Source organism: Rhamphochromis sp. 'chilingali' (assembly GCF_963969265.1).
Source record: "Rhamphochromis sp. 'chilingali' genome assembly, chromosome: 3".
In the NCBI taxonomy this organism is placed as follows: Eukaryota; Metazoa; Chordata; class Actinopteri; order Cichliformes; family Cichlidae; genus Rhamphochromis; species Rhamphochromis sp. 'chilingali'.
The window spans coordinates 18,191,212-18,262,542 of NC_137931.1; the positions used below are offsets into that span (position 1 = coordinate 18,191,212).

The following is a 71,331-nucleotide window of genomic DNA, read 5'->3' on the forward strand; positions in this document are numbered from 1 at the left end:
CTTCCTACACCTTTTTGCTAGCTAGAGGCATGCAATCATGTTGTCCTAAGGGCATTAATTAACGGACAGCAACAACAGACCGGGCTTTTCCTTAAGACAGCCTGATGATACAGCTTCATCATTTTTTTTCCCTCCAGTTCTTACAACCCTGTTCAGTTTGCCCCTGATTACCACATTGAGATATTGGATATAAGGACACTTTCAATCAAGCTAACAAACTCTTTCCAAAAACATTGTGGCTAACGCCAAAGCCTCTTAACACCCTGATCTCTGATTAGCTTTCTTGTAAATGGAATCAATATATGTTTCCAGATTTAAAGCGAATAACAACTTGCACAGACTGACCAGGAAGTGAAACACCTTTTACGGGGCCTGGGTCATTCAAGACATGCTGTTTTGACAACATTAATCAACAAATGAGCCTTACACAATTCTTCCAGCCTGTGTACCTCAGCAACCTAGCCTAGTAAAAACAATAAAACCTACAAGTGCAGACATAGGTCACATTTTTTTGGTAGGCTCTCATTTTTTCCACATTCCTTCAAAGGCATGTTTGAGTTGGTTTCGGGATTAAAGGACTCATTTTGGGTAAGTTCAGTACCTGTCGGTGATGGTTAAACGTAGAGGTGAGGTATACTCTCCACACAGAGTGGAGCAGAGCACAGTCACCACATGGGAAACATTCAAAAACTCAAATGCTATATGTATGACAAATATGACAAATGCTCATCTAAACAAGTCATCTCATCCACTTCAAACCTGCCAAATTTGAAGTGGATCAGATCAAGTGTAGTCGAAGCAGGCAAAGAACCAACAAAAAGGCAGATTTTTAAAAATATGTATTAAAAAGCTGAGCAGAAATTTGTAGTAAAAATCTGTCTGTCTGTTCTTTGTTTCAGAATAAGGACGTCCTTCTGCCATCCCATTCTGCCTTATCACGCATTTCATAACGCCCACGCAGGATCTGTTTTTTTAAATTCTAGCACAACCTGTCTCCCTCTCCCAGAGGGGAAATCCCAACAAACGATGGCTGTTACAGGGGAGTGGTTTGCTCCAACAACAAATTAAAGTCATCCAGAGCTTGAGCTTTCAGTTATATGCAGGTGTTCAGTAACAAAACACAGGTCTTCATCCTGCAGATGCGCAGAACTTGACAGGTAAGCCTCTGGAACCTAAGAGGAAGTTTTCTGTTTAATGTAGTAACAGGACATATTTAATAATAATCTGCTTTAATTGAAGAGTACTTAGTTTAAATTTGCACTGCGTTTGGGACTGAGTGGTGTTAAAAGGCAGCATTGTTCATAAGTTTGCTTATGTATTCAAACTGTAAAGTTCATTTGCATATAAACTGATCGCCGCTAATCTTTTATGTTTCTAAATAGGCTTAAATCCAACTGCTTTTAGAGCCTTTTTTCTTACTTTAATACTTTAATGTACTTTATTTGCATATAAATTTGTTTTCAGTGTTTTAATTTCGACTTTCACCTTGAGCTGCAAACATAAACTAGTAGAATTTAGGTGGCTTTAGTTGGAATAAATGTTTTGCAGTTATGCATAAAGTAAAACCTTTATTTTGAAATGCTTAACAGACACACCTCAGTAACCCTGTGTAGGAGGAAACCAGTTGCGGGGCATTTTGTGCTGCAGTTGTTCCTTGTTTCTGATCCTGCGTTAACAAGCAGAAAGGTGAGCCACCTGTACATGTTTCACTATCACACACCTGCTGTTTGTTTTTCATAAAATTTATAGTAATAGGCAGTTTACCCTCCAGGTTGTGTGTGTGGAGGGAGCAGCAGAGAAAACTGACAGAGAACGCTAGCTGAGAATCAGTGAATGACTCCGTAAACATGCTGGATTCTAGAGGGATTGAAATCTCAGGAGGCCAGACTCTGCTGGCCTCTCCTTTCGGCTCGAGTTTCAGAGGTGAGTTTGTGTAATTTCAGTAAACTGATAACACATTCACTGCTCTAAAAAGTCTGAAACTCTAACCTCACACATTGTTTTGCCTCCAAACACCTTATTCCACCTGTTTTATTTTTCGAGATTCATAGAACGAGGAAGTCAGACAGACTTGGGAATGTTAAATTAGTCGCACTGTTGACTTTGTGTGCCAGGCCTAAAGCACACCACATGACTAAATGCTTACCTAATCAACCGAGAGCTTTTATTGATAAATGAACTTTACCCCCTTACTGCATGCACTGTTTCCTATTTTTCACTGAAGAATAAATACCTGATGCTTTATGCGGTGGCACATATTTACAGTGCGTGAAAGACACAGTGTGTCTTTCATGTCCAGGCTAGTAAAACTTCTAATTTCACTACAGGGTGCTCATTCATCGATGTGAAGCCGCCACCGGTGAGAACTGTGAAGCAAATGCTAATGATGAAACGTAAAAATCTACAGGTATGGCCCTGAGTGCAAGTAGACCAGTAAAGTACAGAAAATAGAACATATAGAAGGCTTCATCTGAACTCTTTATAAAGGTGCACATGAGCGTGTAGTCTTGAGTTATGGCAGTGCTTTGAGTTCCTCCAGTATGAGGAAGAATTGGCAAAATTCAGAGCCAAGTACAAGTTGTTGAGAAAAGTCTGCATGTAAAGGCAGCCCAAATGAGTGTGTTTATTATGAATAATAACAACCCATAATAAGCCAGTTATTAATATTCCTAGTAAAAGTTGACATTGATCCTCTTGTATTAACAGAACTGCTCACAGGACAACTACAATTTGGAGCATAAACGCATGTCTCCAAAATACGAAACTTCTCCCACTGGTGTGAATCATCATCAGTTAAGCCCTCCAGTGCCTGTCAGTCAAAATACCACCACCCTGTTTCCAACTGCTGCTCCTGAAAATGCTCCAATGAAACAAGAGTTTCTCGTAAATCAACAAATGCAGCACAGCTTCGAGTATCCACCCCTGCACGAACAAAGGACCCCGTCTCCTGAAGGCAGGATGACCTTGTTTCAATGGCAAATACAGCAGGAGGCACGCAAAGTTGAAGGAATTTCCCTAGAGCAGCTGTCCATGCAGGACTCAGATGGTGACACGTATGTATACATGAACGAAAGCATTACCCTGACCAGTGGTTAGTTGAATAAAGATCAGTGTCATAGAATTAGGTGAGAAGATTAAATAGTAAACTAAAAAGTAGAGATACAATTGTATGGGCAGACAGAGCTAGGTCAAAGTAAAAAGCTACATGGGTGAAACTACTAAAAGTCAAGGCTGATCAGCTGAAACAGGTTAAAGTAACAGAACAGTGGAAGGCTAAATAGCACCCCCCCAGCAAATGTATAGCTAAATGGTTAAAAGCTAAAAGGTTCCAATATCTACAGTTATCCGGTAAAGTGACATAAATATGAAAATAAGCGAATGGATCATTGATTTTTAAACAGTTAGATAAACATATTGGGTGAAGAGTTTACAAAGACAAAAGCAAACAATTGAAACGGATCAAAATATTCAAATGGTTGGGAAAAAGATGATTAAATGGTTATAATATGCAAAGGTAATGGATAACAGGTAGAGAAGTCACACGTTTTTAGGGTTAACAATTAAGCAAAAAAAAAAAAAAAACCGCAGACAAAGGTGGAAATCATTGAGGAGCAAATGGAAAATAGCTCTAACAGGCCTACTTGGCTAAAAGTGCAGAATAATTATTAGAAATCACACAAATGTACAGTAAGCCTGACCCAAACACTATGAACAGCATTTCTGTGGATTTCTGCTGCAGCTGACCTTTTTACTCCTTCCACCAGATTCCTTCACATAGCAGTAGCAAAAGGTCTGCGTGCTCTGGCTTACGTGCTCTCTGCAAAAATGGCTGGAACTTGCTTTCTGGACATTAAAGAACACAATGGGCAGGTAAAGACATTCAGTGGCTTGTGATTGATGGTGGTTTTCATACATCAAGACACATTAACCTGTAAGCTGTGTTTCCACAGAGCCCTCTCCAGATCGCGGCTACCACCAATCAGTACTTAATTCTCCAAGACCTCATGGCTCATGGAGCTCAGGTCAACACGAGAGACTGCTGGGGCCGTGCTCCTTTGCATGTGTGTGCTGAGAAAGGCCACTATCTCACTCTGGGGGTAAGAAATCACTATCAGTATTTACCTACCTACCTGCATATGTATATATAGATTAAATGCTGATTAAAAGTTAAAGCATAAACTTAAAGTTGACCTCTTTAGGCTTCAAATATTCACTAATTTAATCTAAATCATTCCATTGCTAAGCAGTGTAAGATTATACTGTCTAGCAACTTTTCAGAGCATTGCTTTGGATCAACACGAAATTTTTAAGTTAGCTTTAAAAATTCTCAAACTTTAATTGCTGCTATCAAATACAAAGTGGCTATACAGTGTAGACATTTACCTAACAAACGAAATTCCCTGCACTAATCCCTTTGGGATTGCATCAGAACGGCATCTGGTGTTCTTGTTGATGCAAAATAAGAAAAATATTTGTGGTTGTTTCTATAGCAACAACAGGCTTAAACACACAAGTTTAAGATGTAAAAAAGGGTGATTGTTCAGAGTATAGTATTCCCATGATACAACAGTAGGACAAAGTAACAGATACTGTCGTATCTCCTAGCGAGATGGGAGTGGCACACCTGTCTCACTATTGCCCCAATCCAGGGCGTGAAGCTCTGCTGGCAAATGACACCTTGTGAGTAAATGAGCCACGCCCATGGAAAACGGCATTAGGTGATACCTGGGGATTGAGAAAGGCTGGCTAAACTCCAAACGCAGGATTCATTTCTTTTGTAAAACATAATTCAGCTTTCATAATAAAGTCTGAAGATTTTCACTGAAACCACAACACCAAGTCGCATAGATGACGACAGTCTTGCCACGTTTAAGCATCACAGGGCCAGAATTGGGACAGCTTTCCTCAATGGAGTGCTTACAAGTAGGGGAAACAGAACTTTCTGATTCTGAGCAGCAAAACCAGAGGGTTTAGTGTCAAAGAACTAATCAAATGTCATAACCTAAACAGGAGACAGATATCGGTGTAGGTCAGTAATCCAGTGGTCATTGTAGGCGCTGAAACTGGCAACTAGACATACTTCAGTTTTCAAAGATGATCGGAGTCCCATATTTTTTAACCCCTAGTATGGTTACTACCGTAGAGTGTGTCCTGAGAATTGCTGACCCATCCCATTCATTGTTAAGAGTTAACAAGAGTTCTGCCATAAAGACAATATTTGACGTCCTCCCCTGTACCCCTATTGACGAGTTCTGACACTTCAGTATATATCATTAAATTCAAGGGTTACTCCTAGTAAGGTTTCTAGAGGGTAAAGAGTTAAGGCTGCATGATAACAAACCCACTAAAGGTTTAACCGAAGAAGGCTCTTGGATGACAGGTCTTCTAAAACAAGAAATTGAGTAAGTCTTTAAGTCTTGTCTTGAAGACTATAAAAAAAGAGGCCTTCATCTCAAGCCCTTAAGACAACAGAGATACACAACTCATCTTGTTAATGTATAACATGCGTATTGCTGAGAGTTAATGTGAAACACGTTGCCTGCTTCCTCAAATGTACCAGAGACCTTTGTCTTATCACATGGCGCCAAAATTAATAATAAACCCGGACTCTGATCCACTTCCCCTGCAACTGTGACAAATGTAGGCCAAATAACGTTTTGTCAGAATAGAATTTAGTGTTGCAGTCATGCTTTTTTTTTCTAGTTGTATTAAGAATATTTTCTTAATCTCACTCATATTTCCGCAGGGCATCTGGAAGGCCTTAAAAGGAAATGGGGAACTGATCGATGTAGAAATGTTCAGTTACGATGGTGAGTGTGTTTTTGTGTGACTGAAAACTTTAGGATGCTTAAATGCCTTTTTTGTGATTAAATTCTGTAATTTGTTTCTGTGTCTGGAAGGTTTGACTGCTCTTCATTTGGCCGTCTTGTCTCACAACAATGTTGTGAAGGATCTGAGGAACCTGGAAAATCCCTGCACATTCATGACCGCGGAGCTGGGGCAGCGAAAGCGCTTGTACTTTGAATGTATCAAGATTCTGCTGAACATGGGCGCCTCCTGTGGGACAAAGGTAAGTATTACCACTTCAGGGGAACATTTAGCTGGCTTGGTCCTGCTCCACACCAAACTGCTCGGGTTTTCCCGTCTCTTGTGGTTTGGTTTAAGATACAGTGATCTAAATTTCCAGTCTGGTTTTCATTTGGTTTATTTTTAATCTCTCCAGGATCTGAAAAGTGGGCGGACTTCTCTCCATATGGCTTCTGAGGAGGCAAATGTGGAGCTGCTGAAGATTTTTCTTGACCAGCCAACAATGCTGTCCATTGTAAATGTTAAGGTATGCCTACTGTTTCATGACAAAGAATATGTTTAGGGTGGATTGCTGCCTTTTACAAGAAACCAGAGAGAAAGTTTCCCAGCTGTCACAGCTCCAAACTGCGCCCATAAAAACTACACAAACAGTAACATGTGGTGTCTTTTCCACTCCTTTCAGACGTTCAGTGGAAACACGGCGCTGCACATCGTCAGCTCTCTGACCAATCACAAAACTCAAGCCGAAGCGGTGAAGCTGCTTATGAGAAAGGGAGCCGATCCTGGGATTAGGAACTTAGAAAATGAGCTGCCGTCTCAGCTGGTACCTGAAGGTCCTGCTGGGGAAAAGGTAAGGGTGTCACTTCACATACATGCTGGAGGAATTGCAGATGGCACTGTTTGCTGACTGAAATCAAAATCAAATTTTTTTCCTGCAGGTGCGGCAGATCCTGAAAGGAAAACATGTTAATGCTTAAATAAAGCTGAAGAACACTGTCAGTCAGACAGTTGAGTATGATAAATATGATTTGCCAAACAAGGCAGATGGTGGTTGTTTCAGTGAAACATGTCGAGTTGTTCATTACGGTGTAATGCTTACAAAAAAAAAAAAAAAAAAGTACTTATGTAAAATTTTTGTTACTTTTATCAAGTAGGGTCAGTGTGATTATTCTTTACAGGTTTTAAGAGTTTGGAAAGGAATCTTGGGGTTGTTTTTTTAAATTTTTGAATATTTTAGCACCAAGTGAAATCCTTTTGTTAATGCAGTGGAAAATATTTACCCATCTCATCAAGAGATAGTACTTTGAAAGGTATCAAATGATTTCTTTTTTTCCCCGGCATATTGGGCCAAAATGTAACAACTGGTGCATCCCTCATCAAATCTACACTTAATTTTCTAAGCTTAAATCTTTGTAAGAGTTCTAATCCTAAATATCTAGGTAATGTTTTGATAATGATATGCAAAATGTGGGGAAAAAAAAAAAATCACTGAACCAACTTTTTTCTAACTATGCAATTACACTGTGTTGTTTTTGTCTTCATGACTGTGTGTTATTGTAAAGGTAACTATTGTGATGTGTGAATTGTCTTGTTTTACATTTTTAGTTAAGTTTCAACTATATGGTTGTAAATAGGAGGGGTGATACAGAATTCTGGGACTCTGCCTCATATACATATTAAAAAATCAAACAGGCATGATTTAAATTTGGGCAATCACCTGTTAATGTCTTATGTGCATCTCCAACACATTGTGGAAAACCTCCAACTCCAATTTTGGAGAAATGGACGAAGTCACCTGGAGGAAAATTTGACTAATATGGTGCCGAATCCCAGAATTTTTACTACAATTTCTAATTTTCTAAACATTTTATTAATGTTACTGCATGTGATTTGCGTTTTCTCAGTACTTAAAAGTAATGAAGTACACAAAACATTTTAGGATTTGTTGCTGTTAATGATGAAATGTCAGAAATCATGTACAGAGGGGAAGGTGGTGGTTACAATCTGTCCAAGGACTGATTTTCTTCAAACAATGATGTAATCACTGTCAAATATAAATATAGAAAAAAAAAAACAAGCTGGACAACAATAAAGTCTCTTAGTCTTGGCAATTTGGCTCTAAGATCCTCTTTGTCCTTCAAACTAGTTGACCTTGGAGTTTAAGCATGCTTCGGCTGAATTTATTTCTTCTTCTTCTCCTGTGTGGTGGTGAACCACTGGTCCAGCAGCTTCTTACTATAGTAGATCTGCCAGCCGTGAACCTGCACGGCGATGACGATCACCAGGTACATGACTGACACGGCGCTGAAGCCGAAAATGAGACGGTATGCTTTGCCGTGGCGATAGAGCTGCTGAGCCACGGGGAACATCTCCATGCTGCCGTAGATCAGTGGCGCCACACAAAAGAGCCCGGCGCTGATCATGGAGATGACCAGGTAGCTGATGTTGTTACGGGGCAGTGCCAAGAAGCTGAAGACTGTGGGTATTATGCTCAGTAAGTAGGGGTACTCCCACTGGTATGGAGAGGCCACCACCTTGTGGGACACCAGGTTCAGCTGGCTTACCGTCACCTGAGAAAGAAATGAAAACACATTCAACTTTTACAGAACGTAAAACATGCTTCTGCACAAGAATGCTTACCTGAGCTGCCATCAACACCCAGATCAGCAGATGGACAATGTTGAGCTTACGGATTTCAGACTTCAAGGAAACACTGTGAACATAAAAGAAATAATAAAAGAAAGACCAATCAGATGTTAGATTTTAAACGACTCAAAATTTAGTGGATCAAAGTCTCCTAAATACAGAAACCTTTGCATAGCAACAAATCACTCACTCAGAAGAATCTCTTAGATATAAATTACTATATACTTATTTAAGCAGGCCGATGCTTCTGATGTCTCAGAAACAGTACTTCTCAAAAGGCTGTATTTGCTTTGGCTTGTCCATCCAGAAGGAGTATGAGCTTACGCAACTGCAAGAAGCCTGTGGGTCCATGATTCAAAAGAATCACGACTTCTCCTGCAGCATTACTCAGAATTTATTCAAGCTTACAATGATCACCTTGACCGACATTGTGCTCAAAGTCATATTTGTTGTTTTACAAATAATAACTTGTGAAACGAGATGAGATAATGACCACATCCCGTCCCAGGTCAGACAGGTTGTGCAGCGTAACTTTTCCTTTAAATGTTGATCACTAATACATACAACCACTGCAGAATCATCAGTATCTCTGTACGAGGCATGACCTGGACTTTTCCTGAAAGTTTGACGTGTATGAGCTGAACAGGAATGGAGGCAGCAGAGTCCCCATTGGAGCTTCTGCACATCACCAAATTAGATGAGGCACCACCCTAATTAGATATACTACCTTACAGACTGGCTGCAGTAAGTAGTCCATGAGATGCTGGACATGTTGACATGTTCCTGTAGCATCTCTCTCAGTAGCTCTTGAGAATAGTCTCTCCAGCTGATAGTTGTGACGCCAAATGAGATACTACTGACATTCTGGTTTTAGAACAGCTGTACTGCTCTTTTTAGCTTTTCAAATTAGTAGTTTAATACTTAAGAACAGTGAAGCTTGTTTTATTATTTGATTTGAATGATCAGGACTGTACACTGATGAAAGAAAGCCTTGAATGAACTGAGGTATACATTTTTATACTGTCATCTATATCAGTTTAGTTAACAGGGCCCTAGTTAACACTTAGCAGCTTTTAAACGAATTAAAACTAAAGTGATTCCAGATAAACACTACTAATGTTTAATTACTTGGGCACTTAAGTTAAAATATTAAAAAAATAAAATAAATATAATTCCTTAAGAGTTGAATTTGGGGATTATTGCTCATTTAATGACAAATAAATGAACCTCATCTGGTAGTGAGAGGCGACCCGCTCCCGGTGCTGGTAGTCACTGCCATCTGTGCCCGCTGCTCTTGGACCAGCCCGAGAAGCCATGATGGATATCTGAAGGCAAAACATGTCAGGTTTAACATCATCTAATGTCTAATTACACATCAGTAAGCCAGTCATTTCCAGCAATGAGCTGACTGCTCAGTCAGTCATGCAATACCGTTACTCTTATATTTTACACTTTAAAAGCTTCACGTTTGCGTTTGTAAAAGTGACAAAGCTCTAAAACGAGGGTGGAAGGGGACTTTGCTCTTATTAAATCACGGCATACAGGTGTTTAATTCATTAGTTATCTGCTAATGCTGCCAATGTGGCACGGGGAGCGTTTAAGAGTACGCTCCTGTTTCCCACTCTGCATGTCAGCTTAAATGTTTCAGAAGATACTTCGTTTTTACTTCAGCTGCCATGACTTATGTCGATAAGTTGAGTTACAAATTGTTTGGGAATGGCTAGGCTAGCAAGCTAATGCCTGTGAGTGATTCACTGCTACTGTAAGTCAAACAAAAGTAGTGTTAGCGAGAGATAAATACGAGTCAGACCACCGGCAATGGCATTATGTCGTCTGTTGAGACATCTGATATATACAACGGCACTTACCTTTTATTTTCTGCTACAGAATAAAAGCATTTAACCGTTAAAAACCTGGTTAACAACGGCTACAGAGCAGCTAGCTGGCCAGCTTCATACAAGGAAAGAGGGATGACAGACAGAATGTATGACGTGTCAAACCCTGATTGGTCTCTATCTTCTTGCTTTCCTGTGACTGTCATATGTTAACCATTTAATTCCTCTGATAAGCAGATTGCATTTCTCTGGATGATCTGATCACAACACACTGACACTGCTGCAGTCATAGGCTATTTTATTTTAAACATAAACTCACTGGCCACTTTATTAGGTGCTCCTGTTCTATTGCTCTTTACTGAAACATGTAATCAGACAAATAATTAATGTATTTAGGCATGTATACAGTCAAGATGACCTGTTAAAGCTCAATGCGAGTGTCAGAATAGTGAATAAAGGTGATTTCAGTGCCAGACAAGCTGAACATTTCAGAAACTGATGATTTACTGGGATTTTTCCACAAATGAAAAATTGTGGAGATCAGAGGAGAATGGTCAGACTGCACTGAGCTAATAGGAGGGCAACAGTAACTCAGACAACCACTCTGAATGCACAAGATGCCAAATGTTGGCCTACAGATAAGCTGCGGCAGCAGACGACCTCACCAGGTGCCGCTCTTCTCAGTGAAAATTAGACAATAGAAAATTGCCTGGTCTGATTTCTGCTGTGATATTTGGATTGTTTAAATGTCACAGCTTGCCTGAGTATTATTGTTGACCATGTCCAGTCCATCCCACATGACCCCTTATGACCTATCTTCTGATGGGGGCTTACAGCAGAATAATGTGCAATTTCACAAAGCTCAGATCATCTTTAAACTGGTTTCTTGAGCATGTTAATAAGTTCACAGTAGTCATCAGATCTCAATCCAGTAGAGCATCTTCGAGATGTGGCAGAACATTTTGAGATTAACATTTTGGATGTGCAGTTCACATATCTGCGGCAATTGTGTGATGCTGCCATGTCAATATGGTCCAAAATCTCTGAGGAATGTTTCCAGCACTTTGTTGAATCTATACCACAAAGAATCAAGTCCAGACATGGTCCAGTTCAATTTTGCTGTGTTGATTAAGGTCTTGGCTACATGTTTTTCATTCTTGTTGATTGTTATTGGTGTAGGAATCTATAAAGCACAATGTTTTTGCTTTGCAAAGCACAAACATCATCTTAAAAATTAGGTCAAGACGAAATTTTATTTATTTTTTAATTTTTTTTTAATTTTTTATTAAACCATCATATTGCCAAGAAAAAACAACAAAGATCAAAATTTACGTATTTACAGCACAGTTTTTGTCTGAAAATAAAGGAATATTAGGAAAAGTACTTTTAAAGAATGTCATACCAAAATGGCTTATCCTCAGTTTGGAAAAAACAAACAAACAAACAAAAAAAAAAACCACCCAAACAACCAAAGAAAAAAAGTGGCACAGTCATATGAATGGGTACTGCTATTTTATGTGTCCTGCATTTTGGAATGAATTCTCTATTTAGTGTTCAACACACAAGACAAATCCAAGTAATCAGTAGTCAGACAAATAAATTACAGAGAATACTGACAAACTCACACCTTTCAGTTTATATTTATTACAAAAAAACAACAAAAAACTAAGGACATCAAAGGGAAAATTCAAACTACTGTGGACAAAACAAACATGTATATTTTTTTGCTGTTCTGTTTTGGACTGTGTGGACTGGTGTGAAATTTAATAAAATAGCCAATGGTTATGTTATTGTTAAGTGAATAAGTGTGGTAAAATGCATATGAATATCTTTTCATATTAAAAAGCTCAACAATACAAAAAACAAAAAAAGTCTAACAATAATTTAATAATTACATGATGAACCCTAATACATAACCCAACTGTAATTTATAACTAAGAAAAATAAAGTGATAGGTTCTTACATGCCCAGTATGCGGTTTATAATTGTAGAACAGAAACTGCTGTCCTGTCAAGTGAATAAAAAGAAGATATACTGTAAATCTGCACTGTATGAGGAGTTATCAGAATCCATGATATACTCTCTGTAGATGAATATAATAATATATGTGTAATTAAGACAATGGAATGGCTAAAAGCCAAGTGATTTATCATAACATTTATATACAAATTTTGGCCATGGTTTTATAACTTCCCTTTCTGATATTTCTTTGTAAGTAAATAGAGTTGTGGTACATACAGTGTTGTTATAATAATAATAATAATAATAATAATAATAATAATAATAATAATAATAATAATAATAATAATAATAATAACTACAGTAAGAACTAAAGAAGATCTTCCCAATTCTCGATGTAACCCGTTTAACTTGACCTACATTGTACCTTGTGACTTAAGTAGTTTTATTTACATTATGGTCAGATCTGTGCTATTATTCTCACCTTTTTTTATATTTTATTACATAATGTACAGTAGGTATCCAGAAAACGTGGAGTGGACATACTGACCAGCATAAAGTCCTGCTGCCTGCTCCGATGGTAGCTGTATATGCACAGTGTCTCCTTTTCTTAATGGGAGTACAGCACTCCCTGAAGCCTGATCTAGCAATCCCTTTTTATACTCATCATAAGTGTACATAACTGGCTCATTATTCTTCATCAGTGCCACCCACACATTACTTCCTTTGCAGTGTACGTTGTAAGAAAAGTAGTAGATCCCTGGTATGCTACAGGTAAAAACACCATTCTGAGGACTGTAGTCCTGATTGCCATTGTGCAAGAGTTTGTCAAAGATGACAGGGGAACCCACAGGGGGGAATGGATTTGTGAGTTTAGCTGTGAATGCAGGCAGCTCAGGGCCATTTCCACCAATCTCACCTCCATTTGGGTTCTTGTAACCTTGTTTTTGGCCACTGTATGGGCCAGTCATAGGAAGGATCTGTCCAAGGTCAGGAAATGTAGCAGGTTGTCCAGGAGGTCCAGGGGGTCCAGGTTGTCCCGGTTGCCCTGGAAATCCAGGAGGACCACTGGGACCGGGGTTACCTTGTGGACCAACAAGACCTGTGGGTCCTGGGGCTCCCTCACCAGGATAGCCAGGTTTACCTGTTAAGCCTGCATCGCCTTTTCGTCCAGGAAGCCCAGGGGGTCCAATTGGGCCCCCTGGTCCTGCAAGCCCTGGAATACCTTGTGGTCCCTGGGGGCCTTTCTCTCCAGCCTGTCCTCCTTCTCCTCTTGTTCCTGTTAATCCTGCAGCACCAGGGGCACCAGGTAAACCCCTAACACCAGCTTCTCCTTTTGGGCCAGTGGACCCTTGTAAGCCTCTTGGTCCTGGTTGCCCACCCTCTCCTGATCTACCAGGCTGTCCGGGAATCCCTGGAGGACCTGTCTGACCCTTTATTCCTGGATTTCCTCTTGGTCCTATGACACCATCATCTCCTTTTAATCCTTGGAAGCCAAGACTACCAGGAAGGCCTATTGGACCTGGTGGGCCAGGTATTCCACTTGAACCAGTGGGACCAATGACACCTGTGAGACCTGGGTGACCTTTATCACCTTTTGGACCTGGTGCTCCAGGAAGACCAGCATGTCCCTTATGACCCTTAGGTCCTGGAAACCCTGGTTTACCATAACCTGGCAAGCCTGGGTTCCCTGGTAAACCAGGGAGACCTGGTTCCCCCTTCCCTCCAGATACCCCCGGGTGCCCACTGAAACCATCTTTTCCTGGTTTTCCAATTCCTGGTACACCTGGTACGCCTGGTTGGCCTCTTTCACCAGGTGCCCCTGCCAGTCCTGGTTCTCCAGGAGAACCAGGCTTTCCTGGTATTCCTGGATGTCCAGGAAGACCATTCATACCAGGTTTACCAATGCCAGCAATGCCCACCTGTCCAGGTGGACCTGGTGGCCCACCAGGGCCTTTCAAGCCTGGAAAACCAGGTATACCAAGTCCTTTGTCTCCTTTGGGGCCTGGAGGACCAGGAAGCCCAGGCAGACCTTTTTGGCCAGGCTCCCCTAGAGGACCTCGCTGTCCTGGAAGTCCCTGATCTCCTGCTTTTGGAATCCCAGGGAGTCCTGAGGGACCTGGAAGTCCTGGAGGCCCAGGAGGTCCAGTTATGCCTACATCACCATTAGGACCAAGATCACCTTTTGATCCTGGTAATCCAGGTCCTCCAGGTTTTCCTGGCAATCCTGGCATACCAGGTTTTCCAACTCCTGGGTAGCCAGAAGGACCAGGAGGGCCTGGCTTTCCTGGTAAACCTGGCAATCCCTGTCCTGGAAGCCCAGGAGGGCCTTGTGGTCCTGGTGGTCCTGTTGGCCCTGGGGTACCTTGAATTCCTTGCAGTCCCTTTGGGAGACCTTTTACCCCTGGAACAGGAGGGCGTGGACCTTTAGCTCCTCTGGGAAAGGTTTGTCCTGTCAAGGAAAATACTAAAAGAGGTAAGTGTTGACCCACTAAATAATGATCTGACATGATCAGTTATCAGCAGTGTTGGGAAGATTACAGAATACATGCCCCAAAATGTATTTTGTAACATATTCCGTTACGTTACTCAATGAGAGTAACGTATTCTGAATACTTTGGATTACTTAATATATTATCATGCTTTTTTACAACTACATGAATGTCCTATTGCTTTTTGCGACATTACTATTACTATTATGGTTACTCGCCATACCAATAGCAACTAGATTTTTAAATCTTAATATAAAATGAGTAACAGTAGGGTGGACATTTGGTACGGCTGCACTTTTTGCAGTCATCTCGTATAGAAAACTATTCGGTGCGTATATAAAACAGGTCCGTGGCTCTGAACCATAGTAAAGGGACCTGTGGCTAATATGTCGGGTTCCGTGTCGGGCTCGTAGCCGAAAACTAGCTTTACTTTGTTGTCTGGGTCAGCTTTGCTAGCGAGAGACAGAGAGGCGTTGAAAGGCTGCTCCAATGGAACTTATTGTTTCGGAGGAAAACACGAACACAGTGTACAGTGGAGTCTTAATAACGTACTTACAACTGAGCTCGTCAGGCACTCTTTTTGGCTGCAGTTGTTATTATTATATTTACATGCAGTTTCTGCTTTTCTGCTCTGTGACAACTCGTACTTTTCCACTCACCTTTTTCTCCCTCCCTCGCTCACAGACACATAACGGGTATGGCAGTCCATTCTCCCTGCAGCACAGACTACACTGCCCATGAGGCTACATTCTTTAGGGCTATGCCTTTAATACTCTGGCCTATTGCCTTCATATCAAATCATTTTTAAAAATATTTCTTCATGTCATTATGAGACGCGAGATTGAGACACAGGCATTTGAGCCTCTTAATGTGTGTTTTGTTTGGGTTTCCACTGGTGTGGAATTACCAAAAATAGAGAGGGGATAGCCTAACATATGAAACAGGAAAAGAACGCCGTGTAATCCCTTTATTTCAACAAAGTAACTGTATTCTGAATACCACCTTTTTAAACAGTAACTGTAACGTAATACAGTTACTCATATTTTGTATTTTAAATACGTAACGGCGATACATATTCCGTTACTCCCCAACACTGGTTATCAGTAGTTAGTGATCGATGTTAACTAAAAAGATTTTAATACAGTTACTACTCACTGCATCTGAAAATGGATGACCCCTTATTAGGTCATTTGATTATAAATAAATGAACTAATAATGAACTAAAATAATTATTTACAGTGCTGTTGAAATAATGAAAACAGACATAATGAATCTATTGTAAAGTAAGTCGCAAAAGCACAGGAGGAAAGAAAACCAAGAAAAAAAAAAGAAAGAAAGAAAATTCAAAACCAGGGAGCGCTCCATGTAAATAATTAATTTATTGTAGCAGTGCACTTAAGTTAATATCTTGTCAGTTTTACGCCATCTCCCCTGTATTTATAATGGAATTTGAAGGCAGTTTTTAGTAAAAAGGTGTTAGTTAGTCAATGCAAAAAAGCTAAGAATTTAGTTCATGTCATATGTTGGAATATACAGATAAATATGTCGATGTCGATCTTACGTGCTGCACAATAATTTTTAATATTTAGTATTTACTGTTATATTCCCATAGATCATCGTAATGATGTTGTTTATTATATTGCTCTTTTTTTCTGCTTGTTTTCTCTTTTTTCTTTCTCAACAGGTGATCCAGGTGATTGATATATGTATTTTTTGTCTGCTTATTTTGTTGGTTTTTGTTTTTTTGCCCTTTATCACCATTCCTCTTCCCCTCTGTTTTTCTTTCCCTCTTTCTTTCTCCCCTTTCTTTTCCCCAGTCAAGTCTGTCCTTTATTTAGCAGGTTAAAATAAAATAAACAATAAAAGGCGAATCAAATAGACCAATACGGCAAGGCTGGGTTGGTCGATTTGGTAAAGTAAATCCGTTGGGCATCTTTCTTTGCCTTTAGACAATAATTCTGATGGCAAAAGAGCCAAACGGGACAGGCAAAAAAACCCAAAAGAATATATAGATAAATATGTAAAAAGGACCCATTGACGTATTTGATCTGTTTTACAGCAGGTTGTTAGTTTATTAATTATGGTATTAGAAAAGATGCAGGAGCTAAAAGTAATTTTTCACAAACATATTGAACTCACCTTTGCCATCTGTCAGTGGTCTCTCTTTACCCATGTGCAATGGCGGTTGAGGAAACTCTTGTCCATACTGAGGAAGTATTGGCATCTCATTCTCCAGAAACTGTTGCTGTGGATATGCATCATATTGTGGCAATGGCTGGGGCTGTTGGGGTGGCTGTTTATGTCCATAATACACCCCACCATGAGCAAGGTATAGTAAACATAGCTGTAACACTGTGATGAGAAGATAGAAAGAATGGAGGGATACAGCCACCATTTTCTGCAATTGAGAAACAAAAAGTGGAACTATAAGACAGATATAAAGATTTCAGTGAAATTAAATGAAAGCATCTACACACATGAAAAATCTTCGTATCTATCTTCATATCATATCTATATATCTCGTTAGCGGTATCCTTGAGGGTATCTTGAAGGTATCTTGATTCTTTAGATGAATATCAATTAATTTCCAAAACCACTACACATCTTCCCATAAAATACAGAAAATGCTGTTTTGTAAAAGCAAATAAACTTCACAATTTGTATCACAAGTAAACAGCTTTATTGGTTGACATTGATACATATATTTGTATAATGAATGTATTATTTACTTCTAGGTAATTTACTTAATTAATGTGAATAGAGTTTGGTCATTTAGGGTGTCTTGTGCTACTCATCAATGGGATAAATGCTGTGCAAACAGCATTTAATTATTTAGAGAAGAAAATAATAATAATTAAGCCTATTAATGGTTTATGGCCATGCTCTTAAACCATACTGGTACATAGATGAATTCAAATGCCAGGTTTCAAGAGCTTACAAAATTCACTTGTCAAACCAAAGAAATCACCCAAACCCTCCACTGCACATATGTGACCTAGCTTAGATATCTTTTCAGAAACACTGTGTAAAAGCCTCCCACATCCTTGAAGTGATTCACACATACATATTATAATTAAGAGGCCCCACAGGGGATGTGGCCAGTTTTGAACATAATCTTTAATTCTTTAAACATGTCTGCGCTAAGGAGATCAGCTAAGCACTGCCAAAAGCACTGTGTGAAAATAAACACTGATGGGTGAATGCATGTTTTCCTCAGCTGCAGTGTTTGTGTGTCCTGAAACCGAACCAAAGAGATCAAACATTTTGGAAAGCTGCAATAACTGAAGGCTTGCTTACATTTTTTAGAGCAATTATTCTAAAAAGAAAGCTAAGTTGTGTTGGCTGGATGTTTCCAGGGGATTATTTTTAGAATGGAAATACTTATGTGTCTAGTTTCTCTGCAAAATCAGCATGTTAGAGATGTTAGGGTTGATTTGAATATGTTGCAGTAGCTATTGCACAGGTTGCCATCTACTGCATGGTTAACATTGAGATGTGGACACCCATTCAGATATGCACACTTACAGCCAGTTTGGAATCTTTGTACTGTGGGAGGGAACCCACACAGGAACAGGGGGAACAGGCAAGCTCTACACAGAGAGGCCCCAGCTGACTAGTGGACATAAACCCAGGACCCACTTACAGTGAAGTGACTGCACTTCTCATCTAACTATATACATATTTCAATATCAAATAATTAACTGCTAGAGAAAACTACCAGCAGAAGCTTTCAGAATCTTCTCTCCACCATTTTCTAAAAGCCTCATAATGTTATTGAACAATATCTACATATTTCAAGGTTATAAGTTTGATCCTGAGATAAGCCAAGAGGCAACATAATAGCTTAGCATGTAAAAAGTCTTCAGTAAAGTCTTTAGAGTTCAAGTTCGAGTCTGTGTGAGTGTCGATCTCCAGTAATTGAAAAAACTACTAAAAAGCACTCAAAGACAGAAAGAGTCTTGGATGTGCTTCAGACGATTTTGACATTGTGCATTCAACATTCAAACTACTGTGCTTACAAAATACCAACACACATAACACAGCACCTTTTGCAGTTTGGTGCCTAAAAGTCTAAAAAACCTCAAAAAACCTAATCTTGATTCCTCTGTCCTTGCAAATTTTAGACCTATTTCTAAGGTCTCGTTTCTGTCATTTCAGTGTCCCGATAAAGTCAAGACTTGAATGGCGTAAATGTTCTTAATCTTAACAAGGAAAAAAAAGTGACCAAGCTGTAATTCCAGTACCCCAGATCTTGACCTGCGCAGTTTAGTACCTTTTGCTAAACCGCATGCAAAAAATTTGGGGGTTATACTGGATAATAAGTTTACCTTTAAGAAACAAATGAACTCTGTTGTACAGCGGTCCTTTTTAAAATTGAGGCTCTTATCCAAGGTGAGATCATTCTTATCTTTTATCTTTGATGTCATTTGTTACTGTGTAATTTTTATCTTTGTACAGCACTTTGGTCAACATTTTGTTGTTATTAAATGTGCTATATAAATAAAAAAATAAAGTAAAGTAAAAGGCTAATTAAAAAACTTTAAAAGGGGGAGTTACTGTTTGAGGACTGCTTGTCAGTTTGGACAGTCAAAAGCTTAACTGTCAGTTTGGAGAAATTTGGAGGTTCTAAGTTCAGGCGTTCACTGAGTTTTTGAAGGATAACAGTGAGAGTAAACAGTGAAAAGCTCTATGAATGAACACCTCAAGTGTAGCCTGGAAGTACTAAAGCTAAAGCTTACTGAAGCTGGGTTTGATTCTTATCAGAATTTGGTAATTTATGATGTCTTGGATCTAAATGCTTCAAGAAAACCAGTTTAAATATGTGATTAAACAGCACATATAGACTAGAGATTAATTTTGAAAGGAAAGAGTGAAACTCTAGTCCGGTCAAATAGGTCAGACTGCTTGAAGCTGTGGAGTCTGTTCTTATGAGAGCTGTTATAGTTTGAAGCACAATACCAACAATGAAATGTTCAGAGAAAAACCTAAATGCCATAAAACTCACAGTTAACTGAAAGTTAATTAAAAAAACAACAACATTAAGAATAAAAAAGATCACACTTAAGCACTGCAACACTGATTCACAACCACTCCTGAAGTGAACTTTTGCTTCAGAACTGATATGATCATAACTGAATGACAAATTGTAATGAATTCTGTATCACCTTTTTGTTTTTCAAAGAAGAACATGGCCTTTAATATCACTGACTGTAACTAACTGTCAGAACTAGCAAAACATTTGGGATGAAAATGTCTGTTTAGGTTTGTTTGCCTCCCCTGTTTGTGGAGGATCAGTTCACTCATTATTTCATATATTTGTTACCCAAATGCTCTGTTGTTTGGCTAAAGCTAACTTGGGCAAAGATATACGTAAATACATGGAAATCTATGGGTAAGGTTTATGACAAGTTACAGAGATATCACCCCAATTAGAGAAACCACAAAACATGGGGAAGCACCCGTTACATTTGTGCAGCTGGTTCATGGAGGAAAGAGACGTAGGTCATAATGTGGAACAAAGTGTTAAATACAGTGAAAGTGGGACCACTGCAGCCATTATGCATGCCTTTTTATATTTGTTCATGCATCTTCCTTGTCGTGAGCAAATGTTTCTACCAGTGCACTACTGGGCTGTTTTTGGAGGACTGCACACAAACAGTTCTGTGTTGGTTGCATACCCATAGTCCTTTCCTCTGTGTACTCAAAGACCTATGCAATGGTTCCATAAATCCACCCTTAGGCACAAAATATTTGAAAACTCACTGTTGGAACATTTAATTTAAATAGTCATTAAAATTCCAGAGTTTCAGCTGCTGTTTTACATTTTTAATGAATTTCTTCCAGAGAAAAAAAGAACAGACCGCTTCAATAAAAAACGATTTGCCAACTGACTGAATTTCAGTCATGTCAGCGTTTTAATGTCACATTTTAGGCGAGACAATCTTTTGCTTTTCGTGCATCTCCAAACATTCAATCTTGGAGCAAAATCACTTGTTTAATCTTTTTCAGCTATAAAGCCAGCAGGAGACTGATCCTCAAATATTGAGCTTCTAAGCAGAACATGGTTTCACACGTTGGGAATTCGCTCTGCAGACAAAAAAGGAACACATGTTTGGCAAGGAAATAACAAAGAGGACCTCCAAGGATATGCCACTCTTCATGGCTCAGAGACATAAAGCATACAAAAACATACCCAGTTTTAACGGGTTGGTTTGCTGCAAAGCAAACAACCCAAGTACATGTTATGCTCGGCTAAGTTCTTTATTATTATTTTTCTTCCTTGGCATTGCCTCCCCACACCATTTGTCATAGTGAGCAAAAATTAGCTGTGAGGCGACTGATTCTATGCAGTTTTAGTTTAGGTTTTACCGTTTTCAAACAGTTAATTAACAATTTGTTGCAAAAACATCATAAAAATTCCTTCCTATTCTCCCCATTGGGTACACCTGTGGCTAAACACTATTGGGTACACTTAGCAGACCATATCAGTAAGTACACCTGTCACTGGCCGGCCACTTTTTAGGCACATCTGTATACACACTACGACTGTTTTGTATAAAGTATACACATGTCTAGCCAAATTTTGAAGAGGTGGCAACAGACAATATTTGGTAGGACATGTTGTGGCAGATCTTTTATACAATATATATAATTTATTTATCCAGATAAAAGGTATTATTGAGATTAAAAATGGCTTTTCCAAGTGGCAAGTATAGTATAACAAATTATGGAAATGAACACAACTGACATTCAATACAGGCAAGTGCACACAAACATCCGAATCAAAACGCAAGCACGGTCCACTCTACACCAGTGTTGTGGTGCTGTGATACAGTTGAAGAGTTTATTGAAGCTTATTAACTTATTGTGTCACGCTGTCAGGGTAGCTGCCCTTAATTATACAGCTAGCCTTTATTTACAGACGGTCGATATCATCAGTCATTTTTTGGTTTACAGACGGTTTAATGGGAAAGCAATTGGAGCGTCTAGACCACAGACTAAATTGCAATAAGTATTGAATTCTAATGACATTGCACTATGTGTTTAGCTTTGATACTTGAGTACCTTGCGTGGCAAACATTATAACACAACAAATAAAGAAACCTGAATCATTTTGTTCTGGGTTATTACACTTTTCCCATCACAACGGCTGCAGTAAAATTCTCATGTATTTGCTTTCCACCTTCGTTTTAAGATTTAAGAGGAACAGCTTCTCCCGGCACAACGAAAGGTTTGCAATTCTTTATCAAGAAGCATGTAGTTATGAGGTGCTTAAAGTAAAAGCACACGCTCTAATAATGACACTTTCACGACACAATCATTGTTTCTGACAAAATTATTGGACAGAGTTTAGTCTAGTCAGGAAACTAGGCATGACCATTATGCATTCACAATTATGTTTCACAGTGAACCTGACAAAAGCTGCAGATGAAAAACAACTACTCTCAAACATCTTTTTTTAACACAATATGGTCTTGCTGTGTCCCTGAACGAATAGCTTGACAATAAATATTTCCTCTCTGCAACAACAACCAAATAGAATCCACTTAGAATCCCTTCTATGATTTAAACTTTCACCTTGTGCATGACCTCAGCTTTGATGAAATCTCTTCAGACACCTCCACACCCGGCACTCGATGACAATCTCATGCAACAAAGACTACTCGGCCCACTGTGGTTCCTGGTTCCTCTGAGCCTCTTTGCCAATACATACAACCGCAGCTGGCTTTGCCTGGTGATGAGCCACCAGTCTTTTATCACCTCTAGATTGGCTTTGGAAATAATCACATTTCCATTTCTCCTCTGGGTTCCTCTCCTGACTTATTCCAGATGTGGGGAATCTATTGCTTGATAAACAAACGGTGAGGAACAGAGGCATGTCATTGCTTATAGACACGGGTGCCAGTCTTAATTGCCTGTGGTCGGGCTTGGCTTTTGTACTTTAAACAGAGGGTCCTTCTTTTCCAATAAGAGTGGGAAACTAACTGTGCTGCAGGATATAAAGCAAACTTTTGAAATTTCAACACCAATGATACATACTGATCATTGACAGAGAAGCCTTTGTGTGCAAGTGTCAAGGCTACAAATTAATGCTGAATGGCTGAGACCATTGTTAGTGAACAAATCCAAATGCAAGAGAAAAACTTCAGAATTCTAAAACAATTTCAAAACAATATCCAGAAGCTAACTGAGCAGGATTTATACTGGCATAATGGACATATTGTCATTTTGGCTGTAAGATTAAAAAAATAATTGTCATCTTTCAGGAACCATTGGAATTTTTCTCTCGAGCCTAAAATGGTTGAGGAGTACAGTAATGTGAAGCGGTAACAACTAGGCAGAGCTTTTTTCTGTCCATGTTCAGATATCAGTACCTTGTGAATGCCTTGTACAACCATGATACTTCAAATATTTATACATTTATAAATAAAGTGTTAAGCTCTATTAAAGCTAAACAATATGTACTGAGCCCTGCGACAGACTGGCGACTTGTCCAGGGTGTACCCCGCCTCTCGCCCCATGACAGCTGGGATAGGCTCCAGCGCCCCCCGTGACCCTGAAAAGGATAAGCAGAAGCAAATGAATGGAATATGTACTGAGGTTTTCCAGACATCCTCTGACAGTGTGGTGTTAACTTATCCAACATTTTGGATGCATGGCAATCATGGTCACAATGTAGGATCAAGTGGATGAAGTGAACAAGGCCCCATTACACCTAGAGACCTAGAGACCATTAAGCCTAGAGACTGGTCTGCAACCATCTGGCAACCATCTGGTACTCCCCAACCATTTGGGGAGTACACTAATAGCAATAGTCCAATATGGTGGACAACGTTCAAGCATTGTGCACATGATGTCACGTGAGAAAATTAGTCCAGACATATTTTTACATTTCTAGGAAGACATTGCTATCTTCAGCAAAACAATGCCAAACTTCACTGTGCATCATTTCCAAGAGCATGACTAAACATAAGTAAAGAAAGTACTATGCAGTAATACTGATGGGTTAAGAAGCTCTTAGTGTCACAAAGGTTCCTCTCTTTTTATCTGGACAGGTCACCATAGAAACTTTGACTAGGTCAAAGTGAATTTAGGATTGTTGAATGTGTCTTTTGTCCTGTCTTCCTCTTTTCATCCCCAACTGGTCACGGCAAATGGCTGCCCCTCCCCGAGACTGGCTCTGTCTGGGGTTTCTTCCTGTTAAAAGGGAATTTTTCCTTCCCACTGTCACCAGGTGCTTGCTCAAAGGAGTCATCTAATTGTTAGGGTATGACTCTATTATTGTAGGGTCTTTACAATGCAATGTAAAACACTTTGAGGCAGGCTACTGTTATTGTGATTTGGTGCTATATAAATAAAATTGAATTGAATTGAAGTTAACATAAAGAAAGCATGAAATGATCTGGCTCATGATTCAGGCTTCAGCATCATGCTTTATTTCATTTCAACAACCCTGCCATGGGGATTTCACTACCTGAGCTCCAGCAGACCCAAGAACAATACAGATGTTGTTCTCTTCAACTGACCTTTTTTTTTTTTTTTTTAAATAGACTGAGTCAAAACACACTAAAATATGAACATCGCTTTTGGACGGTCAAAACAAACCCATCTGACCTCGTAAGACACAATATTCTCATACAATAATGTGTGTAACAATTCTGTCAGTGTAATGTGGAAACGCTTTTCAGCTCCTACACACAAACACAAAGGAATGCAACAATCAGCTGACAGGAACACGAGCGCCAAGACGACATCTGGGGAATGTACCTGAGTATACGTGTGACCCACTGCATGAATTTATGTGAGCTGATGCTAACCTTTATAAGAAAAACACACCACCGCTACAGTCTCAGTCTGGAGTACTCACACTGTGGGTATGCTTGGAGTTTCTGCAGACAAGGACAACAACACACACCTGAAGCCAAAAACAACTAACTCACTGTATCCAGAACCATGATAGGAAAATAAAGTCAAAACAGCTCTACTAATAATGATATCTATCAGACAGGACCTGTAGTGAGGCAAGTGGCTCAATAGAGGGTGCCAAACTACATTACTACTCAGATTTTCAGTTCATCAATACAGTCTATTTTGTTTACTTGCCTTTTTCACAGGCTGGGTGGATACTGGCTGTAGCTCAGGTGGCAGAGCAGGTCAGCCACTAATCTGAAGGTTGGTGGTTTGATCCCAGGCTGCCTCCTGGCGGCATGCCAAATATCCTTGGGCAAGATACTAACCCCGTGTTTGCCTACTGGTGGTGGTCAGAGGGCCCGGTGGCGCCAGTGTCCGGCAGCCTCGCCTCTGTCAGTGCGCCCCAGGGCAGCTGTGGCTACAATGTAGCTTACCATCACCAGTGTGTGAATGGGTGAATGACTGAATGTAGTGTGAAGCGCTTTGGGGTCCTTAGGGACTAGAAAAGCGCTATACAAATGCAGGCCATTAGTCCAGTGGGGGAAAAAGATATCCTGGCAAAGGCTGCTTTTTAATAATAAGATTTATTTTTGTTGTTTATCATAATTTATACTAAGTTTTGTGCATCATCATCATCCCCATTTTCCTCCTTGTTATTCTCCAAGCCTGTGCTGCTTTTCTCTTTTGTTTTCACTCTAAGCAGCTGATTCATCTCAGCTCAATCATCATGTAACTTTTTGATCATTTCTCCCTCTTCCTGCTCATCTTCATAGTGAGAATATTAACTTTCCCCCCTAAGCAGTGAGTTAAAAAATGAAGAAAAATGGGTGTGAACGCTTCCCCAGCTCAGCTTCCTATCTCTCCATCTTTGCTAACTTTGCTTTCTTATATATATATCTTTCAGCTTTTGCCATTGATGTCACATCTACACACAGCCTCAAATCCCACAATGCATGGATGTAGCACCTGGATGCATTTTTAATTGCTCACCGCTCACTCTATCCTTTGAAAAGCCTTGCACATACACCCACGCAGTCCACCCGACCTCATCACCCATCTCACTGACATATTTTTCCCTCTCCTGCAGTTGTAGGAACCACAAGTCACAGAGTGCCTGCCCACAATTTTCATTTCAGGGCAAAAACTGGAGTGGGAGGAGAATTATTTTCCTATTAGCTTTTGAGTTCTGTCAAAACAGAGTATCTGATGTCAGTGGACAGCAACTAATAGCAACCCAGACCGAAGAGACACTTTAGGTTGTTTCCATGTTTAAAGAAAAAGAAATTCAATGAGAAGAAAGGATGAGAACGTTTATGTTTGGATCTTATCGAATTTGATTTAAATAGGGAAGATTTATAGGTACAGCAACAAAGAAATGCTTGCATCAGATTTAGACTTTTCCCTTGAACTTTGTGCGGTCTCTGCCGCAATCTTTCTTGGTCTCCCTCGTATTTAGCTGGTGCTAAAAATGGACCCGTGAAAGAATATTTTTAAAAGTAATAACAATGTTTGGCTAATAATCAGATCTGATCAGTAATACTGTGCTAAAACCACAGACTCCACTGGAGAATTCTGCAGCTGCATAAATAGATTTCCAGTTATGAGCAAATCAGGGAACAGCACACCCTGTGTTGCCTCTGTTTTTCCAATTCCCAATCAGATACTATATTTACTCAAGCGCTAATGTTTGTGCTTTTCTACTTACTATTTCACTGGGAAATATCGTCCAGTGTAGAAGAACAGAAGTTCAGCTGTCACATTTCAGATGTCCACAGTAAACTTTCCATCCAGATGTAGTGCATATTTGGAAAAAAAAAACTGGAGTTTTTCCACTCGCTTTGTTTTTAAAATGCAAATTTTAAACATGCGCGAAACAGGTGGTTGGAAAGTTGATAGCACCAAATGGTGATTTCCCCTCACACATGTTTTCATTTAAATACTGTGGAAAGCAAATGAGGTCAAATATAACATTTCACAAAAAAAAACCCCCAACTCAACAATAAAAATCTTAAAAATAATATAGACGTGACATATATATTATTTTAACCCTTTGGATGCATTTTGTTCTTTTTTGTAAAAGCATGGAGAGGCCTGACTCTTAAAAAAATGGATCAAACGGCTACAAAAGCAAAAGGTTACTTGCACACTGATTTTATAGCTTGTAGCACCTTTAGTTGCAATAACTAACTAAATAAATAAAGTAATAAAGTAACAGTTTTCTTTTTGACTTAAACAGTCTGTCACATCATTGTGGGCCAATTCTAGACCCCTCTTTTTTTTTACAAAGTTTGTTCAGGATATTGAGATTTGGAAGCATTCATGTAGGCACAGCTCTCTTAAGGTCCTACCACAGCATGCCTGCACTTTGACTGACCCATTGTGACACCTTAATTGTTTTTTTTTTTTATCAGCCATTCTGTTATAATTTTGCTGCTGTGCTTGGGATCATTGCCCTTTTTTATGCCTGAATTTGGACTAAGCTTTAGCTGTCCAAAGACAGATGGTCTCACATTTAAGTCCATACAGAGAAGTTCATGGTCGTCTTAATGACTGCAAGGTGCCGAATTCCTGTGGCTGCAAAACGAACCCAAATCATCACTTGGCCACCACTGTGATGCGTTTGATATTAAGTGTTCGTGTTGATATGCTTTGTTTGCTTTTGTGCATTAGGGATTATGCCAAACATCTCCATCCATTAGGTTTACAACACCAGAAGTGTTTTTTTTAGAGAGAAGACACTTTCTCCTGGAAACCCTACTAAACAATTCACACTTGTTTAATTTTTTTCTAATCGTGTTATCATGAACTTTAACATTTAACATGCTAACTGAGGCCTGTAGAGTCTGTATTTCTTGTGTTTGTTGTAGTTTCTTTAAGAGTTGTGTGGTCTGACCTTAGGATGAATTTGCTGAGAAGACTGTCTTTGAGTTGACAAAAACGGAATGCTCCAGACCAGCAAACAATTTTTGAGATACTTACCTTTGTAATTCCTACAAGAGCAGTAAGTTTACTGCATAGAGAACTGTAAAAACTCTTTTTCACATGCTTGTTAATGTTCAAGTCATGCTTATGGCAAGAACATCAGACTCTAATTTCTGTCAAGCCTTCATAATGTAAATTCATAACTTTTACTATGTTTTATTGGTGTTTCTACTTAAATACACCTCTGAAAATGTGCTGGTAAAGACCCAAACATGCCAAGTTCTGTCCTCAAACTGACGTCAAAAACCACTGAAGGTTTCCAACATGTTAAGATGAATGGTTTTGCAATATAGTACTGAGGATATTAAAATCACGAGCACGATTCGGTATATGATCCCTTCCAGAGGAGTAGTAATTGCTGTAGTTTGGAGGTTGGGAGCAGTCTAATATTTAAAAATGACTGGGTGGTGATTATATGTTGCTTTGAGAAGGGTTGTATTTGGGTTTTATCACCAGCAATTTCATTTTGATGGTTTCCTCTACCTCTACAGTTGATCAATCATTGAATGCACTCATATCAATTTTACTGCAATCATAAAGTGGGCTGGGGAGCATTTACGGCTTGATGTGACATGCATACATCGCCTGTACTGGTGACATGACAACAGCCAAGGGAAGCTTAATGTGTTATACAGTCACACCATAAAATATGCCACTCAGGGAAAAAATATGTTCCTCCCTTTTCCTACTTCCAGATGTTTTCGCAGCACACTATTTATGAGGGATTATAAGAACTAGGACTCCTTCTACTTAGGAGTTTAGATAAGAGTCACTTTGTAATAAATCTGCAAAATTTAAAGCTGGAACTACAAAGTGGTGTTTTGAAACAGAGCTACCACCTGTGGCTTTGAAAGAAAGTAAAGCGTGTCAGGACAGCAGCTAATGTGGAACCATTAACAGTATCTGTATTTGATTAACACTGTAAGATTGCCATAAAGTGAACCTGATTTCATCATTTGAGACATTTCTATGGCTGCAGTACTCTGCACAGTAGCACGAGACCATTTGGACACATGGCCTGAAATCACAGAGGCTGCAGCTGTGGGATCAAGAGGCACATTCCCTCAGAGCTGCATAAACACTTCCTGTTTGGTAGGTGAGAACTGCAAAGGAGTCAGACTCGGAGAGGAGAGCTGTCAAGAGACATTAACAGAGTAATAAATATGTGAAATCACAGCATGCTCACAGATACTCCTAGCAAACAAGATGAAGTATCCCTTAAATAGTGGAATAATTTGACCTAAAATACAGCCAAATAGCTGATAAATAGTTTGATTTCTGTTCACTGTAAGAAATGGTTACAGAAATATTTCACCATTTTGGGAAATATTGTGATTTTTGATGAAAGTTTGATGCAAACACTGAGAGTAAAGTAAATATGAAAGCTAGCAAGAGCATTAGCTTAGTACAAAGACAAGAGGGGGCAGCTAGCTTGGTTATGTTCAAAGATTAAAAAAAAAAAAATCTCCATATTTTAAAATCTTACTACAGCAATTTTTAAAGGAACTTTGTCACATTGCATACACATTGTTGCTTACAGACACATATAAAGGGTTTTTTAAATATATGTTTTCAGTCTTTTTTCCAAACTACGCTAATAGCTGCTTCAGATTTAGCATTTAGCATAGAGTTGCGACTCTTCATCAAAAAGCCACCAAAATACATTTTCTTTACTATTTGGCAGCATGTTGTAACAGTTTTAAATGGCGAAGCTTTTCTGGGGCCAAAAAACTCAAGTGCTCACTTGAGCAGATACAGCGACATCCTGGCCCTTGGACGCAAACACTAACCCTCCCAAAAAAAACCAAACTGACCACATTTGCGAGGCTTCAAACAGTCTCATTCTCAAAATCCAAACTTTTTAAGTAACTTAAAACTGATCTGCAGATTGAGTTGAACTTTATTACAAATTTCCTCTTCTGACAACATAACAAATGCAGTCCTAGAAAAACAATGAAAAACACATGCAAGCTTCTTGGATGTCTGTTAGGTCCAGACATGTTATTGCTAAGGAAAAATGGTTGATCATCTTATCTTGATGTGAGCTGTCTGGACCTCTTTATATCCACAGCTTATTAAATTACCAAAACCCATATTAACAGTTGTAGTTTATTAATATAAATATATAACCCTAGATACAGGTGCTGCTTTTAAAGAATGGTACATGAATTTAGAGAAAAAAAAGATATTTCACATCTCCCACTTACAAAACTTATCGCCTCAGTCATCACACAAGTCTGTATAGCTCATTACATGTGCGGCTCTGCTGGCACCAAATTAATCTGCTTTAATGCCACTTTTGCAGTGTAAAATTTTTTGAATGAACCCAAACAACTTCATCTTTGACATATTTAACATGATCATAACATGGACACATGATTTCTTTACGCTTTACGGACAGGTGCACATTGAGATTTAATGTCCTTAAACTATGCTGAGAGGATAAAGATACAATAAGTCTGATCGCTTTGCATCGTGTCATTTTGAACCACCACATCAGAAAATTTATTTTAAAGTCTGGCTTGCAGTATGAAACTCTGAAAACCTTCACTTCTGCATGACAGTGAAGAAGAAGACAACGAAGAAGCAGAAGAGGTTTTCTAAAAGAAAATTTAATGAAGCATAAAAATTTCTGTCTCCAGCCCGCAGCACCAGTGTTCTGCTGAGGAGACTTTTTTCTTAAATCCTGTTTCCTCTTATTTATGCGGGACAGATTACTGCTCAAAAGCTCTTAACACCTAAATCTTCTTATCCATAAACACAGGAGGAAAAAGTGCATGTTTTTCTTGTCCTGAAAAACATGCACCTAAACTTTCTAAAATGTCAAGGCATTCCACTAACTGGTGCTAAATCCTGCCGAGACGCTGCACTGTGCATTTATTTTAACAAGCTTAAGCCCAGGTTATTCTTCCCAGGTGTCTCTTTTGGATTTTCTTTTCTTTCTCCCTCTTTCTCTGCATTGGGAAAAATGTCAGATGTGATCTGCGGAGACATCTCAGCCCATTCTTCACAGCTGTGAAGTAGGATGTCTTATGATACATTTACTTGCTTCTCAGTTTCCATGTTCCTTTGCATGTGCAATCCCAAAAGGCAAAAAAGGAAAATGATCCAATCTCTGCCTTGCAATCAGACGACCATGCCAAAGCAAAACCAAATCAAAATGAACACATTTAACTATAAGACTTGATGATGCATCACTTACCTTTGTGTGTGCTGCTGCTGCTGCTGTGGTATCACTGAGCTTTTAAGGAGTTTGTGACAGACGCTGAACAGCAGCACTGGTGAGGGTTTGGCTTTTATCTACAGGTGGGTGGAGCTGCACAGGCTGAGAGCACAGAGGAGCTGGATCTGTGCACGAGGAGAGACGGGGGGAAGAAAACAGGATCTGTGTGAGAGAGAAACCACTACTTGAACTCCATGTTTGCAGCATTAAGAGGTTATTATACACAGAAACAAAGTGAGGGGAAAGAAGAAACCCAATCAGCTGCACGAGGAGGAAGATTCTCGTTTGACTTGGACCTCTCAGTGCATTCTTTGCATGGAGAAAGATTTAAGGGCAGGGTCTTACTCTGGTTAGCCAATGCTAGCTGAGGTTAGGCTCTAGCTAAGTGGGGAGGTTTTTGTGGCAACCAAAGTGCACACACAGTAGTTGATAAAACAACCTTACCACAAAGGACTATTTAGAAACTGGTCAAATTGTTCACATTTCTACTTTTTAAGGACTTTTGAGACAACATAAGAGAGGATATGAAGCTACTTAACATTGGAATTGTGTTTTCTTATTTAAAATAAAAGTAATAATCAAACAGATCTATTAGTATAAAACTCCTACTCATAACTGAGCAGCGGTACATCACAAATTTGACCTAAATGCTAGCTACTAGCATTCTTTGCTCACAATGAGAGTGGTAACAAGCCTTAAGTTACTGCAAATACCATGCTTATGTGCTCCTGACGTGTATTTCAGGACATTTATACATATAAGTACAGCTAAATAATGACACGGTGAATGATTTTGCATCGTAACTGTGAAAAAGTTGCGTGTGCAAGCCTGAATACTTCTCATCCTCAGTGGTCACCATCTTACTTTTGTACTCAGCCAAATTCCAGCCTGTAGGTGGAGGATTAATGTTGGTGCCAACACCAGTGGCTTAAAAGAGTTTGTGTTGATGTTCAGTGTTTATCTGTGTTTAAATGTTCTATTAAATGTAAGAGAATTTAATGAGTTCTGCTGTCAAAGTCTCATCAAGTGTCAAAAGTTTGCAAAATACAGCAGTTACAGTGTAAGTCGGTTATTGTGAGTGCTTTTTTCTCACAAAGAGAGCTTGTGGTTGTCTAAATTGTATATAACATTCTTTCTTACGGGCAGCAGGGGGCAACTCTTATGATTTGAAAAGGAAGATCACTTGTATTGAGATTTATAGGAAAACAGCCCTTTGGCTTCCTCAATCTATGACCTCAGTGAACTTTTTCCTGGAGAAGTCAATGTCTTAATCACTAGTTTCATGTCTTACTGAGTACGAATTTCTTTTCTTAAAAATGTAAATAATGTTCTAATATTTTCCTCTAATCTTTTTCTCAATCAGTGATCCAAACTCAAACCGCCTTTCTACACAGTTTAATCAGTTCTAATTGGATCTCATCTCTCCAGAACATTTTCGTCTCATTTTTATTCGCTGACAAAAGTGCCAATACATTTAACCATATAGTTTTTGTGCTAATAGGAGCCAAGCTAAGTTGAGCTAAACTAAGGCTGTGCAGACCTGCATCGGGCGCCCATGCAGCTCCTCTCCACAGCTTTTACATTGAAAAGTTGACAGTGTTTAGCTTTAGTCCAAAGTCCACCAAACAGAGACGGCATGGGGTGATCATGGACCTTCTGAACAGCTGTTTCAAATCTGAGAATTATTCTTTGAGCTTTTGTTTGTGTTACTATTTTACTTCTTTAGTTCTTGTGTTGTCATGCAGGGGTTGCTTTTAAAGAAAACATTTTGGTTCCCCCCTCTGTCAGCTTTTTTGCGTCTCAGTCTCACAGCAATAATTTGTGCTCATTACAGCAATTTGCAAGCAGCCATGACTTCACTTACTGTTTACTACTAATTAATGTGGACAGAAAAATGAAGTCCAGGCATATTTATGAAAACAATGTGTATTTTTTGAAAGTTTGGATAGATAAACCTAATCTTCATTTTTCACAATTTTTCTTGCAAAGCCAACTCAAAGACCAAACAGCAGAAATTGGTTTTCCCAGCACACCAGAGAACAAGAAGCAGTCAGCTGCATGGAAATACTGACATCATACCTGTCTGCATGCAGAATTGCTGTTCATTAGCCTGCCACTTAGATCCCGAGGCCAAGTCGCTCCAGCAACATGAAAAGCTCAGACAACCCCGACGAAGTTTCTTATTACTTGCTGTTTTTCTGTTCCTCGGTCAACCTCCTTTCATCTTGGTTAGTCAGCTCCTAGTCATGTATAATACTAACAAGTGGAGCTGTGATTTGTATCTGCTCCATTCTTCTTGTTTCTCTGAAAACTTGGGAAATAGGATTAATGCTTTCCAGTGGACATGACTTTCAAAACCCGAAGCATATCCGTGTCAAACAATCCCACTGTTTCCCTGAAAAGATGCTGAAGGAACTATAAAAGTGGTTCCATATGATTGACTGAAATGTGATTTATCCAGTCACCATCAGCATAATTTACTGGCTGGCATGTATTTTGCCTACCATTTGGCAAAAGCTTGATATATGATGTGCTCCAAAACTAACAAGACTGAAATGAAGTGTGTGTGTGTGTGTGTGTGTGTGTGTGTGTGTGGGGGGGGGGGGGGGGGGGGGGGGGGGGGGGGTCAACCAGTCACAAGAATCAGCTTTTTTTTGGACTCCCTCTCTGTTGCGATCACTTGAGGGCAAATTGAATGTAGTAACAACACTCCACAGTGGATTTTGTGGCCAAGTAATTGTAACTTGCCTTTTGAAAAGATGCCAGCTTGGTCTTTGTGGTCTTTGTGGGTGAGACTGATGGGCACTGAAAAAATGCTAGGGGCTAAGCTGGTGAGACTGACAAAATAACGTGTACGGCAGTGTGATTATTGAAAAAAGGAAGAAGGAATTCGTGAGAAAACAGAAATTTGTGGTGCTTTTGTTTCATTATAGCCCACCTGAATACAGGCTAGACGGGCGCGTCACTGCAACTCCCCCTGGCTTCTGCTCCGCGGCTGCTGAGTGAGCCCTCATCTGGGACTCTCCTCAGCTCTTTCTGGGACAGTGGCGCGGCTGCCCCTCTGTTGGTCTTCCTTGGTCTCTTGTGTTCTGGGGGCCTCTGGATGTCTGGAGTTTTGATCTCCTCCATACCTGCTTCATGTCCTGGAGGATGGAGCTGTGGCCCCCCCACACCCTCTAGCAGATCATTACATGAAGGAACCTTTTAAAAAAAAAACCAAAAAAAAACCAAGCGTGTCCATGCTCACAGGTGTACACACTGGTGATCACACCCACAAACTACACCCTTTTTGGCTCCTACCTCAAAGCACACTGTGTTCTGTTGATCTTATGTGCTGCACAATAATGTTTAATATTTAGTATTTACTGTCATATTCCCATATATCATTGTGATGTTGTTTATTCTATTACTCTTGTTCTCTTCTGCTTGTTTTCTTTTTTCTTTCTCAGCAGGTGATCCAGGTGATTGATATATGCATTTTTTTTTCTGCTCATTCTGTTGGTTTTTGTCTTTTGCCCTTCTCCTCCGTCCCTCTTCTCAGCTGTTTCTCTTTCCCTCTTTCTTTCTCCCCTTCTTTCCCCCAGTCAAGTCTGTCCCGTATTCAGTAAGTGAAAATAAAATAAACAATAAAAGGTGAATCAAATGGACCATTATGGCAAGGCTGGGATGGTCAATTTGGTAAAGTAAATCTGTTGGGCATCTTTGTTTGCCTTTAGACAACAATTCTGATGGCAAAAGAGCCAAACGGGACAGGCAAAAGAAAAAAAAAGAAAAAAAAAAAAGAATACAGGCTAGACACGACTGAAGCTCAAAATATATTTGGGCTGTGTAAAATAGGTCTAACTTTTTCTAATCTAACATAATTTAAGAAAAGAAAAAATAGAAGAATAGAAATGAAGTTTTTGGGTTTTTTCTCTCCTCTTGTTAGAGATTTTACTTTTGCAAATAATGACAATGATATTTCTTGAGGGTATATGACATAACTCTGTACCACACATGACATGTCAAAAATAAAAGTGCTGATCAGGCATGAATGTCTGGTGCTATGCCTGAATATGACTGAACCACCAACACCTCCACCAGTGGCTCAGGGTCTGACCGATGTTCCAAATAAGCATAATATACTTATTGTTATCTTCACAATTTGTTAATCCTTCATCTTGTCGTTGCTTTTGTTTGAGGTGAAGGAACCATCCTCAAGAGCTGGAAAATGGAGGAAATGTAGAAGAGATAAAAACTGCAGTTCCTCGAGTCGCCACTTAAAAGTCAGTCCCATTGACTCCCAACATTAAAAAGCATGTTTACAGCCTGGTACAAAAAAAAATGTACTGCCTTTGCTAGCCCTCCTACTTCTTATTAGATGCAAATTGTATAAATGTGAAAATCTTAATTGACTTCCTTCTTATCATATTCGCAAAATTTTCAGAAAATTTGACCAACAAATTAACTTTGAGGTCAAGTTCAACAATATTTAAACTCGTCTAAGAAAATTCTTGAAAATCCTGTGTCTGTCCCCTTCTGGCTGCCTCTGCCTCAATTTTATCCCACAACTTAGACATTTACATTATTCACACTCTCATTACACATACATATAGGATCTTGGGGGTGGGCACAATCACGGAGTCCAAAGTACCATCAGGGTGTACACCTCACCCCTGGCGTCGTTGCCCACCTCTCAATTTTAAATACACTTAGACATTGAGGGCTATCAGGAGGGACTATGCACTTACCTGCTGCTCCTTGGCAGGTAGCTTCATGCCCTCCTGGGTTTTAAATGCACCTTAGAACACACATGCATCAACACTACAATGAGCGGGTGGAGGGAGGTTTGGAGTCTTCTCCCACCCCCATTCTCTGCGGCCTGCTGGAGCAGGGGGGCTAGGAGGAGTTGGCCGTCCGACTGCGGTCTGGAGTGTGGGGCCTCTCTGCTGCTACGGAGTCGAGGTGGTCTGCCTCTCCCCACCGCAGGGAAAAGGGTAACACCACCTGGGTCTGGGTGCAGTTCCCCCCTCCAGGGGCAAGGGTACCTAGACCCGGTTTGTAGAGTACGCTTGGGGAGTGTGATCGTGTGTACAGCGTCTCTTTATGTCTGTCTCCACGTTGGTTGAGTGTGGAGTAAGTGCATATGAGAGCATGAGGGTGGGAATGGATGTTTGTGTCTGTGTGTGCCTGTATGTCTGTGTCTATATGTCAGGTTGGGTATCAGACGCCACCTCTCTGGGGACACCTCAGGCCCTCCAAGGTTTGGAGGCCTATCTCCACCCACCACCACTTCCCCTGCCAGTGGCGGACTCCCTCAGGTGTCGGTGCGTTGGTGGTTCTTTGTGTCTGGGGGTGGGCGTCAAGGTACATACCGGCTCACTCCTTGGCGGCCGCTTATCGGGGCCTGGAGCCTGGGGCTCGCTCGGGCCCCTTCGGAGGTGGGGTGCCCCCGGCCTCTCGGCCTGGGGCTCGGTCACTCAGGCACAGCTGGCGGCCGGCGGAGCTCACTGCAACTCCCCCTGGCTTCTGCTCCGCGGCTGCTGAGTGAACCCTCATCTGGGACTCTCCTCAGCTCTTACTGGAACAGTGGCGCGGCTGCCCCTCTGTTGGTCTTCCATGGTCTCTTGTGTTCTGGGGGCCTCTGGATGTCTGGAGTTTTGATCTCCTCCATACCTGCTTCACACCCTGGAGGACGGGGCTGTGGCCCCCCACACTCCCTAGCAGATCGTTACATGGAGAAACCTTTGGAATACAAGCGCGCTGATCCACACAGGTATGCACACGGGTGTTCACTGCTCGTAGACCCAAATTACACCTTTCTTGGCTGCTACTTCGAAGCACATCTGTCCTGCGTGCTGCACAACAACATTGAATATTTAGTATTTACTGCTGTTTACACTTAGCTAGATTAACGCGATGGTGTTGTGTTTAGTATGTTGCTTTGTTTTGGTTTTTTTTTTTGTCTTTTTTGCTTGTTTTCTATTCTTCTCTCAACAGGTGATCCAGGAGATCTTTATTTTTTTTTCTCCCCCCCCTTTCTCACTGTCCCTCTCCCCTTCTGTTTTTCCTTTCCTTCCTCTTTCTTTCTCCCTTTCCTATCCCTCACTCATGTCTGTCCCGTCTGTAACATCTGAAAATAAAATATAATAAATAATAAAAACAAAGATCGACCAAATGGACCAATACAGCAATGCCACGATGATCCATTTGGCAAAGTAAATCCATTGGGTATCCTTGTTGGTCTTCAGACAACAATTCTGATGGCTAAAGAACCAAATGGGACAGGCAAAAAAAAAAAAAAAAAAAGAAAATCCTGTGTCACTGTGTTAACAGTGTTGGCTGTCCATTCTGCCCATGCGCCCGGCTGGTGTTGTGGCTATCCCTCTATAAGAACTGAGGGTGTTTTTTTTTTTTTTATTACTCATCCATCTGGAGTTAGGGGAGTGGTGACGTTGACTGAAAAGTCCTTTAATTAGTGCCATCAGGTCTCATCCTCTACTTGAGGTTATCAAACTTCAGTGCATGTGCATTTTTTCATGGATTATCTGACTAATATGCTGGCTTGCTGTGTGCTTACATACCATCCCAGAAGTCTGCCCTTCAGTTTGGGTGAGCAAAATTCTAGTAGTTTACTGATCTTTAAGTTTCTCTGTACTGCATTCTTACATTTTATGAAAGGAGCTTGCTAACCAGGCTTGCTAACACTGGGTGATATCTTAGCACCAAACTAAAACTAAACAGATAAGAGCAAAACCATTCTGGAAACTCAGTGAAACTAAAGTGAAGACAAAAATTCAAAATTAATTAGAATAAAAAGCACTTATAAATTACAAAACACTAACAACTGTAATAGAGACATACCAGCTGATCACACCTGATCAGACACACTTGATCCTCAGCTATTTCTGAATTTTCTGCTTTGATTTAAAAAACAAACAAACAGATGCATTCTGCATTTCTACACGGCTTATACTTTGCCTCTTGCCAGTATACCCAGCCACAAACATTTTCTTTTTTTTTTTTTTTTTCACAAACATTTTCACTGGGAGTGACAAGGATGGACAAGAGTTGAAATGAGTACATCAGAGGGACAGCTCAGGTTGAACAGCTTGAAGACAAAGTAAGAGTGGTAAGTGCAGACGAGGGCTGGTGGAGAAGATATAGTGGATATGTTGGACAAAGGAAGTTGGAGCTGCCAGGCATTAGGACAAGAGGAAGACCTCAGGGGAAGTTCATGGATTAAAACGAAGGAGGAAATGCAGAAGGTTGGTGTAACAGAAGAGGATGCTAGAGATATGCTGAGATGGGTCCACTTTAGTGACCTTCAAAGGGATCAACTGAATGAAGAAGATAAAGAAAGTTGTATTGTACAAGACTGTAATACTCAACATACTGTTGAGTTGCCCTGACTCCCCAGTTGTGGAAGCGCAAGAGTTGACAATACTATCTAGCCTCCACATAAGGAAGTCACGACTTGTCCTGTTTGCCACTCTTCAAAAGCAAAAATTATTCCTAACATTCACTTTTTGTTTGCTCTGTGTTTGCCAAAATGTCAAAGGCAGAAAAAAGGTCCTGTGAGGCAGTCTCGGTTATATCTGAGAAACTCAAAAGAAGAAATATCTAGGTAGACGTATATACTGTACCACTAGCTCTGAGTATATAGCGGGTCAGCTTTCTGTACTTGTAGACTGCACTTTTAAGATTGGGGCTGATGAAAGATTTTAGTTATATGATGTCATTACATGAAACAATGCAATCTAAGTGCCAGTTACAGCTGTGGGATAAGTAGGATAAAGGTACTAACGTGATGGAGTGGAACTGTGTATACGTTCCCAGTGACAACATACATATGGTGTACATAGTATAGGTTATAGATCAGTCAACGCTGCCTGAAGTACTTCCTCACAGTGAAACAAGCAAACCCACTGATTCCTGTTGGAACCAGTTTCTTAATGTGGTGACGAGCTATTTGCTCTCTCATGACCACCTCTGAATTTTTCTGTCTGGCTGTTGATCCCGTCGTCTCAGAGCCTGCTTTGAGTTGGGCCTGCAACTCGAATGTTTTTCTCCATCTTTGGAGGACAGTTTGAGAGTTTGGCAATGAGGCTATGAGCAGAGCAAGGAAAGGAATCTACAAAAGCCTGGAGAAGACATTCTTGACTTTATCCCTTCATTAAAACTAAGAGATGGTGTGAAAGGCAGAAGATCTGGTACAGATTTGTCAAGAAATCATTTAAATTTCCCACTTTGAGGAGTGTGTTTGTAGTTGAATTTAATAGCAAATACGTAAGTTGTTCAATTAACTGTCAAAGTAAAACTTAGTCATTAGACTTGACCTTCTCAGAACAATGCAAGAAAAAAATAATTTTTCAGTTGAAAACTGAATTTGAAGTAAAGTTGTTTTTCTGAAGTAAAACAGTAAGAAAAAGGAGCCCTCACAAATACCAGAACTACGTTTTCAAAATAATGTAAATGGCTAAAGAAGTAAAGTATTGTAATTAGCACTGTATGCCGCTCAAATCATTTACTGTAGCATGCCATGTGGCACGGCCTGTGAAAAAACAATAAAAAATACTGGTTGAGCCACTTTTTGGGTTGGAGAAGCATTCGAATACAGTTAATTCAGTTTGTCACAGCATGTTTTCTTTTAGTGAAGTCAGACCAATTACCCAGCAACCCAAAGCATGCCAGTTCCACGTGATAGCACAGGAAAAAGATCGTTAGCTGCTAACCGCCTTTACCAACATTTGCTGTGGTCATTAAGTCTGTATGGCGAGGAAAGAAACAAGAGGGATTTGTATGGGGAGGATAAAAAAGCCTCCAGTTAGTGCTTTAAGCACCCTTTCTTGCGTTGTCTGTTAGTGTAGTGTTAATACATCAGCATGTTGAATGTGAATGGACAACAGTGGGACCTGAAGCTGACGTGTAGATCTCTCCCTGTTTGAAGTGTGATGCAATCGTCTAGGTTCTCAGACCTATTCATTATTATTTTTTTACCAGACTTTAATTCAGGACACATTTATGTACTGGTGTGCTGTTAGACACTGATTGAGATGTAAAATGATTCCAGATGTGTTGTTATTATGCACTGGTGCACTCATTCTCCCGAGACCTACATAGGTGCTGATTTCCTAGATATGCTTGAATGACAGTCGCACAAAGAATTGTTTTGCTTTCAATCAAGCCAGTATAAAACCATGAATAATTAGCCAGCTCTGTGGTGGTGACCTTAATACAACATGCTCTTCTGGCTGCATTCAGCCTTGTCCTTAAATGACCCAGTAAGCTCAGCCTCCTAATTATCGTTATTGCGAGTGAAGAAACCCACCATGTTGGTAAACTGGTTAGCCTCAGACTAGTGGTTTCCTGCTTTGGTGCATTGGTGTTGGTTAAAAGGACGATCAACTCATCACCAAGCAGACAATAAAACAGCTGGGAGGAATTACTTTAGTGGGGCATGCGGACAATCTGATAATCTAGCTCATCTAATCTATCGCCTAACTACTGCAGTTTAACATTCCTCAATAGAGTGAACTTTTTCCCAGCCTTTTGCTTTCTCTGTAGAGACCTAAACAACAAGGTGGAATGCAGTGCATTTATTAATACCAAAAGTATATTAGTATATAAAAATAGCCACCTATTTCAGGATCAGATGCTAAGGCTGGATGCTGCCGTACCTTTGTAGTGCTTCTAACACATGAAGTAATAAATAATAATAATGATCTTTTGCCCTATAGTAATTCTAAATCGTATGGAAGGCGCTGTTGCAAAGACACAAGTGTTGTACCATAAAAAACAAACATTGCGATGCAGTGCTTGTGATATATGAATGGCACGATTTTGCTAAGTGGCAAAACAAATCCTATTTTTCCATGCTTTTCCAGTTTTAATACTGGACCCTCCTGCTCAGTAAAAATTTTCAGCTAAAAATGTTAAGCTGAGATAACCCAGATGACATCATCATAGTTAATTTCTCAGACATGGAAAAAAACTCCTCCAGAGCCACACAAGACATTAAATGACTGTTTTCACAAGCTGAAAAAAATCTATCAATAGAGCTACTGTGAACAGCTTTTCTGCTCAGGAGTATAATGTTACCTTTAACAGTATTGGAGTAATTACATTTATGAAAAATGGTGACTATAATCTATAACTGTTTACTTTTTCTGAATTTCTGCAGTCTGTTAGTCAACTCCTACATGAGGCCTGGCTGAGGTCTGAGGTCTGTATTGCACTTACAAACACCTGAAGATAACTGTGATTGGACTACATTTAAAATATCAGAAAACATGTCAGTATTAGCTTTGTGCATCCTTACGGCGCTCTAAAATAATTTCATCCATGTGTGCTAGTGTGTTTACTGCACATGATGATATTACAACAATGATGACTTAAATAGTCTATATATGTAATGGGTATATCTAATGTAATGAGTGCTTACAGTTAGGTTCATAGAAGTATTCAAACAACTGTTCACACTATCACTTTAAAATAAAAAAAGTCAAGAGTGGACTGAAGTGCAGAGTTTCAGTTTTAATTCAAGGAGTTTAACTAAAGTATTAAGAATTACAGTAATTTTCATACATAGTCTCAGAGCCTCAAAAGTTATTGGACAGTTGTCTGAAAAGCCGTTATGCAAAAACTGTAGGTGTGTTGATTGCACTGGATAGCCCACCATCACCAAAAGGCCTGAAACATGGAAGAAGATAATAAAAACGCACGATGACAGAATTATTTCAATTTTTAAGAAAAACAATGCCACAACATCTTAACCTAGTCAAGAACACTCCCAAGGTGGTGGGTATATCACTGTCATGCAATCATGACAGATGCAAGTATGCAATCATGAGATGTCTTCATGAACGTAAACAGAGTTTACAACAAGGTAAAAAGCACTGATTTATATTCAAAAACAAGAAGGAGAGATTCAAGTTTTCCTGAAAACATCTAAAACAGCCGGCATGGTTCTGGAAAAAAATCTTTGGACTTATGAAACCAGAATGATGGGGAAAATATGGAGAAGAAAAGAAACAGACCAGGATCCAAAGGATACCACATGATCTGTCAAACATGCTGGAGACAGTGTTATGCATGGTCATGTATAGCTGCCAGGGGAACTGAGCCACTCGTGTTTATTGATGATGTGACCACTGTTAGAAGTAGCAGGTTCACCCAGATGATGACAAACTAATCAGACGTTGCTTCATGGCGCAAATGAATGATGACACAAAGGATACTGGAAAAGAGCTTCTCAAAGCAAATAACAGAGGTTATTCTTCAGTGGCCACCCAATAGAACAGGTTCTCCATTACTAAATGCCAAACAATAGTTACATTTAACAGTGTTACGTCCCTCTGAAGCCCCTAATCATCTCAATGTTTTCAGCTGGTGCTAATTGGCCACACCTAGTCAGGTGTGGATAAAAGTATACCTGAGGCAAGCTTCCCAGGAGCTCACTTGTCTTTACCTTGGTGGCATCAGCCATTTCACCCAGCCTGCTATGCCATTTTAAGATAAAACCTCGTCTGACTAACACTCTGGTATCCGTCTCCTTTTTTTTAATGTTGCGGCTTTTGAGCCGGGTTGTAACAAACAGTAACTAGTTTGTCCAGTTATTAGTATCTGAAAATGTGTGCAACAATTCAGAAATATAAAAGAATCTTGAACAGATGATATGAACACTTTTGCCAAACTCTTTGAATTAAAGTTGAAAGTCTGCACTTCAGTTACATGTTGACAGTTTGATTTAAAGTCTGCTGTGGTGCTGTAAAAAGGCTGAATTACAAGAACTGTATCAATATCCAAATATGGACCTAGCTGTGTGTTTAACTCTGTTTTTTATATTTGGAAATAAATGAGGCACTATATTAAATATGTACTCTGATATTAAACTGCTAGAGTTTCCATGGCTTATAGACCCACATACAGTGTTCTCCACTTTTATCCACTTTATCATCTCGCTCACTTTATCAACTTTCAATATAATTGCTGCATATCAAGATTACTACACATGTATGAAAAAAAAAACAGGACTTTAGGAGAGGCTTCCTATCAAATGTTTTATTTATTTGCCATAAGCTTTGGTTTTCACTTCATTCCTCTGTTGGCCTTGGAACAAGGGCCAAGAAGACTGGAAACCCCTGGAGTTTAATGGTGGGAAGTACATTAAAGAGTTTTAGGTGATCCAGAAGAAAAAGAAAAAAAATGGATCTTTTTGCTTTCTTGCTGCTGAGTCATTGTCTGTTAATCTAACTTTGTGTCTGGTCAAAGGCAGATCCCATTCTTTTTGTGCCAAACTTTTGAGTTTGCCTTTTAAGCTCAAAGTGTCACAGAACTGTTGAACTGCCATAAATATTAGGGCTGTGGCATGGTTATTGGTGCCAGACATGCTGGTCTGATTATTTCAGAAACTGCTGATATACTGGGATTTTACCCCACAATCATCTCTTGGGTTTACAGAGAATGGTCCAAAAAACGAGAAAATATCCTGTGAATTGCAGTTCTCTGTGATGTTGATGCCAAAGGTCAGAGGACAAAGACCAGACTGCTTTGAGCTGATCTGAAGGCAACCATAATTCAAATAATCATTTGTTACAACCAATATATCCAGAATAGCATCACTGATAAGGTCATAATTTGGTGTCAAAAACATGAAAGCATGGATCCATACTGTCTTATTTCACCAGTTCAGACTAGCGTTGTGATAGTGTGGGGATAGTTTATTGGCCTATAGTCCCCTTAATACCAGCTGAGCACCATTTAAACACCACAGCCTACTTGAGTATTGTTTCTGACCATGTCCATCCCTTTATCATGATAGTGTACCATCATCTGATGGATTGTTCCAGCTGGATAACACACCATGTCACAAAGCTCAGATTATCTCTGGTTTCTTGAACATGACAATGAGTTCTCTGTAGAAACTCAGTTCACTGTAACAAAATACAGTAAGTTCCAACACAAAGATGTTACTCTTTCATTTGTGAACCTGTAGTTCTTCTGCAGTCGAGCTATAAATTGATCCAGGCTATGAAAAAGAACACAAATGAGTGATAAAATTAAGCAAACAGCAGTTCATTTGGTAGGAGTAGTATTGCAGCATGGATTCAGGAATCTGGTTGTAACAAGAGGGGACCAAATAAATATTGGCTTTGAACACTGTACAAGTGTTAAATCTCTGTATTCACACATTCAAATGACATTAATATAGCTAAAAATAATATTAACAGCATGCACATTTAAGTATATTTGTACTTCTATAGCACATGTAGTATATTCTGGACAAGGGTATATTTCCAAAATTAAGCAGAACAACTTTAGTCACTGTAGTCATATTCTGAAAAAAGAGAGCTGAAATGCATTCCTTTGTGCACCCCCTGGTCTTTCTCTTTTTTAAATATTTTGCTTTGTTATGTTAGATCCAGTGGATAAGTGTCTTAAATCTGAATTCTATCTTAAGGCCACCAGGTGGCGATAGCTGTGGTTCCATGAAGATTTTCCGTTCTCTAGAAGTCTATGGGAAGATGGCTTCAAGGAAGCAATGTCCATTTTTTTATACCGTCCATGATGTGTGTGTATAGTTGGTCAGTTACCTTAGTATCTGCAAAATTATTTAACCACCTAGCATGATACTCTGGACATAAAATGGCATTTAAGCCAAGAAAAAATGATCTATTCTGTGTGCAAATTGTATTAAAAATGCAGCTTTTTTTTTTTACAGTGTGTCTGATGTCTCATAGATATTGTTATCACAAACTAATAATAATGTAAACACAAAACCATTTTTCTTCCCTTAAAATTTCAAATGATCACATCAGTGGTTAGTGCTAATTAGCTAACGGTAGCTAACTATTATCATGGTGTGCCACTTGTTAATTTTAGGGTTTAAATGTTATACAACTTTAGTCAAACCAAAAATTGTTACCAATATCAGAATAACAGACCAATCACTGAGCTGTGTAAACCAGGGGTAGGCAATTGATTTGCCCAAGGGTCACAGTTAGTGCCTAATTGTAACACTGACTCTTCCCAGTTAAAGTTTATTAAGAGATAAAATCAGCATTAAGGACTAGCTAAATCTGGTACAAAGCCTCTTTCCATTCTTTATGTGTATAATCTATTTTGCGCACAGTACCTGAAATTCACAAAATTGAAAAATGAGTAGAATTGAGTTCAGGTTATTGATGCGGCCCTCCATTTTGTTACTGTTAGAACAGGAACAAATCTAGAAGTTTCCGTCTGAATTTGTAGATAGCTACAGATTTACAGTTTATATAGTTAATTGATATATTCTCAGAAATAGATTGCATGTCATTGCCAGCTTGACCCCATTCAGTCACAAACCTATAGCACCCTGATTGCCATTTTATTGTTGTCTTGGTGCACCAAAGTCACTTTGAAGCAACTGACCGTGATTAGTTATGGAACTGGTGGATTTCAAAGGCAACAGGATGGCATGTTCATCCTACACAGTTATAATAATTTTGGTCATACTGTGGTCTCCAATCACTTTTTTCCGTAGCGTGACTGTAATATTAGTATCTCTGTTTTGAATTTAGGCTAAACCTTATAAAAATAACTGACAGGCAGAGGAAGAGGAGGCCAAATTTACTCTCCAGGTGGATGTTCCAAAGTAGAAATGTGACTTCATTTATAAACTATGAATAAATAATCCAAATGCCAATTCTTGATATCACAAGCAAGGCTGTGCACAACCAACACGAGCCACTGCAGATATTTTCTTTACATTTTAGGGGTAAAACAAGCATTCATTGTTGTATCCTGCAGTATTTCTAACGCTGAGAAAATGTGGACGTGCACTCATTTTCTAATGTGAATAAGTTCATGTTATTCCAAAGTCAGGAATGGAAGCTGTCTGACATTCATTTGACTGGAAATTGAGCTATTGCCTAAAAAACTAGACAGTGAGTCAAAATCGTGTCTCAGTTCCGTGAAACAAGGCCGTCAAAGCCGTCCAGAGGAATTAAAGGATGAATTTTTATATGACTGTAACTGACAGATTCCTTTTCTTGCACCTATTCATGCAGGTCAGGTAGCAGTAGGTCAGTGAGAATTTACAGCCACCCCCCTCCCTGGGTAATTTGCAGCTTACATTACACACTTTGAACTATGAAAAGTGCCAAACCACAGGTATTTCAGCCCCATGTTGTGAAATGGTCAAAGGACTCGGTCTTGTAATGTGTTTTCAGGAATGTTTTTCAAACGAGGGAGTGTGATGTTGAACAGAAAAACCATGTGACCACTGCAAAAAGTTGAATTCCTTCCTGCTTGTGCGTTCAATGAAGCCACAAAGCCCTGTTTTATTTCTGTGCTTGGCTTAATATTTGGATTAATATCTTTAAAACAGGCTTGCTTCGACACTTCGCCAACCAGACCAGGATGCTGCATTTGCCAACATCAGAAACTGAATATTGATCCCAGATTCTGTCTATTACTGGTTTAAAAGCACACTCTCAGACACAATACAGGAACAAACACACACCAGCTTTACTCCTATCCAGTGTTTCTCAGAAACTATTAACACAAACAGGCTCCAGCCATAACACCAAAACCCACTGTACTCTTTACAAGGTACAACATAAAACACTGATGCGCACATTTCTTGACAGGCAAGAAAAATGATTTTATGGATGTGTGTTTGTGTGCACATCCAAAAACAGCAAATCTGAGCCAGCCAGAAGTAAAGGCTGTATAAAAGGCCAGCAGCTGAAGCAGACAGTGCAAACAATTCCCAGAATTCCTCTGAGGAGCAGAATAAACTGACCCTGGCCTTCTTCTGCCACACAGGCTGAGACACTGACGCCTCGGCGTTGTTGGGTCTAGCCTGTTATTACCGAGCATGGAGATGTGCCTGAATTTACTCACAGTCTTGCATTAACTTGTCAGTCTTTCACTTTTAGGTGGTGCAGACAGAGCATGTGCAGGGTTTTTTTTCTCCTCTACATGCTGTGAGTTTCTACTCCTTATAGTAGAGTCAATTCACAGATACTTCACCCTGAGACATAATTAAAGGCTGAAGTAAATCTGCACAGCTGGCGGTACATGCACACTGTTAACCCCGGAGCATCAATTTTTGCTGTTTTACTCACAAGGTGCTTTTTGGTTTTTGTGCCACGACACACCAGCTTAAAGTGAAAAGGATTCGACACTCCTACCTCAACAAATAGGGTACTGTTGTGAAAGAGTGTGCTTTAAGTAGTCATTTGTAACCAGAACTAGTACATACAATTTCTCTCAATACTAAAATTCCAAAACTAGGGGCACCGGTGTAGTTCCCTGGATTTAATAGGCCATTGACTTTTGAATCTGCCCCAGGCCATTCACTACACCTCTACCCCCTCCTCTCTCATGCTAAAATGGTTTATTTTATTATCTTTACCCATACAGTTGGAACAGAATTGGCTGAATTGAATGAAATCATTGAAAACAATGAAAGCCAAGGTCAAATGGTTAGCCAGCCTAAGTACTCGTGTGTCCCCCAAGGCATAGTATATTGTTGTCAAGTTTGAAGACAATCCTGCCCTGGTTCTCGGCTTATAGGCTCCAGTCCCTCTGAGACCCTAATAAGGACAAGCAGAAGAGCATGAAAGCTGCACTACTGTACTGGGTATTGAGAAGTGTTTGAGCAAGTTGTTACTCATAGGGTTGCTCTGATTGTTGGGGTTCACTATATTATTGTAGGGTATTTACTTTACAATAATACAGAGAAAGGTACCTTAAATCACCTTGAGGTGAACTGAACTTGTATTGCTATTGGTAGCAACTTCATCTGGAATTGTGATAGCCTAGTTTTAGTGCAACCTATGAACTTTTCCTAAACTAACTTAAACTCTTTCAGTGCCCAAACCTAAAAAAAGAACAAAACAAAAACAATCCAAACTAAAATGGTAAATGGCCTGTATTTATATAGCGCTTTACTAGTCCCTAAGGACCCCAAAGCACTTTACATATCCAGTCATTCACACACTGGTGATGGCAAGCTACATTGTAGCCACAGCTGCCCTGGGGCGCACTGACAGAGGTGAGGCTGCCGGACACTGGCGCCACCGGGCCCTCTGACCACCACCAGTAGGCAACGGGTGAAGTGTCTTGCCCAAGGACACAACGACCGAGACTGTCCAAGCCGGGGCTCGAACCGGCAACCTTCCGATTACAAGGCAAACGCCCAACTCTTGAGCCACAATCACCCTAGAAACTAGAACTGAGACATACCATAACTCCTCTGTGTTGTGTGCAGTGATTATTTTTTCTTTTAGGCCCACCTGGAACTGACAGACACAGACAATAGGCTCTGTGGTGAATAAAATATGATGATCTGCTCATCAAGAAAATATCATCCTCAAGTGATGTGACTTAAATGATCTTCAAAGTGTTACCACCATTGAAATCCTGTCACTGTGATGTTGGATGCTTGCAACAATGTCTGTGGTCTCATTTAGCTTCTGCCTACTGAAAAAAACCTTCCCTGTGGAAGATGTAATTGCTTCAGAATTCACAAATCGCGTATTTCATCTTTTTAATGGAATGTGTAAATGCATATAATTCAATTAGTTTCTATTTTTTAAAGTTACAAGGCTTATGGTCAAATTTCAGCCAATAAATCATTGAGTTAGCCATGAAGACCTTGGTGCATGGAAGCCTAATTTTAATGACTTGCAAACATGACCCGAGTCTACGTTTAATCAGAATCTATTCAAAACCTTTCAAGCAATAATGTTAACAGATAAATGACACGCACGAAAGCAAACGTTCTATATTAACTGTTGCTTGCCTATTGTGCAAGCAGTTGGAACAAGATTTTGCTACTAACCCTAAAGCAACTATGACTAAACACTATTATTTGTGTTGTAACTGATTTTCCAGTTTTTACATTTTGTCACTAACAGGGTGCTATATTTCAACAAGACGTCACTAGTTGAGGGGCTGTGTTCATCTGCTGTGTAGTACTGATGCTGTCATTTAACTATCACAATGGACAACTAATGTCCTTTACATACATAAAGACATGTATCAACAAAGGATACGGTGACATTCAAGTTCCACTTATCCAGTGAAATGACTTCCAGACAAAGCTTCAGCTGACGTCGACCATCACTTGAACACTTTATTAACTTCACTAGGGCCCACACCTCAGCACATCAGTGTTTTAATAATAATTTCGACTGACCTTAGAGATGCGACTGGAGAAAGTGTGAGAGAGTTTAAACAGAGACAGAATAATAATAAGAACATGGCCAGGCCAGAAAAGGAAAATGAATGGCAAAGAAGGCTACTGTTGGTGCTAGCAGAGGGTCTGTGCCTCCTCAGCAGCTCGGCTCTGTCTGGACCCTGTTTGTCCAGCTTTGGCGAACTCTCTTTTCATGTGCCAGGAGAACAAGTTTTTATTGGCTCACGTGCAGAGAGCATGCACACACAAAGTACTGACTGAGAAGTTATTGAAGCCATGATAGAGGCTCGCTGAAGTCTACAGATATTTAATCCAAAGAGCAGCAAGTTCGTCTACCTGCCTTAGCACCTTGAGCCACTGCTTCCTTAGTATATACGCACACATATATATTATCTCAAGATAAAGCACAACTTGTTAGTCGGAACATGGAAAGCTATCCAACACTTATTTTGGGACCCCTTCCTGACCCCCACTGTAGGAACCACAGTTATAAACACAAAAGGGTATTGCAAAACATATACTTGCTGAAATGTTCAAAAACCTGTATCTGCATATCAGGTTAAAATGGATTCTAAAGCTGCTCCATGCATGGTGAGCTGATTAAAGTTCAGCAAAATTCAGCAGGCAGAGAGACTAACTGGGTGCAGGTGTGTGTGTGGAAGCAGTCTGGCTACTGGCATTTATAGCATTTCTGACATGAACTTTTCAAAAAGAGCTTGCTGGCCAACTGTGGACATGTTAATATCGCTCATGAGACGACCAAAAAGTTATGTTTACAGATATGCTTTAGCTGATGTGTCATTTGCCAGATATGTTCAGTTAGTGAGAAACTGCTGCATGTAGCATCACAACCAGCAGGGATTAGATCAGATTCCAGGAGCACAAATACTGGTTGCCATCATAAATCTTATTTAGATAGCACCCTAGTCTATACATTGCATAGTATCTACAAACACTGCACCATTACATCTGCATGATTCTGCATTTTGCTCTACATTCTCAAGGGTTTGCACTATGTTATAAAGAACCTTTGACGGAGCTGTGATATTGCCTTACCTTAAAATGTATTTAAGAGTAAGAAGACAAGTTCTGTTTCAAAGTTGTCATTCTTAGCATTTAACACCATACTTGTCTTTATAAGTTTTTTAAGGGTCAAATGAATAAGGACACAGTTATATTTAGGGATGGGTATCGTTTAGGTTTTATCCGATACCGGTGCCAAATCGGTACTTTTGAAACGGTGCCGGTGCTCAAACGGTGCTCGAACCGGTGCTCGAACCGGTGCTTAAAGAATGGAGAACTCAAAATTGGTCCAAAAACCTCTCATGTTCAGCTGTTTTTTGTAAAAAGATAACAATGTTAGCCTTTTCTGCAGCTATGGGGCATATATGGTATCACTCTTGGCTGGAAGCAGTGCTTAAACAATGGAAAAAACACAAACTTTGTCCTAAACCTCTCATGTTTAAGTGTTTTCCACTTTTTCTTTGGTCTTTTTAGCCTTTTTGGCCAGGGTGAAGGGAGTATCTGCCATCAAACAAGAAGACAGCTGCATGTAGCTATGATGATGTTTGCTAGTTCACCTTACATGCATTAATGTAATAATGTGGTTAGCCTACTCAACGTAAATTACACACGAACAACATTAAGCTACTCACGCAGAGAAGAACGGCTGCTGCTGCATCATCATCCGTCATCATTTCTGCTACACTGGCACGGCTAGGGGCCAGGACTCTCCTCTTCGTGTTTTTGGGGGATGTTGCATAACAGGCAACCCACCCGCAGTAGATGCGCTCGGTGTGAGGTCTCACAGCAAGCTATCAAATACGGCGCATTTCTCAGCTTTTAAAAAAAACGCTATGCGTCGCCAGGTGTTTCATCGGATTTGAGGAGTTACCTCCTTTGACAGTATCACAGTATCAGCTTAAAGCACTTGTTGCAGGCTGCTGAGTTTGCATATTTTGCTGTGAAGTACAACCAGACTTTTGACCGCTTCGCCTTGGACATTTTTAATCTGTAGCTCTGCTCTAACAGAACGTACGTACCTGGCCCGCCTACTATCCTCGGAAACGTAAAATGATTGGCTAGAAGTGTATCACAGCTCAGGAAAAAAAAGCACCGAAATAAAGCACCGAAATGTGCGCTGCTTTTCGGTCTGGTTACTACCGTGTCAGAACCGGTGCCATCATGGCACCGGACACCGATACCCATCCCTAGTTATATTAGAGACCTAGAGATCAGTCCATAACTACAATGCCAATTCATAACAACAGTTGCCTCAAGGCACTTTGGTAAAGACCCTAAACTAATACAGAGAAAAACCAACAGTCAAATGATTCCCTATGAGCAAGCACTTGACAACTGTGGGAAAGAAGGCAAACGAACTCAACAACTTCTTCAACAGGTTTGACCAGCCTACAACCCCCCCACCCTCACCCTCACCTTTACTACAGAGTCCTCTCCCCACTCTTCTACCTCCCTCGCTTCCCCCCTTCCTGACACTATGACACCCCCCTCCTCCAATCCCTCTCTCAGCAGCAAGACATCTCCCCCCCCCCTCCCCCCCTTCCCAAACATCTCCCAGTGTCACAGTGGATCAGGTCAGGAGACAACTGAGGAAGCTTCGCCCCAGAAAGGCAGCAGGCCCAGACAAGGTGTGTCCTAGGGTGCTAAAGGCATGTGCTGCTGAACTTGGGGAGCCGCTACAACGAGTCTTCAATCTCAGTCTGCGACTGGGGAGAGTGCCCGCCCTATGGAAGACATCCTGCATCGTCCCGGTCCCCAAAAGGAACCGGCCCAATGAGCTGAATGACTTCCGACACTGACGTCACATCTTATGAAGACTCTAGAGTGGCTCTTCCTCAACCTCCTCCGACCACAGGTACAACATGCCCAGGACCCACTACAGTTTGCATACAAGGCGGATGTCGGAGTGGAGGATGGCATCCTGTACCTCCTGCATAGAGCCCACTCACACCTGGATGGGGGAAAAGGCACGGTCAATGGTCGGCATGAAGCTGAACACTCTGGTGACAGTGGCAGAGAAAAGGACACTAAAAAAACTGCTGGACATTATGAACAATGCTGGGCATCCTCTGCACACGGCCATTAACAACCAGAAGAGTCTGTTCAGTGACAGGTTGCTTCTCCCCAAGAACTAACAGACTTAAAAACTCCTTTGTCCCACACGCCATCAAACTGTTTAACTCCTCTCTGGAGGGGAGAGGGAGGGGAAACAGGTGGACAAAGGAGGGGGGAACAACTAAGCTGTAGTGCCTCTTCACCTCACTGTGCAATACCTTTGTGCAATACTTTTGTTAATAGTCAACGGTGCAATAGACTCCATACTTGAAATGTGCAATTCACTTGTATTTTTATTCCTATTTATTCTATTTATCCCCTTCGTATATTTTATTTATATATGTCTCTGTATTTATATATGTAATAATAATGTACACTTTTATTGATCCCCGTGGGGAAATTCTTCTCTGCATTTGACCCATTCACTCAGTGAAGCAGTGGGCAGCCACCAGTGCAGCGCCCGGGGAGCAGCGTGTAGGGATGGTACCTTGCTCAAGGGTACCTCAGGGTAGCCGTTCAGGGGATTCGAACCCCTGACCTTCCGATCATGGGGCAACCGCTCTACCTACTGAGCTATCCCTGCCCTTGTGTGTGTGTGTGTGTGTGTGTGTGTGTATATATATAATATTCTGTAACTGTAACTTCTGTCCGTGCTGTGCTTTTGGAAACCGAATTTCTCAGAGGAACCCACCCGAGGGATTAATAAAGTTTTATCTTATCTTATCTTATCTTATCTTATCTTATCTTATCTTAAGAAAAGCTCCCTTTGTACAGGAAGAAATCTCTGGCAGAAACAGGCTCAGAGTGGAGCAGCCATCTGCTGCAACTGGTTCCATGACTGCAAACACCTTTTACTTTAAAAACATCACACTTTTGAAGTGTTTCTACCAGTGGGCTAGCAGTTAGTAATGTTTCTTTCCTGATGGGTCTGCAACTCATTTCTGGAGGTTGAGGCCGAAGCTAGTGGAAATTGGTCACAAAGAGTATGCTTCACTAAAAACATCCTTACGATTGCTTTAGCAGATTTCTGCGGTTGTCTGTAGTTTGCACGGAAGACGATGACTTATCTTCAAACATTAACTACTTGCTTGAGTGGTAGGAATACTTGAGAAAGTGATAGGTAAACCAGGAATGCAGGTTGATTGAAAGTCAAAGTTGGGCCTCAGCACTACAGCTAACAGATTTAAAAAGGAGCAACTTTTATTTTGAAGGTGAATGGTCTCCTTTTCCGCTTTGGACTTGTTACGACTGTTGTCGTAATTTTGTGTAATATGTCAATCTGAGTGTGCAGGTGCCTCTTCGTGATTGTTCAATCCAGGGGACGGATCATAAGGATTGGCTAAAGGCCAGGAGACACATAAGTATTTGGTGCTGCATGGTGTGACTTCCAGTTGTTTCGGACTCTTTAGTTTTCTCTTATATATTATGAAAACTAATATCCTACTTCTGTTAAAAATACTTCCTTTAATGCCATGTGACAAACTAATACAGTTCTTGTCTTCTCAGCCTCGTTCTGGAGATCAGTACAGTGTTCCTGCTGCGGGTGGAGATATGTTATGGGTAGATGATTGATGGACAAAAGTATTTAGGGCCTTTAGAAAGTTCTCCTCAGTGTCCACAGAGCTGCCTGTGCATTTGCAAGCATTGTCCAAATATTTAGTCTAATGAATTGTTATTTTTCATTTTGGATTCTGAACACCTACAAGGCGACACCCTTCCTTCCTGTCTTTTCCTTTCCACGCAACGAGCAAAATAACTTCAGCTCTTCTGCATATCAGCTCCCACAGATTGCTCAGATTTACATGTAGTTATAGGTTTCTACTTTTACCAAAGTTCTTTTATACACAAAGATGATGTGGTTGAGATTCTTTGCACTAATGATTAAACGAAAGCTTTGTGGTAATCTTAGACATTTCCAAACCCACGTTAAATGGGCACATCCTCTTGTGAAGTGCTCTCTCTCACAGTTTGGGATTTCAGTGCAACTGGCGCAAGACTGAAGCCGCAGGATTCACACTTTGCTTCCCCAGAGATTTGGATACAAATATGTCTTCCTGCCTTGCCAGACTTGGCAAGACCACTCGTACATGTGTCACAGGCCTCACCTCCTCTGGTCTCAGGCATCGTTCTCACCAATATATTTTTACAGTGTTTTTTTTTTTTTTTGGCAGGGGAGAGGGGTCCATCCTGCCTTGGTGTCCAAACTAAACAGAGAAGCATTCGGGATTGCAAAGAGGAATCTAAATAATTTTGTCACACCAAAGATAGTCTAGACACTCGACACTAGTTAGCTCTCTATTGCCTTGATCACACATCATCCATTTTTGACAGCATCTTCTAATAAAGGATCATTACCCTCATCTATACATGTGCGTAAACTCAGAAACAGTAATGGCAAAAAAGGGCCAGTATGTGGCGAAAGCAAATAACATGTAGATAGTGTCATGCTTTTAAAAATATACCCAGGATTAGTATTCACTTCTGAGTTCTTACTCACTGTAAACAACAAACATTAATTGGACTCCATTTAGCTTTTAGCTAGTCCTGGTAAAAAAAAATGTACAACTTCTTTCAAAAGTAATGTTTTACATATTAGGATATAATAAAAAATATCTAATCCTTATCAGATCTTAAAATTATCGGTTGAACAACAACACGTGGCATAATACAGTATATAATACATAATGCAGTATTAGTATTTATTCTGTAGAAATTGCAAAGCAGGGTGTGAAAAACTAAGTACATGACCTTATAAAATCACCTCGATCATCAGTAACTTGAAGCAGTTAATATCTGTATGACTTAATCATTCTCTCACATTATTGTGTAGGAATGCTGAGGTCTGGACTTGGACTGGACCAATACAACACCTTGATTGTTTTCTTTTTTGCTATTTTGTAGATTTGCTGCTGTGCTTGTGATCATAGTGGCGACCGTGGTTCAGGGGGTTGGGAAGCTCATCTTGTAACCGGAAGGTTGCCGGTTCAGCCCCTGCTCCATCTATCTTGGTCGTTGTGGCCTTGGGCAAGACACTTGCTGGGATTTGCTAGTCTTGAATATCCACATTTATAAATAATCTGTCTCAATGAATTTTGAATTGTTTGGAAATAACCTTGTAACCCTTCCCAGATTGATGGGCAGCAACAATTACTTCTCTAAGATAATTGCTGTTGTCTTTTCTAGTTGGCATTGTGTTAACATGCACCTGCATGCTGCAGTCCAGGAAACTGCCAAAACTTAAAAGCACTCACTCACATTTGCTGATGATCAGCTAATTAAGTGCATTTGATTAGCAGCATCTGGCTGCTACTTACTCCGGTGTAATATGTCACACTTTTTAGTACATTTGAGGTTATATTCATCTTTTAAACTGTCCTGATAGGTGTATCTGATATCACTGTGTTGTTGTTGTTCCTGCATCATAAAAACATTGGTCTAGGATTAATATTGCAATTGACCAATCACATTCTGGTGATGCCATAGCTTTGAAATGTGGTAGAAAAAAAAATTGCCTTTGTTTATATAAAACTCACTTGTAACTTCCATATCAAATGTTTTCTTCTTCTTCTTCTTCTTTTTTTTTTTAAATTTACACAGTATAACAGATATATTATCAAGTTAGGTTAGCTGTTATCCAGATTTAGGTCACTCATGTTGGTTGTGTATTAACCATGGTTAATACACTAACCGCTTTGGCTAATGCTAACTAAATACACAGATAACATGACTGGCTGATGTTGATCCTGGACTAAAATTGTTATGATGATGTAGGAATATCCCCAACACTGGGATATCAGTTTATCAGATCCTGACATGTAAAACCTCAGAATTTAAAGACAGTGTCCTTTCTTTTTACTATGTCTGTAATGTTGCTACCCGAAATAAAAGCTAGACGGCTAAACCTAGTTTTCAAAAGTTGTCATTGTGGTATCTAATTGTGTTTTGACACAGGTTTTTGGTTTTGTTGTCCTTATGGGAAGTTTGTATTGGAGTGTTAAGGAGGTGGTTTGCTGTAATAATTGACCAGTGGCCTTAAATCGTGAGCTACTGTTAACCAGTGTTGCTCACTGTTGATGATGGAAGCCAACCCAGTATCACAGCAAAGCACGTAATAGACCTGCTGGCTTATTATGTGGATGAGCCACGCTTTACCTCTCCTTAGGAGTGAAATGGACACACCTGGTTAAGTTGCATTACTTTGCTGTAATATCGGGTTGTAGAAGTAGAAGAGAGTCACTGATATTTGTGCTGAGAGAGTCAGGAAGGGTCTCCTTTATTAATTACAGTACATTCACACATTTGCAAAATTCACCCAACACACATTTAAATAAAAGTCTATCTTAAGAATTTTAAACAAAGTACTTCTTACTATGCCCATCTAATAGTCCCACAACATAATTATTAAAAAACAAGGAGAAATTTAACATAGATATTTACAGAAGTGCAGGTATGAGAGTCAAAAAATAATAATAAGAGAGTTCTATTCCTGCAAGGCACTGGCTTGTAGATAGCACTGCCCTCTACTGGAGGCTAATAGCAAATTCATCCATTTAAAACTATTATTGACAGTCTGCTCCTAATGCAAAAAGATGACTGAAATAAATGGAAAATAATTGTGCTAGTTTTGTAACACCTTTTGGTCATTATGATGCACTTCAAAGCATTAAACTGAAAAACAAAAAAACAAAAACCATACAGTGAGGTTGTAGCACCAGTGCTGCATATTTTGTAAATAGAGGTCATTTCATAAGTGCCTAAATACAGAGGGAAGTTTATCCAGCCGCAAGGCAAAACACATGAGCAATTTGTATGCAATGCATGACCCACAGCGCCCGAGGCCAGGATCCTGACTGTCTGCTTGGTCTCCGTCCGTAAACAAGATCTGATTTCTAAAATTGACGTATTTGAGGTAACATTCCCATGCCTTAATTCTTAAAAGCAGTTCAGGGTTCCAGGTTTGGCAAACACATGCAAGCAACACAGAGGAACATGAGCAGGAAAGTTTAAAAAAAAAAAAAAGTTAAAATGTCCACAGTAAAACCTAAACCCATTTTAGAGAAAACTCTTGCTCACAACATACTGGAGGAGGATGAATTTATTGATATTAGAGTATTAAATTTAATAGCAGGATATGGAGCCTTTCTTCCCACCCTATACTTGTATTACTTTGGTCTTGGCTGGGTCGCTGCTATTGACCTCTGGATGAAAATTTCACCAGTTGTGCTTGTGTAAGTTTGAGTGTGTATGGATAGCCGTTAGAACGAAAAGAAAAAGAAAAAAAAAAGGGGGGGGGGGGAAATCCCTCATCACGTTCTGAGGATTACAGTCAGACTGAAAGCAAGCCTCCCAGACAGCTGGGAAAGACAAGGATCAAGACCCAAGGTGGAAAAATAACAAGTCTAGTTGGTCAGATAGACGTTACTTCGGCTGTTAAGACCACAGCAGTTCATGAAGCGGATTGTGGCAAAGGAGTGAAAGCCAACTGTCAGATCAAACTTTATTTGTAACCCAAGAAGGTGCCATGAAACATTCCTACTGTCAGCACATTTTCCCATGTTAGCGCAGGGTGTTTTTCTTCCATCCTAATGCAAGATTAACGATGGCAGCCTGCATCCAAATTGAAGTTTAGCCTCCTAAGAGTTATTAGAGAGGAAATTACAGTGAATCCCCAGTGCTTGTGACCGATTTCCAACTGTGACAGTGGAAGAGAGATGAGGTGTGATAAAACATCAGCCCACACCTACAAAAAGGGCTACAGAAACCTCTCATTCAAAATATTTGCTACATTAACATGTGCCGATCAGTCCATCTAGGTTTACAGCTCAGTTCTCCCTTCGAGGTTAAACGGTCCGTAAAAATTGCACGGGCATTTTCAATTCAGTTATTAAAACAACAAATTAAACATCACTTATAATTTGGTTTGTCATGAGGGTTCGGGCTTCAGGCCCCAGTGCTGGCAAGCATTCACTCTCCTAAAGGTGTTTGAGGGAACATGGAAACCACAAGTCAGCTTTAATGCTCCTGCTCTGCAGCCGACCAGCCTTTAACCTCCCTGAGACTGTTACATTTGACAAATCTCTCAACATTAACTCTCAGGCCAGCGGTTTTCTCGTAAGAACAATTCATTTCATGTTTTTCCTTTTTTTTGTAATTTTACATACACATTTAGGGGGAACAACTTCATTTCACCCTGCACTGATTAACACTCAGAAATAGTCCAGCTTGTAATCCAGCCATGGGGCATCCACAGTTCAATTAAATTCAATGTAGTTTTATTTATATAGCACCAAATCAACAACAACAACTGTCTCAAGGCACTTCTTATGGTAAAAACACTACAATTTAAAAAAAAAAAACCCAACAATGATATGAACCCCTATAAGCAACTTCTTTGGTGACAGTGGGAAGGAAAAACTCCCTTTTAACAGGAAGAAACCTCCAGCAGAACCAGGGTTTAGGGAGGGGCCGTCTGCTGCGACGGGAGGAAGGAAGACAGGACAAAGACATGCTCTGGAAGAGATCCGGAATTTAATAATAACTAAATGCAGAGACACACACACACACACGAGCAAATGTAGCCCTTAATGCTAGTCCCAAACCTGGATAATGGATGGCGTGGGTTTCATTGCGAAGGTCCATATGGGTTGGTCAGCAGCTTAGTTAACAACAACTGCTTCCAGTGCTGAAGCCTGTACTATTAAGCGAGAGAGGCCGCTGAATTATTAGAGGAAAAACACAAGTCTACCTTTGAGAAAGTTCCACTTTATTTTTTAATAGGAAAAAAGCAAATTTATGATTAAAATGACAAACTGATAAAACAATACATTTTTGAACTTTGAAATAAAAGTGTTTGTAATTAGGTTATAATGATAATTTGATAAGGCTAAAAATGTGCACCTCCTCACTTCTTGCTGGCGATCCTCTTGGATCGTCTCAGACCTTCGTTTTGTGCCTCCTCTCCAGCATTATCTGCAGTGGTGGCAGCAGCTCTCCTGCCACGAGAGGGCACCTCAGGTTCTCCAGTTTTCACTTTACTTTGACTTTTCTGTTGGGAAACTGTGGTCTGAGCAGTTCCAGCAGGCTTTCTTCGTCCTCTCACAGGTTGTACTGACTCTCGGGAATTTAAGTCCTGCCCTTCAGCTTCCTCATTTTCCCCTCTGCTTGCTTTAACCTTCTTTTTCTGTTGCTCTCCTGGAGCTCCAGACCGGGTTGGCTCTTCGGCTGAGGTTTTCAGAGTGTCCCTGTTTCTACTCCTTGTTGATTTACTTGTGTTTGTTGCGTCTTGCAACATTTCAGTAGATTTAACAGCTTTCTTTTGTCTCTTTCTTGGCAGCTTCATTTGGCTTTTAATGGCATCTAAATCTTCTTTGATTTCTGGTGCTTCCGTGATGTTCACCTGCATTTCCAGAGACGTGCAGGCCTCCTTTGAAACCACATAAATGGAAAAATAGTAAGCCTTTTGTTAATGTGTGGATACAGGCACCAAACCTCAAGTTTAAAAAGATAAATGAAGTGGTGTAAGATGAGACTAAATCGGGTCCTCACCTCTCGCTGTGCAAGTTCAGCTTTCAAATCAGACAACTGCCTCATCAAACCTTGTATCCTCAGCTGAAACGGATACAAATAGTCAATAAATGTAGACTTTCAGGCTGGAGCCTCTCTTTTATGGCAGTCAAAAAACGGCCAAATTAACCCCCAACAGCTCAGTTCTATTTCTGTTTTTCTGACAGACTGCCATCTTCTTTACTGCTCTTGAATTTAACTACCACCAAGAAGTTGACTTCATGAAGGACTGAGTGACAGCCCCCTGCTGACTATTCAAAAATTGGAGGGGAGCAAACCAAAACAAAAAAACCAGTCAATAGAAAACACTATTTTCCATTACAAGTTATACATATATTGATGGCTTCCTATACGCACTGACCACTTTAATAGGGATACATTTTTCAAACACTTAAAAATACAAAATCTCTAATCAGTCAGTCACATGGAAACAACTCAGTGGATTTAGGCATGCAGACACGGTCAAGACCACCTGTTGAAGTTCAGCCTGAGAATCAGAATAAAGGGGATTTAAGTGACTTTGATTGTGGTATGGTTGTTACAGAAACCACTGATCTACTGGGATTTTTCCCAACAAAAATCATCTTTAGTATTTACAAAAAAAAAAAATGGTCTGAAAAAGAGAATATCTAGTGAGCAACAGTTCTGGGTGGAAATACCTTGCTGAGGTCAAAGATGAATGGCCAGACTACTTCAAGCTGATAGTAGGGTAACACCAACTCAAATATCTGCTTGTTACAGAAACAACCACGGTATACGGAAAAGCATGTGTGAACACACAAGATGTTGAACCTTGAAGCAGATGAGCTACAGCAGCAGAAGAGCACACTCCTGTCAGCAAAGAACAGGAAAGTGAAGCTACAATTCGCAACAGCTTACCCATATTTGACAACACTGGGTGCCACTTCCTAACAGCTAAGAAGAGGAAACTACAATTAATATTAACATCTCAAACTGGTTTCTTGAACATGGCAATGAATTCTCTGTACTCAAATGGCCTCCAAAGTCACAAGATCTCTGTTAAATGGAGCTTGTTTTTCATGTGTTCATGAGGAGATTCACATCACAGTCATGCAGCCAACAAATCTACAGGAACTGTGTGACACCATCATGTCAATATGGATCAAAATCTTGAAGGAATGTTTCCAGCACCTTCATGAATCTGCACCATAAAGAATTCAGTCTGTTCTGAAGCTGAAAGAGGTCCAACCCAGTACCAGCAAGGTTCACTTAATGATGCAGCCAGTGAGTGCATATTTTTGCAGTTTTCGGCCTCCATATTCTCTTACCTGTTTATTGGCAATTTGCCTTTCCATCTGTCCTCTCTCTTCAGCCTCCTCCTTCCTCCTGTGATGTCAAACATATGAACAGTAATGGGATTTTTTTCCCTCCCTTTCTTTCAGAAGCCAAGATGCTGACAGCATTCATCAGCGACGCAAACCATTACTGCAAAACATGAATAGACAGAGCCATAACCCTGGCCCTACATTACTGTATCCAAGGAAGACATTACTTGTTTGCCACCATCTTCTCTATTTGATACAACTCGACCCTCTTCTTATCCATGGCGTCCTGGATGTCTCTCATTTTCATCATGGATAGGAGAGATTTGGCATCCGCGTCAGTCAAGTCAGCCTGTGGGCATGCCATTCTGAGGACCACCTTTGCCCACTCAGTGACCTCTATACAAGATGGGAACTGACAAACAGAGGAGATTTATCATCAGAATACATTAAAAAACACATTTCCAGTGAAACTTCAACTGCAAACAATCTGTACATGTCTCTATTGCAAGGTTTAGTGTTTTTTTTGGTAAAGCAAAAAAAACCCCCGAAAGTCTGCAGGTTCAGTAGGTTAGCGTTTGATGTTGTGGATTAAATATGCCTCTTAACCTTTGTTAAGAGCTTCCATGATTTTGAGGAATTTCCAGTGAATGTTATCTAACAGGCTGTAAATGCCAGAAGGAATCATTCAAAGGATCCATCTTTTTAAACTTCAAGTCCATACCATCGCTGCCCTTCAAGTAAAGACTTTTTTTGGTGGTGGTGGGGGATAATGCTATTTTAGGGGGGAATATAAGAAGCCAGTGAAGATGCCTGTAACACACTGAAGCTTGAACATACACAGAGTTATTACGACAATAAAAAGAGACAGATGCGCCCCAGAAGCAACTGTAGAAGTAAAGAAACATCAAAGAGTTGCTTTTAAAGGATACATTTGGAGGCTCACAGCATAGGAGGTCATGTTGCATGTGTGAAAGTCACCACGTCTATTGCATTTCAGAATAACTCACCCTCTTGAGCTCAGCCTCTGCTTTCATCTTGGAAGCACATGCCAACTCTAAGGCCACCATTTCCGTTTTTAACAGCTTCTGCACTTCTTCTAGTTTAACCTGAGGACCGCCAGAACATCCAACTGTATCAGTGCACTATAGCCGTTCATGGTGAAATGCCCATATATGAGGCCTACCTGCATTTTTTTGACAAGCTGCTCTTCTTTCATCTTTTTTAAAAATTCCAAGTCAGCAGCAGTGAGCTGGTAACCCTTCATCCCTTTCAGCATGGAGTGAGGGTCATGAGATTCTGGAAGTTCTTCTGAGCAAATAGTAATTAAGACAAAACTTTGTGACAAAAACCCAAGTGTGAAACTTTCTTTACAAAAACTAAAATCTAGATGATTTCAGTTTCTGTTCAATAAATTAGACACCTGTTAAAATCCAAATGGGAACGTTTAATATTTGTATCATTTTCAAAGGCTCTAAAACAAAACTGTTGCTCACCTGTATCTGTCTGACTTTTTTGGTTACCTTCGTCTTTATCTCTGACACCATCCTATTTATGAAAGCACAAACGTTGATGGGTCAAGTCAATGAAGTAGTCGGATTTAAAAAAAAAACAACCCAAAACGTTTATGTACCTCCATGTTCTGCTCTGGTTCCTCAAGGTTGGTGAAATCCAGTTGTCTTGTTACGTTTGTTAAGGGCGGCGTCCTGGGAAGCTGCCGACCTGACGGGATGTAGTTCCCTGAACTGCAGCTCCGTTGCAGAATTTCAAAATACGTGTCAGACATGTCTGAGGATTCCCTTCAACATAACCACAAAAAGCACTGAATGTCTTGAATGATAGCAGCAAGGGCTCAGCTGACAGCTGCGACCAATTGGTGCTGCCGACACATGCTCCCTTCCTCTCTTCCGGCCTTTAGGGCAGGTAGCTCCACCCACGTGTGGCCTTTATCAGTTAGGAGCTAAACACTCTCAATCAAAACATTTAACGAGATTAAACATGCAGACATTTCTAACAACATGACAGTATTTAATTATTAACCAAATGTGTTTGTGAAATTGTTCTGAGTATTTCTAGAAACCTTTTGGCCAAGCGACCATCTGTCTGGGCCTCCTTTACTGTGGCGCTAGTTGGAATCTCCCACTTTGTTTTGACTGTTTAGACCAGGTGTGTCCAACTCACAGCCTCAAGGGCTGGTGTCCTGCAGGTTTTAGATGTCTCCTTGATCCAACACAGCTGATTTAAATGGCTAAATTGCCTCTTAAACATGTCTTAAAGTTCTCCAGAGGCCTGATGATGAACAAATCATTTAATTCAGTTGTGCTGGCCCAGGGTGATATCTAAAACCTGCAGGACACCCTTGAGGGCTGGAGTTAGACACACCTGGTTTAGACCCATAATCAGTGCTTTAAACATAGTAAATTAAAATCAAGTGTGTACAATAATCTCTCAGGTTTTGAATAAATGTGTCTGACTAGCTAGTTAGGTATAGCTATGATACTGGCTTAAATAACTGCCACATATAAAAACATACGACTACGACCCAACTCTATATGCCGGCCTCAATGGTGCTGCTTTGTAGAAGTGTGAACACCTGTGAAGGTGTTTTGTCTTTTTCTTTATCTGACAGGCCGTCTCCAGACCACTGATTTCATCCACTCCAAAAGTCTACTGATAAAAGTGACGATGGAAACGTTGCACTGTGACAGGTCCGGCTCTGCAGAGTGGTTCTGTTCTTCTACCCTGCTGTGCTTCACTCATCCCTGCATCGTTTTCAGCTGTGGTTCAGAGATGGCTGATTTCTCCTTGTTCACCAGTGGGTGGTGACAGATTCCTTCAGATTTGAAGTGTGGGGAAGGAACGCTTTGATTTCATGTCTGCCCAGAAAAGCCATTAACATAACAGTTCTTACACTTCATTTTATTATTTCTTTTACATTGTTTATACACATGAAGAACTGAAGAAAAGCACCATTTGATTAGACAATCTTTAAAAAAGGTTTTAAAATACACATAGACAGCAGTGAACACCACATAGGTATATTCACAAAAAGGCTAATTTTATAGTCCTGGTCCTTAATAATGCTTGAATTTTCTCATTTGTGTTATTTTATATTTAAATTTTAGAATTTTTTTTATGCTAAAAATAAAAACAGATGAAAGATGAAAATATTAAGATTTTCACTGAGACTGAGCCGGACTGACAAGATTTTTGGTTTTGGCTTTAAAATGTAAGAATAATTCTCATCTTTCAGGAAGCATTGGGATTTTTTTCTCCAGCCCAAAATCATTGAGGAGTAACAGTAATGTGATTTTCCTTTGTGCTACTATTATACACTGAATTTCCCATAACGGCTATCTTTTTGCCTCTAGCTCTCACTTAAAGTGCACTGGTAAATGGGCCTACTGCCAGGTCCACGTTCAATAAAGAGGTAAAAGGGAATTACTCCTCTCCACTATCACATACATGCTTATCAACTTTCTATTTACAATATTTTAGGTTCTTTACTTTTTCATTGCAAAGTGGCTTGAGATGACTTCTGTAAACTGCATCCCTTCTGAGTTGATTATCCAAGGCACAATGAATCAAGGAGACTGCCCAGACACTTTTGTGAATATAAAAAAAGCTTCAGTTTTCTTTCTTAAGCTGACCTTACTTACGTTGCATAACTAGGAAATGTTCAGCCCTGCTTTAACAGACAGACAGGCAGGTGTACAGACAGACAGATGGGCCGTGACACAAAATAGGCACAACCAAAACCCAGTCTATCTTTAAACTGAGCTGCCAGACCCACATGTCGAGAGGAGCTCCAAGAACTCAAAAGGAGAGGGCTGAGTCGTAAATACCTCTGTTTTTAAATGGCCCGCTCCCATAATGCCGAGCGAGAGAGGAAGGAGGATGGGGTCAGAGAGTGTGTGTGTGTGTGTGTGTGTGTAGCTGTATGTGATAAACTAACTTGGCATAACCAAGTGGAAAACATTTGCTTGGTTTTACATGGCAGCTAACAAATCATGCCTCAATAAAAATCAAATTAAAAACTACTTTCCTCGTTTTCCTCATAGCGATAATTCCTCTCCGGTGTAAGTAACTGTGTCTGCTGTGTATCTGTTCTTCATCTGGCAGGAGGTGTTAAGCAGGGGGTTCAGTGCAGCTTTGCTGGTGTTAAATTGTTTTAACTGCAGTTTTTTTTATGATGAATGTAAGAATCCTGCTTGTTTATTTCTGTCTGAAACAAGGACCCACTGCTTTACAAATGTCCCCCTGGCAGACCTGTGACATGTAGCCCACCTTTAACCCTTTGACAGTCTCCAGCTTCACAGCAACCCTGAATTGGATAAGTGGAAGAAATTGGATAGATAGTTTCCAGAAATTAGTAACCAAAAACAAAGATGAGGCACACTGACATACAAATGCATGTTGTATGTAAGAATGAGCCAGTTCTTCACATTTTTCAGCACAAGCAGATTAGTTATATACAAAGTCCCCGAGATGACATTCAGACCCCCCTCTTTCTAAAAGTATACACGGCACACATTTGTAAAGTAGCTCTTTTGTTGTGTAAAAGCTCTTTAGTGCAATAGCAAATGCCCCAAAAAGGCCATTAACAGCTGCTTTGACATGTACTGTATTGAACTGCTGAGCAGACAGCTCGTAAAGGCAGTGATAAAACAGCACCCATGGTGGCCATGGATGTGGATTGGATAGAGGCAGGTGCTCCAACTTACCAAGAGACTGATGGAAAATGGGTTAGAGTCATCACTGTGAGAAAGATGGGACAATGGAGAGTTAGTCTTACCCAGGAGATGGTTAGTTTGTACTGTTGCATGATACAAGCTGATTTAATGACAAGCAAAGTGGAAAAAAAAAAACACACACACACACACTTGGAAAGTTGGAGAAATTCCTGCTGTATATCTTACAAAGTTATTTACCTCAGAGCCCAAACATGGCAGACGGAGGCAAACGTCTGGTTGATGGTAAGAATATTTTGTGATGATTCATTGTTTCTGTCATTCGTTCGAAATGGGGATCAGATTGATTAGTTGCTGCACACTTAGTTTAGTCAGAAATGTTATTTAGTAAAAGGTCAGGAAAGGAAATAATAGACAAGAATTGATTATCGAGATGTTATTTAAATATTTCCTTGCGTCTTTTTTTGTAAACATTACACATTCTGGCTTAACAGCATGTGAATACAACAAAGTTATATTCACATGCTGATAAACACACACATGCACAATTAGATTATTTTGTAACTTGGTGTCTTGAGAAAAAAAGGAAAATAGTATTCAAGAAAGAATTAGAGTGAATCAGCAGACGCACGGTCAGTTTCTGTTTGGAAACAGATTTGATTTCTTTTTTTTAACAAAATGAGCAGCAGTTTTCTGGGAAAAATACCTTGTTGATGCCAGAGCTCGGAGGAGAATGGCCAGAGTGCTTCAAGCTAGTAGGAAGGTAAAAGTAACTCAAATAACAACACGATACAACTGACGTATACTGAACTTCTGAATGCACAACACATCAAGTCTTCAAACAAAAAGATGACAGCAGCAGAAGATCACTCACTCCCTACAGCTTTGAACAGGAAAGTACAATTAACACAGTTTCACCAAAACTGAACAATAGAAAATTGGGAAAACATTCAGATGGCAGGATCAGAATTTAGTGTCAATAACATGAAAGCATGGATCCATCCTGCTTTGTCCCAACAATGTGGGTTGCCAGCACCTTGTTGAATCTACACCATGCAGAATTAAGATGGCTCTGACGGTAAACCCAGTACAAGCATTGTGCAACTAACGAAGTGGATAATGAGTGTATATTCATGTTAGCAAGTTTATGACTTGTGTGGTGGTTGGGCTGATTAAAGTATATTATTCTTTAGACAAAACAATCTTCATCATCAGATGAAAACAACCTGTGTTACATAATCAAAAGCTGAGCATTGTGGTGCTTTCGGTTTGTTGCCATTTCCAAGGCAAAGAACTGAAATTCAGTTTATACTAAACAAAAATACCCCCCCCCCCCCCCCCCACCCCCGTGTCTTCCCTGTAACTTATCATGCTTATCTTGTCTAATCAACATAAACAAACTTGATGACTGAATATGGTAGTGAATGAGAGTAAAGCAACATGACACCTCTGAGCATGTGCACATCCAGATCAGAAACACTCATAGACACACAACCATTTGCGAGTGATGAGAGATGGCTAGTTGGAAACTTCGAGGCCTGCACTTTCTGTCGTGCCACCTTCAGAGCTGTCAGTGAGGTTAATTCTGTGATGTTTGTGATTAGTGACCGGTGTAAGGTTACAGCTTCCCAAGACCAGTCCAGGACTTACGCTGCAAACGTCTGGACTTGACAAAAGTTTTGAAACGTATGACATTTCATCACATATGTGTAGTGTTTCATTACATAGTTCACATAGTTTTCAAAGGCTTGATAGAGCAGCCACACAAAATTTAATAGTGTTAATGTTTAGCATTGATGAGTGGATTCTCTTGTGCTAAATCACAGACTGTGTAGAAATAGATGGACTTTTTTTTTAAAAAACTGTTCCCCACTGGCAAAGCATGGATGAGATTGAGAAACTGAGTGCACTGCACACTCGTACATTAGAGACTTGTTATTCACTTGATAATCATTTGTTGTCATCTATTTTACTCTAAATTGGTTGCAAATGTGCAAATGAATGCCATGTTCTACTAAATAACACTTGAAATTAATAATCAAGACGATGAAGCTGAGATTGATGATTATAAACAGTGTTGGGCAAGTTACTTCGAAAAAGTAATTAATTATAGTTACTAGTTACTTTTTCAAAAAAGTAACTGAGTTAGCAACTGAGTTACAAGATTCTAAAAGTAATTAATTACTTGAAAAGTAACTATTGAGTTACTTAAAAAAAAGTTTGGGGTCCAGGGTATAATTGGCCATTTTTAACTACTTTTGATTTCCCCTCCACATTTTACCTTTAAAAACTATTTACTTTGTTTTGTTTGGTATCATCCTTTTCAGCACAGCCTCACATGTCTGAATTTACAGTTATGTTTTCTTTTTTATTTACTAAATCTAAAATCAGAAAAAACAAAATAACATCCGAGTAGTAAAAGTGATATTTTTTACTGTAACAACCACAAAAATGTTTAATGAATCATATTTCATAACTTTAAATGCAAATATAAATTGTCAATTTTAAAATCATATGTTGCAAGTTATTTGCAGCCATTTACCTTTTATTACCCTTTTTTTAAAATAACCATTTCAAACTATTTACATAACAATCAGCTGTTCTCCATTCAATAAGATGACACACAAATTATTTGTACCACTCCAAATATTTCTGTCCACTATAAAGGAGAACATCACAGCCTGATACCTGCAGGTCTGACAGCAGCAGGAGTATCACTCCTGTTTTCTACCTGGAGACAGCAGTCGCCTCATTGTTCTGACACACAACACAAAACTATCCATAACATTACACACTAACTACACAAGACAACACATGAACTACACACTCCAAACACGCTAAACGTCTCTCACATCTCAAAACTCGCTCTCTCTCTTTTTCTGCTGTCTTTCTCTCTCTCTCTTGCCATCACTCCTGAAACTTCCCCCTCTTCCTAAACAACCAAATGTCATGTTGCCATATCATTTTTTGATTGGTCGACATGGTGCATTTTCCAACCAACACGAAAGGATTGTTTTTTTGTTTTTTTTTCTTTTCGCTCATAAGCAGAGAGTACTTGCTAGCGCTGTCCTTAGACAGTAAACGTGACGAAACTATTGAGGAAAAAAACGCTGCGTATATATTGTTAATCATGAGTCTGGTTTTACGGCCTATCAACACAATTTAAAAACTGGTATATATCACCTTGTTGCTTTGTCATCTTGAAGTGGTCATGTGATTGGCTTACCACGACTACTTTATTCTTCCTCAGTCAAACAGCAGCACTCATGCAATTGTTTTGCCCCCTTAGCTCCAGGTGTTGTGCAAAAAAGTGATTGTCTGCCAGAAAGTGATTGCGGTCCGTGGGAGTGCGCGCAGCTGCTTAAAGCTGTAGCGCCCAGATTACTTACAGCTACTTCCGGTCAACTGATATAAGATGCGGTAAGCTGAACACAGCTTCAACCGTCTGTACTCAATACTGAAAAAAGTAGCGCCGGTAGTAATGCCGTTACTTGCAACGCTGTTATTCCCATCACTGATTATAAATGATTATAAATGAGATTATAAATTATAGACTTCTGTCCAATCAGTGTTCTTTTTGCGACCTCCTGCTGGCTGTAGGTGCAGAAATGTATTGAAACTCCTGCAAACATACATGGAAAGTATATAAGGCAAAAACAGAGGCCATGACTGACAGTGCTCCACTGTATGCTTTTCTACAGGGGTGATTCTAGAATCAGAGCTTTAGGGGTGCTGAGCACCCAGAGAGCTGCCCAGCCAGGCAAGATAAACCTGTCTCTGTCAGTCCCTGCATCCTTAAATGTTGTCCCGAGTTCTCTCTGACTGTCACTTTGGTGCATTTAAACCCCTGTTCCTCCCTGTCCTCATTGTCTGTTGTCTTCATCTCTGTTATCAGTCATCATAATTTTACCATCTCTGTGCAAGTCTGCAGATTTCTTTATTAAATCATAAGATTCTTAAATTCATCAAGTCTCTCTGTGCCTGGGTCCTTGTCACAAAACATGACATCACTGTTTTGTACATTTTAACACAATTTAATTCCCACATTTGTGAAAGAAAAACAAAACACTTTTTTGAAAAGTCTGTAACAAAATCATCAAATCTGATAAAGGTTATTTAAATGCTGCAAAAGAAGAATGGATTGGAAAAAAAAAATTTCCTGACCTTAATTACTGGGGGAGAATAATGAATGATGCTCATAGTGAGTAAAAAGTAAACTGAGTGTATTTTTTCGACAGAGATTCACTTTTAATGTATATGTATAATATAATACAGATAAATAAAAAACACTCCCAAAACAGAATAAATTATTACAAATAAATTATTACAAAATATTAATAAAAAACTATAGAAATGGAGGCAACTTTGCCTGTGGTAGAATGTATACAATGTATGAAAAAATCTTTACTGCAGATACTAATTTTACTAATTTAATAATACTAATTTTGTGTTGTAAGATTTATGAGTTTCATGCTTTCATAGTGGTACTTAGGAGAGCTTGACATTTGTGGTACACACTATAAAAAGTTTGAGAAACACTGATAAGTGTATGTGTGCTTTTGGAAAACATTTAAAGCTGCTGTACAGAATCTTTGAAACAAGCTTAAAACATTTTTAGAATATAAACAGAGCATCTGCTTCTCTTTACAGCTCCTCACTCCACCAGGGCTGATTGGCACTTTCTGATAGTGCGCAAATGTGATGTATGTAATGCAGCAGACATACAGACAACTGGACGGTCCAAATGTTGGCCTACCTATCACTGGCTGAGGTTTTAGTAGAGTTGTGGCTGAACCACATAAAAATATATCATTAATTTTAATCTCCTCAATCAATGAAAATGTTATGTTGGAATGTTGTTAAAGAGGGTCAAAAATGTTTCAACCCAGTTTGTTTTGCAGATTCTGTATAGCAGCTTTAATATAGGGAGGACACAACTTCCAGATTGTGTGAGTAAAATCAGTTTTTTTCTCTTTGTCAGTTTAACAGTTTCTGTTTTGCCTGTCACTGTTCCCTGTCTGTTTTCTTACCTGGTTCTTCCTGACCTTGCCCTTTCTCCTCACGTTCCCTCTTTCCTCTCTCCCTCTTTGGACTGACAATCATACACAAATAGATTGTATTCAATTAGATGAAAAATTAAATTAATTTAAAAAAATACTATTAAGATCACTAACAAAAAGTCCTCTCTCAGTGTACTTTCAACCAAAAGGCAAATAACCAAACCACATGAACATCTAATAAAAGATATAAACATTGAAACACTGATCCAACATTATTCTTGATTGACGGATCATTTGATTTTACACTTTTACCTGAATGTGTTTACCTGAATACCCCTCCTTGAATCGCTACCTTATCGTGGTGGAGGGGTTTGTGTGTCCCAGGGATCCCAGGGGCTATGTTGTCTGGGGGCTTTTGCCCCCTGGTAGGGTCTCCCATGGCAAACTGGCCCTGGGTGAGGGACCAGACAAAGAGCGATTCATAAGACCCTTATGAAAAGGACACCGAGGGAACAGTTTACCCTGCCCGGGATAGGGTTACCAGGGCCCCGCCCTGGAGCCAGGCCCGGGGAGGGTGCCCGAGGGCGAGCGTCTGGTGGCCGGGCCTTAGTCCATGGGGCCCGGCCGGGCACAGCCCGAAGAGGAGACATGGGCCCATCCTCCCGCAGGCCCACTACCCGCAGGAGGCGC

The 71,331-nt window shown here is 39.9% G+C and overlaps 4 protein-coding genes across 6 annotated transcripts; 1 reads left to right on the forward strand and 3 right to left on the reverse strand.

Annotated features, from left to right (window-relative positions):
- The first annotated feature begins 899 nt into the window (after window positions 1–899).
- nfkbiz (nuclear factor of kappa light polypeptide gene enhancer in B-cells inhibitor, zeta) lies at window positions 900–7,901 on the forward strand. 2 transcript variants are annotated; one of them, XM_080878915.1, is made up of 12 exons: window positions 900–1,157; window positions 1,590–1,686; window positions 1,760–1,923; window positions 2,328–2,407; window positions 2,707–3,053; window positions 3,765–3,870; window positions 3,951–4,097; window positions 5,747–5,810; window positions 5,901–6,070; window positions 6,224–6,334; window positions 6,491–6,658; window positions 6,747–7,901. In XM_080878915.1, the coding sequence occupies exons 3-12, from the start codon at window positions 1,848–1,850 to the stop codon at window positions 6,783–6,785; spliced, it is 1,308 nt and encodes a 435-aa protein (XP_080735041.1). In that variant the 5' UTR covers window positions 900–1,157; window positions 1,590–1,686; window positions 1,760–1,847; the 3' UTR covers window positions 6,786–7,901. The 2 variants fall into 2 exon arrangements, with proteins under 2 accessions (XP_080735041.1, XP_080735040.1); XM_080878914.1 differs by having other exon boundaries at window positions 1,772–1,923.
- On the reverse strand, window positions 7,742–10,454 carry jagn1b (jagunal homolog 1b). 2 transcript variants are annotated; one of them, XM_080878918.1, is made up of 4 exons: window positions 10,323–10,454; window positions 9,682–9,779; window positions 8,449–8,521; window positions 7,742–8,378 (listed from the first exon to the last, which is right to left on the reverse strand). In XM_080878918.1, the coding sequence occupies exons 2-4, from the start codon at window positions 9,768–9,770 to the stop codon at window positions 7,989–7,991; spliced, it is 552 nt and encodes a 183-aa protein (XP_080735044.1). In that variant the 5' UTR covers window positions 9,771–9,779; window positions 10,323–10,454; the 3' UTR covers window positions 7,742–7,988. The 2 variants fall into 2 exon arrangements, with proteins under 2 accessions (XP_080735044.1, XP_080735043.1); XM_080878917.1 differs by having other exon boundaries at window positions 7,742–8,405.
- A 1,141-nt stretch (window positions 10,455–11,595) lies between these two features.
- LOC308394236 (uncharacterized protein) lies at window positions 11,596–30,909 on the reverse strand. The gene is made up of 3 exons (XM_080878479.1): window positions 30,837–30,909; window positions 16,880–17,138; window positions 11,596–14,700 (listed from the first exon to the last, which is right to left on the reverse strand). The coding sequence occupies exons 2-3, from the start codon at window positions 17,133–17,135 to the stop codon at window positions 12,749–12,751; spliced, it is 2,208 nt and encodes a 735-aa protein (XP_080734605.1). The 5' UTR covers window positions 17,136–17,138; window positions 30,837–30,909; the 3' UTR covers window positions 11,596–12,748.
- A 26,537-nt stretch (window positions 30,910–57,446) lies between these two features.
- On the reverse strand, window positions 57,447–63,098 carry LOC308394100 (uncharacterized protein). Its single transcript, XM_080878277.1, has 9 exons — window positions 63,031–63,098; window positions 62,584–62,749; window positions 62,447–62,498; window positions 62,137–62,261; window positions 61,961–62,059; window positions 61,181–61,365; window positions 60,957–61,014; window positions 59,650–59,712; window positions 57,447–59,527 (listed from the first exon to the last, which is right to left on the reverse strand). Exons 2-9 carry the CDS (start codon window positions 62,734–62,736, stop codon window positions 59,006–59,008), a joined length of 1,257 nt encoding a protein of 418 aa, XP_080734403.1. The 5' UTR covers window positions 62,737–62,749; window positions 63,031–63,098; the 3' UTR covers window positions 57,447–59,005.
- Between the last annotated feature and the right edge of the window lie 8,233 nt (window positions 63,099–71,331).

Bases quoted from the DNA above. Each gene is read 5' to 3' on its own strand.
- nfkbiz (XM_080878915.1), top strand. From the start codon at position 1,848: ATGCTGGATTCTAGAGGGATTGAAATCTCAGGAGGCCAGACTCTGCTG. The intron at 1,924-2,327 runs GTGAGTTTGTGT...ATTTCACTACAG, and splicing joins TTTCGGCTCGAGTTTCAGAG to GGTGCTCATTCATCGATGTG. The intron at 6,335-6,490 runs GTATGCCTACTG...CACTCCTTTCAG, and splicing joins TGTCCATTGTAAATGTTAAG to ACGTTCAGTGGAAACACGGC.
- jagn1b (XM_080878917.1), bottom strand. From the start codon at position 9,770: ATGGCTTCTCGGGCTGGTCCAAGAGCAGCGGGCACAGATGGCAGTGAC. The intron at 8,522-9,681 runs GTTCATTTATTT...TTATGTTCACAG, and splicing joins GCCTCTCACTACCAGATGAG to TGTTTCCTTGAAGTCTGAAA. The intron at 8,406-8,448 runs GTAAGCATTCTT...GTTCTGTAAAAG, and splicing joins GGGTGTTGATGGCAGCTCAG to TTGAATGTGTTTTCATTTCT.
- LOC308394236 (XM_080878479.1), bottom strand. From the start codon at position 17,135: ATGGTGGCTGTATCCCTCCATTCTTTCTATCTTCTCATCACAGTGTTA. The intron at 14,701-16,879 runs GTGAGTTCAATA...TTTCCTTGACAG, and splicing joins ACCACTGACAGATGGCAAAG to GACAAACCTTTCCCAGAGGA.
- LOC308394100 (XM_080878277.1), bottom strand. From the start codon at position 62,736: ATGTCTGACACGTATTTTGAAATTCTGCAACGGAGCTGCAGTTCAGGG. The intron at 62,060-62,136 runs GTAGGCCTCATA...GGCGGTCCTCAG, and splicing joins AGCTTGTCAAAAAAATGCAG to GTTAAACTAGAAGAAGTGCA. The intron at 59,528-59,649 runs GTGAGGACCCGA...GTGGTTTCAAAG, and splicing joins CTGAACTTGCACAGCGAGAG to GAGGCCTGCACGTCTCTGGA.